The following is a 72,089-nucleotide window of genomic DNA, read 5'->3' as shown; positions in this document are numbered from 1 at the left end:
CCAATCAAGATTAAACTGAAGAAATCACTGAAATTTCTATTTTGCTCCTCCATAAATCTCATTCAGAGAGGAAAGATTTAACTCCTGGGCAGTAATAAAGCTTAAGTGATGGGATAGTTTGATTCCTCAAACAAGTGAAATCATGGAGTTTACCACCCAAGAATATTGAATACAAAGTACTTCACAGACCACCCAAAAAAACTCTACAATTCCACTTATTCTTCACCCTGGACTGGTACTTTCTTTAGTTAATCACAAAAGGAGAAAAAGTAAAGCAAACCTCAGTAGGATTTCAACTCACAACACTAAGAGCCAGAACAAATACTTTGAGGCATTTTATGTGTTCTATCGATATACCTGTTGATATATTGAAAATGTTAGGCTATGTACGTTTTATGCTAATTACTCCCATAGTAAATCGGTTTGTAGATATTTAGATGTCCAGATCAACCCATGCAAAAACTATGGTCAAAAATGTTCCATTCATAGCCATCCATCCTTTTTTTAGAAAGTAAATCTAAGACTACATCTTCCTTTTTACATTTATAATAATAGAATGTGATCTGACAGAGTTGGATGCTATTTCTACCTCATCAAGTGACTGCATTTTGATTGCTCAACAGAACATGCACTTTAGCCCCAGGTCAGCCCTGAAAGAGTAGATAATCAAGGACAATCCAGCAATGACCACTTCATCTTTTTTTCTTTAACCCTTTAATGTTCAGATTACTCTGTTAAATGTAATGCCTTTTCACTCAAATTGTTTTGAATTAATCATGCATTATCTCATTGCTTTGAAATCTCAATGATGTGATTATTTAATTTTAGAATGTCAATGTGGGTTTGGTGTGAGAGGCTAGATATCGCTATTTTGAATATAAAACATGTAGAATATTTGGGCCGGATATGGCCGGTTTAAACACTAAAGGGTTAAAGATGGTTAGGCATGGGATAAAAGATATTCACCATGTATTTCACGATAGTCAAATTGTGTCTTGTTCATTAACAGGTTATTTAACCCTAGGTCAAACCTGATCAAGCAGGCTTATGATCAAAGACACTCCAACCATGACTGGCCAAATTTTTTCAAACAGTGCATCTTGGACATTTAGAAACCCAAATTACACACATAACATTGTGACCATTCAATACATATAAATATATCTGGATGTGAATGTGTATGTATGTGAGTGAAAGGTGACAAAAATAAATTATAAGGATGATGGTGAAAATAAACGAGAGGTAAGACACATTTTTCATGTTTGTTGCACACACACGTCTTTGCTAGTATATACACAGTGAAGCTTTACAATAGTGTCGTATTTGTATCGATTGCTATTTTCCAGTAAATATTGGTGCCTTGTTGTACCACTCATCTGTATTTTTATGTATATATAAATATATATACTGTCATCATGATCCTTTAAAGTCTGTTTTCCATGCTGGCATGGGTTGAACAGTTTGACCAGAGCCAGCAAGCTGGAGAGCTGCATCAGGTTCTATTCTGATTTGACTTGGCTTCTACAACTAAATGCCCTTGCCCATCCTAATGTGAACCATGTTACAGTGTGTGCTGGGTGCTTTTAAAATGACACTGCATGAGCATATATATATATATTAGTGTTTCTGTATCCACTCTCTCTTCAATACCACATGACCATCCTGTTTCTCTTTCCATCTTGATCACTGACCTCTTCACTCATGTTTGCTTCAAGCTCTCACCTTAGCATTTAGCTTCAGCCCTGGGTTCATCTTATTTCTCTACCTTCCTTCCATTCTTCCACCTTTCTTTTCTTTTCAAGTCCTATAGTTCATTATATTCCATTAGCATTACTTCTACGCATATCTTAATGCGGTCTCATAGTCATAAGGCCTTTGTTTGTACACACACACATACTGTCTGTGTCATTTTCCATTATGTCTAGTCTTGCTTTGTTGTCGTAGCGGACGTTAAACGATGATGAAACATCCTTATAATTTATTTTCATCACCTTTGGCTCACAGTTTTTTGCTGTTGATGCCACCAAAATGAATGATCTTATCATTAAAGTTACAAAATTGTTATGAGTTTTGGACTACAACAGATGAGGGAAGAGCATGTCCATATCTTGCATGTGATGGTTGTAAATATCAGTTTCATACAAGCTTTATCCTCTATGTTTAGCCTCCATGAAGCAGATATATAATCAAAATGCTCCAGACAATGAACTGACAGGATCATTATGAGCAGGCATGGCCATATGATAAGAAGTTTGCCTCCCAACTTCAAAGTCTCAAGTTCAGTCCCACTGTGTGGCACATTGGGTAAGTGTTTCTATTATAGCTCCAGACAGACCAAAACCTTGTGGGTGGATCTGGTAGACGGGAATTGAAGGAAGCCCATTGTATACTATGCATAAATGTATGTATGTGTGTGTATGCTACTGTCTCCTTTTCTTAACTTCATGTGATAGCTGTAAACCAATGCCACTGTCAAGCAAGCTGTCCATTTCCAATCATCATCATTTAACATGCGTTTTCCATATTGGTATAGACAGCTTGACAGGGACTGTGAAGGTCAGGGGTTACACCAAGTTCCATAGTTTGCTTTGGCTTCTATGGTTGAATGCACTTCCTAACACCAACCACTTTACAGATAGATTGGTTTAAATGGTACAGCAACAGATTAGGTCCCTTGCAATATCTTTCCCAGCTCTTTGTGTTTTTGGGTGGACAACTTGATCTAACATCTGGTTTAACCCCACCACCCAGTCCTTGGGTGTCTTTAGTAGAATTAGCAGTCACATTTAGGCCAGGCCTGGACTTTGGTTTGAGAGTAATTTCCTCTCTACCTTTTACCAGTGTTGGAGACTCTGAAAAAATATAAGGATCATGGGTGATGCCCTTCCATTTATAGGCGGTAAAATCATCAATTCAACATCTACTTGTGCATGCTGAAAAGGATCAGACAGAATTTGTTAGGGTAAAATTTCTATGGCTGAATGCTCTTCCTGTAGCCAATTCTCACCTGTTTCCAAGCAAAGTAATACTTTCCTATGACCACACGCATTTTTCACAGAAGATTGGAAATGTGCATCACTTGCATGGTGATGCGCACTTATTACTTATTACTATCATATAATTTCAAGACAAAAGTGCACACAATAAATAAATGTGTTAGGAAGGGCATCCAACTGTAAAACCCCCACCAAAACAGACATTGAAGCCTAGTGCAGTCTTCTGCCTTGCCAGCCCCAATCAAACCATCCAACCCATGCCACTCACAAAGCTTAATTCAGCCCAGGTTATAGAAAACACTTGCCCATGGTGCTCTGCAAAAGGAACCGAAACCACTTAGTTGGGAAGTAAGCTTCTTAAACACAGTCATGCCTGAACCTAAAAGTGAAAAAAATAAAGACATGTCCATCCCAACTATTTTCAGACAAGCATCTAGGATTTATAATACCCAATTTGTTCTCCCTTTGCTTTAAAATAGTAGGATGCTATTTGAGGGATATTTAGTTGCTATCTCAAGTAGATCAAGCGTCTTTGGTTATTGAATGGTTGCAAAGAGCAGACTTTTCTGATTGCTTAAGTATACTTGATTTCATTGAGTGATTTTCGCCTTAAATTTAAGAAGGAAAAAAAAGTTAGGTTAACGGTGTTGTTTAATTAAGGGTCAGTCTTGTGCTGGTAGATCTACGATCAAAAGCTTTCCAGCAGTGACTAAGATAACATTATCCAATATATCCTTCTTAAAGCTAGGCGGGTGTGATGTGAAAAGGATTTGATTGCTATATCTAGCAGGTTGAATGACCATGAAGAAGCTGTTTGGATGACTCGTCTTGCAGTATTTCTCATGGAGGAGGAGGGGAGGTTAAGAGACAAGTTGCCAAGCTTAATAAAATTAAGACAGCTTAAAACTTTTTTAAATTGTTCCACCATCATAGTGAAGAAAGAATTATACTATGGATGCAAACTATTTTTTCATCTAATTAATAAAAAGGGTGAGGGGCAAATATTTCACTAATATTTTAAGGGGAGTGCTGGTATGTCATTTTGAAAACCACTAGTCTCAAAACAATTACAGTTTAGCCGTAGGCCAATCTGGATCCAATAACGATATTTAATGCTGGTACTCATGTACGTTAGAGTTCCATTAATAAATGTCTCATTCAAGTCTAATATTTTGATTACCTCCCTTTGATTCTTCCAAGGACCTTTATAGTACATGAATACTTCTACATTAAATTTTTAAAAATACATCTTCGAAATTTTTTCAAATTGGAAACCCATGGGGTAAATGTCCATCAATATATATGGTATAGCTAGTTAATTGCCCTCTTCTCTGGTTTTCTCAATAATGAATACCGTTTTAAATATAATTTTGTAAAGATACGTTTAGGAAGTTGTAGGTTGCAATCACGTTGAATTTAGTTGGTTTATTTTTTTCTGAAAGGAAAGAACTTCTTGTGGGCGGAGGTAAAGAATACGTATACCACTCGTTTTCGGCGTAACAAAAACCCTAACCATTAACACCGGGTGTACGTATTCTTTACTTTCGCCCTTCATGTGTTTAACGATCCAGCAACTTCTAATTACTATTCACAACGTAAAACAAGGAGCCTAATTTCTGGGACAAACATGCATACGGTTACAACTCCAAATACTTTTTGGTACTACTAAAGCAGCGCGGACCCGAACGTCGATCCTAACCCTAACCCTAAACACGTATTCATTTGCACACGCGGGTTAGGGATAGGGATAGGGTGTACTACTAAAGCAGCGCGGACCCGAACGCGCAGTCGCGCTAGCTAGTCTTGAGTGGTCGATCCTAACCCTAACCCGCGTGTGCAAATGAATACGTATTTAGGGTTAGGATCGACCACTCACGACTAGCTAGCGCGGACGCGCGACTGCGCGTTCGGGTCCGCGCTGCTTTAATAGTACCTATTTTTTTTACAATCAGTAAAGGAAATGGGAGTTAACAAGAAGACGTTCCCCTGGGTCGCTTATAGTGTCAATCACTACGTTCCCGAGCTCAACCACTCGAACCTTAGTGTACCCACAGTTCCTACAACCGCCGTCACTCGAGCCTTGGTGTAACCCTTGTTCCAAATACCCATATCAATCACTGTTTACAGTATGTAAGACAACTTAAGGTAGAAATAGCAATTAAATTTCTCGCAAACATCACTCTTTATAATACAGACCAATATATCCTTAAAAGACAGGAATGTTATAGCTACAATGCTTTTAACGAAGGCTGACTGCGTGCTAAACAATAATAAATTAAGAAATTCGCCAACATCGGGAGTCATTTGTCGACGTTTTATGAAGAGAGAATATTCTCCACGTGGTGTATCAAAGAAAACGAGACACTTACCAATCAATATTGGGCATTTTCTTCCTTTTCTTATTTTCCTTTCTTCGGTTAACATTATATTTATAATTATGCTTCGAACGGACTTTTCGGCCAACACCTTTAGGCATGTTTACTGCTCTATTGTGACTTAAATGTTAGAACAATTAATGTTTAATATGAATCCAGTGACGAGCGAGCAAAAAACAAACAAGTTTTCAAACCGGAAGTAATATTAGGAGCGTGTTCATGGTGAACGGAAATAATTCCACAGTAAAGAAATGTCATGTGTGAGTTAAGAAAAAAAGAATCGTAGAAAAGAAATGTTATATTTCATTTAATAACCATAGATGAGATAAATAAAAATATATATTTCAAGAAGCTTATAACTAACAAATCGATTTAATTTAAGCACAATTTCAACAAAATTTAAATGTGAGAAAAATATGTTTTATTCATTATCTTAAGGAAAACAATGAAACAAAAGCTTCCTTAATTTTTTTTTCCCTAGAATTCGTTTACCTAACTTCTGAAATAATCTTTTCTCCGACATACACAAGGTCAGAATTTTAGAAATGATGGATTGTAGTCGATTAACTCTACAACGGCAAATTATGGGAATAAAAATGCGAGATTAGATTGATTGAAATGAGATATAACTCATTAATTGTATATGTAAAAAAATATTTTTTAATCATTGAAAATTTTCGTATCTTGAAGAAAAATTATTTTTATCGTTGACCCGGTTTTAGAATAAAATCATTTCCCTTGTGTTGTTAACCTGGAAGAGCGACACAAATTATTTGAGTTTCTATTGTTTTCCAAATAGAATAAATGGAAACAAAAATTGCTTCCAACCACTTGTCTCTGCCATTTATGAGAAAACGAAGTATATATTTCTTATAAATAGGTAGTTATTCGTAATTGGGACTGTTTGTTCTAGTTCAACCCTGATCGTGCTGACGTATGATCAAACACATTCACATCGTGATTATCCCATGCATTTAAGCCTTTGTAGGACAACATTATGTAATGTAAGCTTCTTTTATCAATAGTATAAGATTTGAGGGAGATCTGAATGTTCATTTGTCGCAAGTTCAGCGATTGCTGAACTTGGAAATCTCACACCTTGTCACGCAATGAGAAAAATATGTTACCATTACAAAAAAAAAAGATTAAATAAATAAAAATAGAAAAAATGCTACAGGGTTTATAGACAAAAGTAAACGGCCGATATTTTATAAGTGTTTTTGGTCGCCTCAAAATTTGTTAAAGGCAAAATTCTAGTATTTCCAGTTGTTATATAATTGAGGGCGTGTGCATGCTGCCTTTTGTCTTTTATGAAATGTTGTGTTGATGACAACACTGATGACGATGATGATGATCGTATTTTTTCTTCACTACAAAACCTTGTAAAACAATTTAGCCATAAGAAAAGAGAAGATGGATTTAATATGGATTTGTGGAGCCTAGTAACTGTTTAAAGGATCGTGAGTTCGATGGAAGTTCACATCCATAGAACTTGAGAAAGATTTGGTTGCTACTTCTAGAAGGTTGAGAAACCACATAAGATTTTCTTGTGTGCTGTTCTCGTGGGGACAAACATTCACGACTTCCGTTGTGTCTAGCAATCGAGGAACAAGATCCGAGCAGTATATAAATCAAAGTATAGAGTATTATAGATCTGATCTTATCAATTGGTTTCCCGCCGGATAAACGAACGATTATCGAATAAACACGCTCTTCAGAGACTGTAAATATATATATATATATATATATATATATATATATATATATATATATATATATATATATGAAGTGTTGAAAATGCACTGGGTTTCGTTTAGATTTTTTTGTTTTAAAGATTTAACTGGTTTCAGACAGACGTAGAGTGCGGCATAGTTCCACGTCTTTCTATCTCTACTTTTAAAAATCAGAGAAATCTGTGAAACCGGTTACGCCTTTAAAATTTTTTTAAATAGAAAAAATCTAAACGAATCTCAGTGCACATTAAACTTCGTTTATATATATTCTCTACTCGTGTGGAACAAAATAACTTTGTCTATATATATATATATATATATATATATATATATATTCTTTTATTTGTTTCAGTCATTTGACTGCGGCCATGCTGGAGCACCGCCTTTAGTCGAAGAAATCGACCCCAGGACTTATTCTTTGTAAGCCTGAACTTATTTTATCGGAATCAACAAAGGGGATTGTCTCTTTTTGGTTATCGATTGCCGATGTCAACAATGGGGGTTGTGTCTCTTTGTCTATTGATCACCCGTGGGTTTCAATAGGCTAGCAGGAATTTCCTAAAATGTAAACGCGGTCCGAAGACCTCCGTTCTGAAATTCAGGATGTTTCCTGGGTCGAGGGAGTCCTTTAGAATCCTCACCCGTTCCGCTATGCATAATTCAAAGTGGTTGATTCCGTTAATGTAGGGACCTGGATTCTCCATGATGTATATGGAATCCTTTCGTCTATTAGCTGCCATACATGGCTGGCTAATGACGTGACGAATCTCCTTTCCGGTATCCTGACGGAGGATCTGTGGTTGGAGAGGCGTCGTTTGAACGAGTTCCCGGAACAGCCGATGCATCTCCGTAGTCGCTTGTTGGCGGTGGTGCATCTGTTGGTGTTGGCGTCACTGTCGCCGCTGTTGCTGGGACTGGCGCTGTTGCTGCTGGCGTTGCTGGTGCTGACGCTGCTGGTGCTGGAATCACTGGAGGTGGCGATGGTGTTGGTCCCGCCACTGCCGATGTTGGCAAAGGTGCCGTTGTTATGGCTATCACCATTGATGGAGGCGCTATCATTGCAGTTGTAGATATCATTGATGTTTCTGCTGTTATTTCCGTTAGGGATACTGACGTCGCTGTTATTGCTGTTATTGCTGGCGATGGTACTGCCTCTGCTGCTATTGGAACTGTCGGGCCTGCTGCTGTAGACGTAGCCGTTAGGTAAGCTGCTGTTGTCGTTAGGGGTACTGCCATTGCTGTCATTAATGTTGTCGCTGGCGATGGTGCTGTTGGTTCTGTTTGCGTTTCTGCTGTTGCTAGTATTGGTACTGACGTCCCTGCTAGTGTGGTCGCCGTTAGAGGAGCTGCTGATATTGCTGTTGCTGTTAGGGTCGGCCAATACCTCAGCTTTACAGACAACTCCCTTGGTTTCGCAGTGGCCCTTCACTGGGCATCTGTTGCGGTCCCTGCATCAACATCCTGCCTCCGCTCGTGGTGTAGAGGTGCTAACTAGAATGCTCTTAATATTGGGGGCATAGCTAAAAGAGACCTGGAGGTTGTGCCTGTTGAAAATGAGTCCGTAGCTATGTGAACTAGTGAAATGTTTATTAACTTAAGGAATATCCTACCTACAGACGTTATGTTAGAAGTGGTGGTGGTGGGGGGAACCAAATGATATTTCTGTGGTACTTACTTCTACGGATGTTGGGGCCTGGCATGTAGGAGATGCGGTCCCTAAATCTGCTAGCACCTAAGGTCTCGTTATAATAGGGGCTGCTGCATCAAAAATCTCTTGGCTGGAGTAAAGGTTCGTGATCCTCTTACTAACACTCTTCACCGGGTTTTTAAACACGATGGGTGGGTAACAGGAGGCTGCATTGTTGTACTGTGGCCTCTCATTTAGCTTGCGGTAGGACCTGTGTGTACCGGAGCCCAAGTCGAGCGATCTTAGAAGTCTGCGGTGGTGAGGTTGGTCTCGATGGTGATTTTTAATCCCATGGAGGTAAGTGTGCTAATTAGATCTTTCCTAAGCCTGTCTAGTGTGTGACCGTTTGCTCCTCAAGCGATGGCCAAGGCGTTGTCTCTGTAGAGACCAAAGACGACAGAGGGGAACTTTTTCTTAAGAGTATCAAGGATATACATCAGCGCTGTCATAGGGCCCCATCGCTACATCAAAGGAGCCCACGAGGTCGGATTGCTTGACCTAGGCCAAACCCTTATTGAACAACACTGTTTTCCTGGCGTGCAATATATATATATATATATATATATATATATATATATATACGACAGGCTTCTTTCAGTTTCCGTCTACCAGATCCACTCACAAGGCTTAAGTCGGCCCAAAGCTATGGCCAAGGTGTCAGGCAGTGGGACTGAACCCGGAACTATGTGGTTGGGAAGCAAGCTTCTTACCACACAGCCACGTCAGATGTATTCGGTCAGTGAAGTTGAATGGGCCAATTTAGGGTTTCTGAATGAGTGGACAAGTGTATAAAAGCGCCTTTTGAAATTGTTAGGCCTAGTAGCTGCACTCGTAATTACTTGACACTTGCATACGATATTTTTAGCAAGACATTCTCCGTTTCATTGACAACTGTAGGTGGAGTTGGGTGTATGCTTTCTGCAAGTTCTTTTTCTTCACGGTTGGGTGCACTTCCTGTCACGTACAACTTTACAACATGGATTCAGTACATTTTATCGTGTCACCGACACTAGAAAAGTAATCTGCGACATGATTAAAGAATCCTATTCATTTCATATCGGATTTTTCTCATTCTAAATGACTGCTCTTTTTCACATATTACCTGTGCTGTGACTTTTGGAATCTATATTTCGGTGCTTTTTTCCCTTCTTCATGTTGACATTTGTTTTCATATGTAGGTCGTCCTTTTGCCACCAATCATTTCACAGTCTGAGCTGAGAACGTTTTGTCGTGCTACCAGCACTAGAGATATTGTCTCTCACGGATATAAAGTCCCCTCTACTCTCAGGTTGTCAGGTAGACATACACGCATACATACATACATACGTACATGATGGTCGCTTACTCGTTGTCGAGTATGGCCATCGATTGAAGCAGTTTAGAATCGGTCTCATGTGTCAGCAACACGGGTGTGACTTTTCAGGCCTGCAAGTGACACTCTTTGGCACAAATATTACATACATGACTGCCAACAACAACAGGAACCACTTGTTGGTCGTCATGCACTTTCATGTGTCGTTTCAAGCCTCCCAGTGATAGACAAACCTTCCCGCATTCATAGCCTGTTGTTGTGCTGTGTATAGCGCAATCCAAGTGAATTTTTTGTACATGGTTTCTTTTGTGACTCTGAGACAGACTTTTTCACAGTCATCGCATGTCTGCTCATTCTGGTTACCCACATTTCCTGGAAATATTACGTCCGCACTCTTTCTAACATCTCTCTTCAACTTTCGTTATTTCTTTGAGCTATTTCAACGTTCTTACTCCTGACATGTATCGCTTTCCTCCATCTTGCCAGTTCATTTGAAGTCATTTTCCGAGATACTAGCTTTCTGCAATGATTTCATCCAATTTTAAAACCTTAGCTTGGTGGACGCCTTCCACTCCTTAGGTCACTACGCTTCGGAGTTCTGCAGTCTTCCATTCTCATAAAGTGACTCACCCATCGGAGTAGGTTCTGCAAAATGATTCACTCAATACTTCAACAATGATCTATCCAACAAACAACATGATGAATAAGTCATATATATATATATATATATGTGTGTGTGTGTGTGTGTGTGTGTGTGTGTGTGTGTGTATGAAAGCTCTTCAGTAAAAATAACGCTACTTCTATAACGGTTATGAACAGATAAATCCTGATACGAAGGCGCAAAACGTTCTTCCTTTACATTAGTGTAATATCTTTATCATTTCCTTTCTCAACTGCATGCGTGAACTAAGGTCTTAGTTGCAGATGCCAGGGAGACTAATATCCTTTAACTAGAATACACAGGAGCACAGTGGCAATCAGTTTGTCATCTTCGTATCAAATTAACATGCGCATATTATTATTCTTAGATGTCAACAATTGTAGACGACTCGGAGGGCGGAGTCCGACATTAAGAAATCACGTTGGTTTTGTGGAAGCTGTGGAAACGGTTGATTGGTGTTTTGGTTAGCATGTGTGTCACTCTCCATATTAAAACCAAGTCACCATTTGAAGTTTTCAATGAATTCATTTACTTCAATACATACGGAGATGAATTACTGAGAGTATTAAGCTAATTGCCAGGAGTGCGTCTAGAAACGTATATTTGGCTAGAAGTGTGAATGCATGCTGCCTAGAAATGAGATCCTTTTTCTGCGTTCATCTGTCCCCCTTTGAACTTATAATGGAAGGAATGTTTTTATGATACTTTTGGGGTATCTTTTTCTTCCATTATAATTATTCTGTTGATTCAAGGAACTGGAAATACGAAGAAAGAAGTTCTCAGGTGGAGTAAATTCGATAACCGTTTATTCACAGATGCTTCGTACAAGGGGTTTGCTTTCAGTAACCATCTTCACAGCAGTGCGTAGTTAACCTTCTCTCCAATACACTTGAGGTTCAATAACCTCTGGATATAATGCATGTGATATCACAGCGGGACAAAAGTCCGCTGTGAGCTCCTGGCTTTGAAGTCCTGCTCGGCGTCAGCGTGAGAAGAATGAGAGGGAAAATGTTGTTGTCTTTTCCTTAAATAATGTTGTAGGCGAGATCTCGTTTTTGTCTCGCGTCTGGCAATGGTTGCAGGCGAGATCTCACTGTTTCAAAATGGCGCTGGCTTCTTTGTATCTCGCAGCAGGGGCTTCCCCCTGAGAACGCCAGTGCGAAAATAGAGAATAATTGGAGCAAGCACAAGAAAAGAGTAAAGATGGTAACCGATCGCAAATAACAAGATATGGTACAAAAATGTGACAAGTCAAAAAGAAAAATAATTGCAAGAAATATAAATCGGCATGTACATTGAACATTTGATAAAATGTTCAATGGCAGAGTATTGGAATTGTTCAGTAACACAAGAAAGCAATTGTCTGTCACAGGAAACACAAAAGAGATTGTCAAATATAAATAGTTTTGGTAAGTTTTTGGTGTTTGTTCATCAATATCAAGCAGCGTAAGGAATGGCTTAGTCCCGGTAAACCAGCGACACCGCGCGTGAAACAAGATCTTCACCCGCGTAAAACGATGTTGTGCGTATGGTGGGACTGGGAAGGGATTATCTATTACGAATTGCTTGAACGGAGCCAAACGGTCAACTCGGAACTCTATGTTCAACAGATGGAACGAGTCAACACGGCTATTCAAGAGAAAATACCTAATCGGCAGCATGGAGTTCTTCTGCTGCACGACAACGCCCGCTCTCATATCACCAACATGACAATGGAAGCCATGCAAACGCATGGCTGGGAAGTGCTGCTACACCCGCCGTACTCTCCTGATTTGGCATCAACGGATTTCCACCTCTTTCGATCTCTTTCAAATGCTATGCGCAGAGTTTCGTTCAATACCGATTCAGAATTGAGAGCTTGGTTGGATCAATTTTTCGAGTCAAAATCGGGTGATTTCTACCAAAGAGGCATTGAAAATCTTGTTGAACGTTTGGAAGAAGTTGTAAACAACAAGGGTGAACACATTATTGATTAATTAGTTATTTTTTTTATTAAACCTTTAAAGAAATTTAAATTTTAAAAAAACAGCGGGAACTTAGTTGCCAACCCAATAGAATGGATCTCGCCGAGAAACTGCGCAAATGTCTAGAAGTACAATAATCAGTCACTGCCTTCAACACTCTGTGATGAGTTGGGCGCCAAAAACGGTTTTTATAAGAGACAAGAAGTCAAATTTTACAACATTCGAGAAAACCATGTCACGCCACAGCCTCGCGCTGATTAGTCGATTTATAGACCGATCACGTGAAACTGTCGTAGCTCACTCGTGGTGTCTGACTGAGTGTCAAACAGTTAGATTCGAATCCCTGCAACAAGTAATCCCCTCCCAGTTCTTAACGTAAAAGACAGAAGAACGAAATAATAAAACAGAATTCACATGGAAATATAATATGCCAACACAAACGCAAAAATAAAGAAAAAGAAAAACGCATTAAATACAGAATAAATGCCGAAAGAATGTATATGTAAATATTGATGATTTCGTAAGATATGCTTTTGCTGCAGAAAGTTTCAGATCCTTTGACATTACGTATATCCACAGTAAACAGTGAAATATAATCAAAGTGTTTGCTGTCTCTTGGGAAGTATTTATCCTTCTTGGATTATAAAGCGTAGGTTAATGAGTGAAGATCAGCATACACGGTGAAGGTTCTTCCTTTCAAGAAATGGCGTAAGTGCTTTACTGAGAAATAAACTGCTGTTTTCCCGCATTTGAGCAGGTAATTTGAAAGAACATAATTCAGTGCATTTGTGTGCATTAGTATTAAAACGGTTGCAACACGAACAAAATGTCGTGTCTCCCACGAGGACTGAATAAACGATTTCTTGAAATCCTTCGGTCACAAGAATTCGAGCGCGCGAAATCGAGCGAATTGCCATTGCGCGAGTCTGTCTGTCAGAGCCTAAATTTTGTATTCAGTCGCTTACGAAATAATGCCGGTTTAGAGGAAATAGAAGTGTCGAAGGTAGGAGGATAAGTATCTGTATTAGAAGTATTTGAAGAGGAAATAGCCATTGAAGTTGTCATATTTAAGCGCCAATTACTTGGAATCGCGAGGGGATTTACTTGTCACTTGTGTTGCGGGAAGTGTATTGTTGCTAGATCTTTCTTGTTGGGAAAAATTGCGTACTGTCTGACCGAGTATCTAGCGGATTGTGTTCGAATCCCCGCTACAATAGTGGTGTTCTTATTCTAAAACCTGGCTATAAACAACACACACACATACATATTTACATGTGTGTGTGTGTATAATCTGCAGTCAGTCGACGTGACTATGGCTGTTTATGGCTTTGGCAAGACTTGATCAGCTTTCTCTATACTGATGATGAATTCCTTCCCACTTCATATTCCTTTTGGCAGTATCTTTGAATTTCAGGCTAGGTCTTCCACGATTTCTTTTCCTTTTGCATAGTTAGGTGTAAAGGAGTTGCCTGGAGAGTTTGCTATTGTCCATCCTGTGTACGTGACCCAGCCAACGTGAATTTCATTCAATAGCAGGCAGACCAACACACCGTAGGATCTCTTCATTCATGATCTTATCAAAGAGAGTGATATTCATAATTTGTCGCAGATGTCTCACCATATATATTAACTTGTCTACTTGAGCTTTATAGACAGTCCAAGTTTCAGCACCATAGAGTAGCGAAGAAAACACCATACCTTACATGCCTATTTTTCCACAGCCTGCCAAACGAAGCACTTGCTCTGCTCATTTTGTATGTGATTTCCTAGTCGAGTCGTGCGTTATTTAAGATGGTACTGCCTAGGTATCTGAATGCTTTGCACTGGGCCAGCCTCCCATGTCTAATAGTGATGTTTTCTTCTGTTACAAAGGCAGGTAGGTTCCCCACAGTTTGGTGAAGACATTCGGTTTTCTGATGTTAGTTTTTAATCTGGATTGTTCTGCAGCTCTGACAAAGTTATCTACCAGTTTCTGCACATCTTTAGCGCTGTGGGCATACATCTCTCTCTCACTGGGGTCTTTGTAGTGCGCGTCTTTGCTTTATACTGTCTATCATGCATTCCTACACAAACGTGCCTCTCCGCTCACGTGCACAATTTGTTTCTTCATAACTTCAAGAAAAATGGATATCTTTTAATGAAATTTTCGACAAGCATCTTTCATATGCCGTAGATTTTTTTCTCCACATTAAATTTCAATATATTCGTAATCTACACCATCTGAAAGGTATTTATAATGTATTTCATAAAAAAAAAAAATTACCCATTTTTCTGAAAGTTATGAGGATGCAAAACCGACTCACGTGAATTTTCCAAAACTCTTCTCCTCCATCACATTGGAAACTATTTTCCACAAGAAATCAGGATATAATCGGAATCAACACTATCTAAAGCGTATTTGTAGGAAATTTCATTAAAAAATATCGATTTTTCTGCAAGTTATAAGGAAACAAAGTCGGGGTGCATATGTGTTTGTATGCCCCTCCAACATCACAAGTATGTGTGTATATATATATATCGTTTGTAAAAACCATAAATCCGAAAGAACACACTCTAAAATATATAGAGCAGTATATATTTTTAAGAGGTCATGGGCCAACAGGTTTTGGGGATCTGACGATACGCCATAAAGCTAAACCCTTTATGAACGGGAAACCTATGGTAAACCATTTTTAATATGTATATAGGTAAATGATAGGATTGCTTCAATATTTCAGGGGTAGTCTGAAGTATCTAACCAACCAGGGGATAGTTAAATCCAAAGGCACTCCTGGAGATTACTTGTGTGGGTACCGTCTTCGTTAGAAGGTATCCAGAGGCAGGTAATTTATTGTTTAAACCGCAGTTTATAATTATAATTATATATATATATATATATATATATATATATATATATATATATATATATATATATATATACCGGAGTAAGCACATAAATGTGAAACAAGGTGGCAAAAAGAGTACTCAAATACCGGAGGTAGAGTAATATGCTTTATTTAAAAGCAGCAGAAATATAACTCTGAGTAACAGCTTTTTGTTATATTTCTGCTGCTTTTAAATAAAGTATATATATATATTTCTAATATAGGATAAAATCCCCCCCCCCCAAATTTCATCAAAGTGGCCAGCATATTAAAATACCTTTAAAGGTGAAAATTATATATATATATATATATATATATATATGGCTGTGCACCCACAAGCACAACTGACTCGATCAAAATAAAATATTAATCTCAAAGAAAGGCATCGAGTACTATTTCTTCCGACAGTCAACACTAAACGATATATTTATGCTTTTGTATGCGCGTGTAAACGTTCGTATACAGTAAATGTTAAAATGAAATTGAAACCAACCAAATAAAAAGAACAAAACCGCTTAATAGCAATTAATAGTTGTTACTATAGTGAGGCATATTATCTTAACAGGAAGTTGTTGGTAGATTAACAAGTCACTTGGTTGTGAAGAAGGTGTTGAAAACTTTACCCATAATTCTCTAATGTTCCGCCTTCTCCACTCCGTGTGGCGTGGAAATGTCTAAGCGTCGTATTGACGTTGGTGATTCATCTTCGAAGCGGAATAGGTACGTTTTGTTAAAATACTATTATTTGCAAGACTAATTTTCACTTTTCTTTGTATTTTTAATGTACTTTAGCCTGTTTTGTAATCTGCAAACTTTTTCCTTGCGCTCTTAAAAAGTTACGATAAAGATGGCCGAATTTGTCGGGAAATTGTGTGGTTACAAAGTGGGGGTTCAGTTTTCAATTTTTTTTTTTGCTTCATTCTCTCTATTCTTGTATCTGTTTTCATTACCACTTCTTCAGGCTTTTCATTTTTTTCTTTGTTCTCCTCCTTAATGCAAATATACATAAATGTCTTATGCAAATGTGTGTAAAATAACACAAAGCAGTTCCCCCTTAATTTGAAGTAGTTTCTAAGGATCTCGAATTTGAGAATGTCTATCTTTCTATTTGCTTTTGTTAAGAAATTCTCACTTAGAAATCGTGTGTGTGTGTATATATATATGTATGTGTGTGTGTGTGTGTGTGTGTATAAAAGAAACTATACGAATGTATATATAAATTGTAAAAGCAGCTAATCAATATGTGTGTGTATGACATATGTAAACTGGTCAGTGTGTATATACATTATATGAGAAACTGATCAATATGTTTATATGCGTATGTATATAAGAAACTTGTAATATATGTATCTGAAAAACTGCTTATATATTTACGCACGTATGTGTTTATATATGTATCTGCCTACACAAGTGTGCCCCCGACTTTGTTTCCTCATAACTTACAGAAATTTTTTTTTTAATGAAATTCCCTACAAATACACTTCAGATGGTGTAAATTCCGATTTTATCGGAATTTGTTGTGAAAATTTTTTCCCCTAGAGTGGGGAGAGGAATTTCAGAAAATTCACACGAGTCGCTTTGTCTCCTCATGACTTTAAGAAAAATTGATATTTTTAAATGAAATTTTCTTCAAATATCTTTCAGAGTGTGTAAATTATATAAGATTTTGTAAAGAAAAATGATGAACATATACACACAAACATACATCATTATTAGTTGTCAAAATTTCAAGTTTCATTTTGTAGATATGTAATGAGCTCACCATTTTTTCTTCTTTTTAATTGATATCTATACATTCTGAAAGGTATTTGTAGAAAATATAAAAAAATATAGATTTTTCTGAAAGTTATGAGGTAACAAAGCCAACCCGGGTGAATTCTTTGAAACTCTTTTTGTGCAATTTCCCATATAATCGGAATCTACACCATCTAAAACATACTTGTAGAAAATTTAATAAAAAAAATATCCATTTTTCTGGAAGTTATGAGGAAACAAAGTCAGGGGGCACACTTATGTAGGTATGCCTATATATAATACAAATGATATCTGAGCATATGCATGTATATATATATATATATATATATATATATATGATAAAGAGAGAGAAACCATTGTGTATTCATTGTTTCTCAAAAATATCTTGTGCATTAAACAATATTTTATGAAATCCTACGATTTATTCTAACAATGTGTGATGAATAGTCTAGTCGAAATGCCTTGCCGTCAGAAATCGAGTTTTATATACATGTGTTCACTATACTTAAGAGAAAATTCTTTTTTTCGTAAAGACTAATTGCTGTATGTTTTGTAAACATAATTACATAATTTTGCCACCATAGTTTTAAGTATCACTCTATACAAGCTACTGCAATTGAGTGCTGCTCTCTCTCTTATTTCGTTTAGCTCAACTACACCATCTCATACATATGTGTGTGTGTGTGTGGGGGCACTGATATATCTATCCATCCGTTGATATCGAAGAAAAAGTTTGGCTTTAAAACTCCGAAGTTATTTCGTAAAAATCATTAAGTATAGACAGAAATTGACTTATTTTTTACTACCTCATGCCCGTTAGAAATGGGGGGAAATTGTGTCGAAGGATAAGTTTGGCTTTTATTTAATTCGAATTTTAACTACTATATATTTGCATTGGAGAAATTCATTTTGTTGGTTTATTTTTTTAAAAACAAACGGATATATTTAGTATTTTTGGATTTCCTTAACAAATGTAGCTATGGCGGATTTTAGGGATGTTACCGGCATTGCTTTAAAATGGTGTGATCGTCTAGTAATGATTCGCACGAAGAAAATAATGTGAAACCCATGTTTCATGACTCTTCCAAGTGCGTTTACGACATGCCTAGCTCTTTGTTCACCATGTACATTAAATTAATTACAGGTAACTTGTGAGATTTAATGTACTTCATATATGCATATGTGCACGCACTTCAGCTAAGTACACAAAGACGCTCTCTCCTCTTGGAAAACAAATACACACATACATGCAAAGACTGTCGTGATGAGCTCGTGTGACATTGTCATGGAACAGAATGGTTTGCGGTAGTTTGAGCATTCTTCTGTGAGATTACAAATGTTTCATTGGGTAGGTAGGGAGATCGTGTGTTTGTATATATATATAATCCTGTCGATAGTTCAGATATGGGCTTGTTAGTTGTTTTTTTTATTATTAGAATGCTATTACATCATAATGAACTTCCCTTTGTTATGTTGTTACTTTGCCTCAATTGTAATAATTCACGTTTTCTCACGCATGTACAAACATATATCCTTTTGTCTCTTGTTTCTTCCTCTCAACATCATTGTAGATTTTCTTTAAGACGTGTTATTGTGAGAAAGCTTGCTATTTTCAAACTACAACTTGAGTGCATACACTTCTCCGTGTTGTATATGTACATGCACTCCTTATGTCGAAAGTCATGTATTTGTGTATGTATGTATATGTGTGTGTATGTATGTATGTATGTATATCATCATCATCATCAGTTAACGTTCGCTTTCCATGCTGGCGTGAGTTTGAACGGTTTAGCAGGAGCTAACACTTATAGATGACATTTATCCAGCATGCCATATAGTGGGATTGAAATTGGGACTTCATAATTGTAAAGTGCACTTAACCATTTAGCCATTCTGCATCTACAAATTTGTGTGTGCAAGAATATAAATACAAAACGTACCTTGAGGATATGTCCTGACAACTCTTACCACCATCCTCTTTCCTTTTCTGGCTGGAGTAGCCCTGTAGCTCCCCTACAGTAAGACACCTTTTCTTACCTTTTTATCATACTCTTGCCTCTCAACGTCTGACATAAGCCAACTCCCTCAGGATTACATTCCCTCAATCAAGGAGTCTTGTCTTGCAGGCTACTCTGTGATCTCGGTAGAGCTGGCAGCATGAAAAAGTACCCAATACACTCTGTAAAGTGATTGGTATTAGGAAAGGCATCCAGCCATAGAAACGATGGCAAAACAGACACTGGAGCTCACCACAATCCTCTGACCTGGATTTTGTCAAATCATCCAACTTATGCCAGCTTGGAATTCAGGTACTAAATGATGAGAAACCATATGATGGGGATTCAGCTTTTGGGTTAATATTTTAGTAGCTTGTCTGTTTATGTAAAAATGTTTTAAAAATTTTTTTATAAACATCTAAATGTATGAAAAGTGTGCTGATTAAAATCAAAGTTTGCTTTGTCTATAACAAAATGACTTTAGTTAAGTTTGAATCTTAACTATTTGATCAATAGTCCCTATTTTTTTTTATGTAACTTAGATATGTCAATATATATATAATCAAAATAAGCCACAAGGATATCCAGAGGTAAAGCAGTATGATCGTTTCAAGCAACTCCATTTAATTGAACAATGCAATCATTACATCAATTTAAATGCAGAGCAATCCTCAGCTGCATAAAGACAGAATTAAATTAAAACAGATGGACATATTAGTATAATTTTACCTAAAACCTCAACCTAAGTACCTAATTCATCTGAATCTATCTATCTATCTATATATATATATATATATATATATATATATATATATATATACTTGTGGCTCCTCTGGGTATATGAAGAGGAAAAGAGTTTTACTGAAAAGTCTTAGGTGATGTGAAACTGGTTGGTGGTAGTAAGGATGTCAAGGTGGATATTTAATACAATATTTATTCAGAGATTACTGAATATAAGAAAGAAAAAGCACTTTGCAGACATGTCAAAGCCACAATAATGCTTGTTTAGCCTTAGGTCAGCTGTGGGGATCCCTTTTTTTTTTGAAGGGTATGTGGAACTATTTTATCTGTGATTTTGGAGATTTGGTCTCTATTTCTAACCTCTCTCAAACAGGTGTATGTGTGTTTATTAATTACTTTGGTCAGTTACTTTGATCACACAACCATCAATATAAGATTGTGTTATTGATTTGAAGTTCAGGGGTTTGATTTGTATTGTTGCTGTTTGTGCATTTAACTGTTTTATACTTTCTTATGAGAAAACACTCTAATCTCTCTATTTTTAAAATAAGTTAGAATTTGAGAGGATTTAGTAAAATAATTTTTTTTGTCATTGTATTAAATTGGTATGAAGAATATAAGTTACAAAGAAATTCATGTACACAAATGTAATAGAACTTTTTAACCTACAAAAATTCTGGATTATCATTTACGTAATAATGAGATTTTAATTAAGACTTTTAAGTGTGTAATTTTTAAGGCAAGTGTAATGGTAATAAGTCAAACAGGTTGCTATCAAAAGAGTTTATTAGTCAAGCTATCTGGAAAATAGGATTCATTATTACTTCACGGTAGATTGCTTGGAATTTTAAAAATAAAGCAGCCAGTTGTTACACTGCTCTAGCAATTTATGTAAATGATTCTATTTGTATTTTTTGTCTAACCTACTACACCATGGAAATACACTTATACAAATTACCAGCTAATGAGGGAGTCTAGCTGATTGCTCCACTTGTGAGAAATAGGACTTGCCTTAGACAATGTAGTCTTACATTTCCCTCTAAATACAGAATGGAGAATATTCGTGGCTTGAATGCTTTTGTTGAGACTAAACTATAAAAAAAATCTGTTTTATAAGACAAATACAAATTTAGCTTGAATGATATGATTAATCCTTTTTAAAAAAATGCTTCTTAACAGGGCCTGTGAATATTTATTGTTCAATGATAATTTTCTTAACACACTTTTTCTATGAAATTCTGGAAATTAAAGAAATTTCTCCTTGAAGACCTAAATTTAACAACATAATGTGTATAGGTTATGTTTATATTATCTTGCAGATTTTGTATTTCCTCATCTATCTAATTTAGTACAGCCAGTGTAAACTATTTAGTGCTTAAAATTCTGTTATGGTTGAGGTTGCTGCACAGTTAATGATCTGTGTCATAAATAAAATATTTAGAAAACCAACCAAATTTTGGTAAATGTGGCATTTATATGAAAGGTTTCATAATATTGATTTTTGAATCATTTGGTTAGCTGTGGGTATATAAGTTTTGAGATACATGACTTATTTATGACTTGTTCACACCTGAAACTTCTCTTGCATTGTAACAGAAAAGATGACATTGTGAGTGACCTTGTCTCCTATAAGGATAGTGGTAGGACTTGTTTTCATAAAGGTGGTAATATTGGCTTCTGATTTTATCAATGACTACACATTGTGAACTAATGTCCAGTGGTTTCATTTATCATGATTCCAAACATCAGTTGGGAGCAGCTACTATTCTCCAGTTGCCCAAATTGAATGAAAAAAAATGTTGGTTTTGGAGACCCATAGCTAGGTTCTTTACCTCAGTGTTTGAATCAGCAGAGCTGCCATCTTTCACTAGGTTTTTCTCTCATTAAATTTTCTAGTGTGTAAATTTTCTAACTATATATGGACTATATAATATCCTTGATTTGTTTCATAGGTCTTTAGTGTTTTGCAGAAAAGATGTTCATTTTGTTGTGCTTATAATTCTTCTCTATATACAATAGCAAGTTGAGCAACCAGATGTCTTCCTATCTTAAAAAGAATGTCTGCAACTATCTTGAATAGTGTAGTATTAGTTATGCAATATCTGGAAAAAAAACAAAGCAAAGGAAAACACAAGATGATCAAAGCAGGAGCACTTTTGATCATAGCTTTATTAAATCAGGGATGGTTTGGGGCTTCATGTGCTGTAGTTTGCATGACTGACAAAAGCAGCTTCCACTCCTGTGAAAACAAGTTTTTCCTTTCCCACTTGAAAATGAAGCTCATACTCTGGCAAACAGAGTAAAATGTATAGTTATAAAAAAAAAAATGAAGAAAATTTTGATTTTATTTTAACTTTGTAGTTTGTATAATTGGAACTTGTGATCGTTTAGACAGGAATAGTTGTTTATAAATTGTATAGCAGTAGAAATGTATAAAGTTTGGTGAGTGAGACTAGTGATATAATGAAATAAAAAAAATATGGATAGTAATAAAAAAAAATGTAATAAAATTTGGATTTTATTTTTATAACATTTTTTTGGTATTACTGGAATCTGTGATCATTTAGAGAGGAATAGTTGCGTTTATAAATTGTGTAGGAAGGAATAGAATGTATAAAGGTGGGTGAGTGAGATGAGTACAGTTGTTGTTTAATTTGAATAGCTCTAATTAGTTGAAATTAGCTGAGCAGCACAGCAGTTTTCAAGGCATGAACAGATGTGGTATTTAATGTCAAGCAGTTGTCATGTAAAGTCTGTCTGCTTTGAGCTAACCTGCTTAATGTTTAATGCAGTGTGGTTAAACTGAACCTGATTTCTATAAATTAAATAAATATAGCAAGTGGCAAGATTCTTGAAGTGAGTGCTTTGTAAAAGTTCCTTAATTACATGCACAACAGATGAATATTAGGCAAAGGCTAATTGTTGCAGATATTTAGGATTTACAAATTCTTAAGTTGAGAAGATATGTATAAATACACACTCACACAATATATATATATCAAACATAAATTAAAACCAGAACACAAAGGACATCGCGGGAAATCCTTTGTGTTTTGGTTTTAATTTATGTTTGATATATTCTCTCACCTCTGCCACTATCTGGCATATACAGGTGCTTACACTTATCAAGTATTCCCTCTAAACTTACAGTATATATATATATATATATATATATATATATATATAAATAAAATATTCTTTGCAGGAAGGTTGTCTTTATTTGAATAACTTTGTATTCATGTTAAGGCATTGAATGACAAACAGAAAATATTATTGATGTCAATTCTTCTATATAAAGTGTCAGATTATAGCTTGAATTTTGATAGTTTATGTGAAAATAGCAATTATAATTTCTGCATGATTTGGAATCTCTTGAAATTTCACCAAGAGACTCAAGATGTCTAAAGTGGAATGAATATGTGTTATTTGGGATGTGCGAGAGATTAAGTTCAAAGTAATTGAGGACATCCATAAGAGATATCCACTATTTTATATAGTTGGTATGAATGAACATGTGGAGCGCTGAGGGAGAGGTTTTCATAATGCTTGTAGGGTAGATGAAGGTAGGCAGACATAATGAAATAAAGTAGATTTAAGAGTTGAGTGAACAGATGAAGTAGACATGTAAAGAATTTTTTCTCCTTTGCTAATTGAAATTACAATAGTGTACAAATTAATTTTGATATTTTTTTTTTGCTGGTCTCAGACATTGGACTGTAGCCAAAATATTTAGTCTTGCTGTAGAAACTTCCTAAGTACATTTTAAATTGCTTTTTTAGATGTATTTTTACATATATTACCCCTTTCGCTTATTTCTTTTGAAATATATTGCCTTTGTTTTAGTTAATTTTGAAAATAATGAAGTATAGAATAACTTTAATGATTTGAAACATATTAACATGAATTTTTGATATTTTTATGGAAAGCTTCAATTTAGATCACCTTGTTACAAAGAGCTGTTTCAGGTGGGTTGATATCAAAAGTGTTAAATCAATATGCTATGTAAATTTTGCACTTCATTATTAACGCTAAACTACCATCTGGGTTTTTACAAATTTCTATAAGTTCTTCATACATAGACAGAAGGATTTAACCCCTAAGCTGCTGGTTTATTAAATTGCTCTTATTCCTCCCCCTTTCTTTTTTTAATATGTACTTTTAACTCCCATCAAGTTTCTCTTTGAACATACTTGATATATGATGTTAATTTTTAAAAATCTGAACGTAGACCTTTATTGTAATGCTGATACACATATAGAGTATTGTGTTCTCTATAAACTTCATCTGTGGTTTACTTTTGATGTTCATGAATTTGATGAGTCTACCAGAACTGAATAGATGAGTGCAAATTTCTGTCAGGTAGCTAATTTAGTTTCCATTTCAGCTTAAACATTTCCCATTCCACCAAAAATTTAAATGATGGCAATGTTCCAGCATGGCACAGTCCATAATAGTAGTAAAAGAATATGAAAGCAAACTGAAAGCTATTGACTACTTAGAACTTCCTTTTGCTTTACATTAGGAGTATTTCACGTAACTTCTAAATAATTCATATGTCTCTTTCTCTCTCTCTCACACACACACACACTTGATTATCATAAGTCTTCATTAAGTCAAAGTGGGAGCTTTATATTCACTTGACCTATATGAAATAGCAGCAGATCACACCTTTCATTTGAAAAACAAAAGAAGCATTATATATTCTAGACTTAGATACAAAATTTAAAAAAAAAAAGTGAGATAGGAATAATGTGGCTGGTTTGCCTTTGCTCAGTTAGTTGGCTTGAGACTAAACAATTCTTCAATTTAAGAGGGTTTATTTCATGCACCACTAAAATAGGCAAGTATACTGATATTCAGTGTGAGCAACCACTTCTAACAAATATTAGTGGTCATTATTTGAATATACATTGCCCTGCAATGTACCTATGTGTATGAACTTATTTCCATTACCTTCTGTCATGAAATTGATTTTTTTCTTACATATAGACCCTATTGCTTGTTCTTGCAATAATGGTGTTGTAGTTCATGTTTTATATGTTTGGTGTGTCATGTGACTTAACCAATGTGATAAGTATTATTAAACATGGCTTCCAGTTTGATGCAGGGAGCTTGGGTTATGCAGAGGTAAAAAAACCATGTATGACTATGGCTTTACTCCACTGCGAGACATGCATTTTTGGGTGTGAATAAATACTTTCCAGACACATTTTAATGACAGTTGTACAGAAGTCATAGCTACACTTGATGAAATGAACAAAAATATCTTAACTCTAAAAGTAATGTATCCTTCTTCCACATCCATGTGAAAATATCTTTTGAGTAATTCATATTTTCTTTTCTTTATGAACTTGAAAGTTGACTAAACATCTTTTGAGAGGAGGAGAAATGTACGAGAATATACTAATGAAATAAAATGTACCTTAAAACAAAATTTAGATATATGATTTCTATCAAGTCTAACTGTAGTCTTACTGTAAAGAGTTTATCCAAGGAAGCTGTTGTTACAAAGTGTCCTTCTCCTCCCAACACCTTATTCAACTGAATAACTCTATTCATATATCAGACTGCTAAAATAACCTAAGAACACAACCCCAGAAAATGACTATGATCTACAGGAAAGTAAATAGCTATAAATATTGTTAGCTTTGAATGTCACTTTTTGTAAACAGTTGGAATGTAATCAATCAAATACTGAAGTATTGTTAACATCATGACATTGGCAAGTATGATGTCTGTGAATGGTAATATTTGTAAATGCTGCTCAGCTGGCTTGCACTAATGTAGACAACAACATAACTTCACTATTTAGCAGATCCAAGCAGAGAACTTTTTTTTGTCCCGGCAATGTAGCTACTTAAAACCTTTCATGCATATGGATGAGGACAGCTGTGGGAAGAAGTACCAAACTCTGGAGGGAACCTGTCAAAGAGGTAGACCCAGGAAGACATGGGTTGAGCTGGGGAAGCATGATCTTTGAATGTTAGGCCTCATGGCAGCAATGACAAGTGAATGAGAGCTTTGGTTATATACCATGCTTGAGAAGACCCATCAAGCCAAATGAAATAGTCGTGTAACTGGCATATAAAAACCACCTCAAATGTTGGGTGATATGCCGTGCTTGAGAAGACCTGTCAGTCCAAGTGAAATCGTAGTCCTGGCCGATACCAGTGGCACGTAAAAAGCATTCGAATGTGGGGTCTCACATAGGCAGTGACAAGTGACTGAGGTCTTTGGCGCTACACCATGTTTGAGAACACGTGTCAAGCCAAGTGAGATCGTAGTCATGGCCGATGCCAGTTTTGTGTAACTGGCACCCATGCTGGTGGCATGTAAAAGCACATGTCCTGGTCACACATAAAACCCATTCATTGCACTCTTGGAGTGGTTGGCATTAGAAAGGCATACAACCATAGAAACCATACCAAATAAGATTACCAGTTTCCAGTCAAACTGTCCAACCCATGTCAGCATGGAAAACAGACGTTAAATAGTGATGATGATGATGATCATCATATTTCCATTGAATTCCACTGCCTTTGTTTCAATTAATTTTGAAAAATAATGAAGAATTTAGTAAAATAGCTTGGTTGTTATTATTAACCTGGTGTTTTGAACAAATTAATGTGAAATTTTCATGGAAGATTCTAATTTAGATCACTTTCAAACAGGAAGTCAGTATTGGAGCCAGGAGCTGTTTCAGGCTGGTTGGTATAAAAAAAAAAGTTGAGATATTTCTATATTTTGGATTTTAGATACTACAAAGCTGTTAGCATGCTACAGAACTTGAATGTAATCTCTACTTCAACAACCCAGATAGGATTCTCTGTCTATTATAACAGCTCCTGTCCATAATACATTTGGTTATCATTAAATACAATGTCCTATCTTTATGCTACACGTACAACTTTGCTGCAGTTGCTGCTAGGTCACTTGGTCATTCTTCTCAAAGCCAGTTCATTCTATATATTGCATAGATACAAATCACTTTTAAAATGGTATTGGCTAGAATGTTTTCATGGAGGATGACAAAAATAGCATTTGTATTTTAACAAGGGTGTGTGTGTGTGTGTGTGCGCACACACATCTAGCATTATTTTACTTGGTAGTGTTGTACAATAGTGTTAAAATGTGTCTTGGCTATCATAGATTGAAAAACAAATATTAAAATAGAGCAAACTTCCATTCAATTTTTTATCCCTTAGATCTGCCTCTCAACTGATTTTGTCTTGTTTGAGTAAAAAATTAAGCATTAGTAGTAGTAGTAGTAGTAGTAGTATGGGGGCATGTGCTCTAACAGCACATTACTGAATCCCTCACTTGTTGGTGATTCCCTACTTCTAGCAGATGACAACTTTGCACCATTCTGGCGACGACCCTTCAACTCATGGATCTGTTTTGGGTTGCTGGTGAGGGTTTTATGGGGTCGGAGTGCAAATCCTATCTCAACCACTTTTAGTTGCATTTTACAACATGCAGAAGAAACGGGTCTATTCTTTGATATGCTGGTTCCCACACAGCACTAGAGAGCAATGTGAAATGAGATGTTTTGCTCAAGAACAAAACTTATCATCCCCATCCAGGAATTGCAACACCCTGACCACTTAGCCACCTGCCAAACCATTCCTCCCTTTCCTGGGTTCTATGAATTTTGGCATTATTTTCTAGCATCTCAGTATATACATGAGCTGGTTTCTATAATTGCAACCAACTTTGAGTGCAAGTGCAGCCAACTTTTATATCCTCAGATGAGTTTGAAAATTAGTCCATGTCCAAACAAGATGAATTAAAAAACGAAAAAGCAAAAAACTTGTCCGTAATAGATATGAGTTTGAAAAACAAAAGATGCTATCAGTCAAATGTAGTATAAAAGGAAGAGCAAGATATAGCATTCATGTTGTTGTAGGTTGCGTGTTTTACATATTTGCTGTCATGTTGATATTATGGTCTAATAATCAGTACTGAAGAGGGTGGCTAGAAGTTTGATATTGGGGGTTTTGGCTATCAGTTGTATAAATAAAGCTTTGGTTGAACGCTTCACCATGAGACTTCATTATTGGACAAATACTGGCCTGTGTACTTTTAATTTGCAAATAACTTACTAAAATAGCAAAGTTTGAAAAACATTTTTCACTTAGTAATCGTTAATAAATAATGTTGATTTTCTAGCTTCAGTAGTTTCTGACTTACAAGAGCAGACACACCAATAATCAATCAATCAACCAAGCAAACAAATGAGACAAAAGCAGTGGCTTGATTGTTAGATATTTAGGTTGTTGCTGGTGGTGGAGTAATGGTATTTGTGTGCAAAGTAGTGTATATGAAGTCATCAGTTGTGTGTCATAATGCTTTAGGTTAACACAAGTGTTATTTAGCAGAGGAAGTTAGTTGCTCTCCCAGACAAATATTGAAAAGCAAAATAAAAGTAAAAACGTTTTAAAGATGCAACTGTTAACTGTGTTTTTAAGTTGTAAGTAGAGAAAAGAGTTATGAATGTAAGCATTGTTTTTAGTTACTATTTATAAGTGTCTGCTTGAATTAATAGTGAAAGCATTGATTTGTAATAGCCAAAATAGGTGCAGCAGTAAGAGTTAAGCTTTGTTGGTATTATGTGGTACTTCTGAATTTATGTTGTATGTGAGGGAAATAGACATTGCAGTGGAATAGGTTGAGTAAGCATTGTAATAGAGAGGAAAATTGAACATTTCCTAAATTAAAGGCCATATGATAAATTGATAAAAATAGGGTATTTATAAGTGTTGAAAAAAAAAAAAGGAAATAGCTATGTGTGTGTATGAGTAGTGAAGAAAATAGGAAATAAATATGTGTGTTTATGACGAAAATGGAAATGTGCTTTAACTCTTTAGCATTCAGATAGCTTTGTCAAGTGTAATACTCATTTATTCACATTGTTTTTAATTAACCATGCATTATCTTGTAGCTTCGATATTTCAGGTAGGTGCGAGAGGCCAGATCTGGCTGGCTTAAACATATAACAGGTAGAATATTTTGAGCCATATATGGTTGGTTTAAATGCCAAAGGGTAATTGAGCTTCATGGATATCTTTTGTGTAATTTAATCTCAGCGCTACAGTTAAAATGTTTCCAGGAATGTCTATTTTGGTTACTAATTGTTCTCCATTACAGTAAAAATTATTGGTTAAAACAAACTGAAGTTAAACTACTAAATTAAGTGTAAATTCAGTGTTTAGGCAAGGAACCAAGTATATTTGAAAGGTATTAACTGGTTTTTAAGCAGAGATTGATTTATAACTGACTTTTGTGATATTAAACTAGTTTGTAGATGTAGAATTCTTTTCCACCGAGGAATGCTCTTTAGTTTACTGATGTGTGCAATTACGACACATTAGTATTTGTCAATTATGTTTGCAGACATGTAAAAAGTTAGGGATAGAGTGGTACTACTAAAAGCAGTGATAGATGGCTGAATGGTTAAAATTGTCCAAAAAATAAGACTTGAGAGTTAGTCACTGTAGTTGCTTTGTGTAACTGTGCAGAACATAATATTCAGCTTGTCAATAATAATTGTTCATTTTGGGGAAAATATTTATTGTTCATGTTGTTTAGAAATTGAAGTTAAGTACATCCTCTTAAAAATCCCTTTGGGCTTGGTAAATATTTACATTGCACATACACACACACACAGAGTTGTGGAAGAACATGATTAAACTTTATTGATAACATCAACTTAAAACATTTCACCCAATACACTGTTTGCACAGTTTTGACTGTGTGGTTAAAAAGTTTCATTTACAACCTTGTGGTTTTTAGTTCATCTAAGTTGACCAAAACCTTGAGAGTAGATTTGCTAGATAAAAGCTGAAAGAAGCCCATTGTGTGTGTAGTTTCTGTCCCTTTCTCCTTTTCTTGATCTGAGGTGTAAAAATGAGCATTGCCATCATACAAGTGGTAGTGTTCATTTATAATCTTCTGTGAAAATATGTCCACCCAAAGGAATTATTACCTTGCTTGGAAACGGGTGAAGGTTGGTGATGGTAAGACAGCTGGGTGTGATGAGGTTTTCAAGTCGATCCTTTAGCATTTAAACAGACCATATTTGGCCCAAATACTCTGTCCATTTTATGTTCAAACTGGTCAGATCTGGCCCCTCACACTTAGCCTGTAATGCAATTCTTAAAATAATCACAGAATTGAAAACTTGAAGATACAATATAATGCAAGATTAATTCAAAACAATGTGGATAAATATTTGGTACAGTGATCCGAATGCTGAAGGTTAAATCTTTTGTCAGCATGCACATCCGGGCATATCTAATTGGCTATTTTACTTCTAGCTACTTGTATAGCTATATTTTATCAAATCAAATGTGGAGCCAATCTAAAATTGTACGATCTGCTAGAAATAAGTCAAATCTTATCTTTTCCTAAAGCCTTAAAAAAAAAAGTCAAAAACGTATTGGCTAATCTAGTCTGATCTGTTCTCAGAAAAGACATGATCATGGTTTGTTGTGGCTTTGATAATAGATCTCCATGATTAGGGCTGACCTAGGACTAAACAACAATTCTTTAAATGTGACCTAAAAGTGTGTGTTATGTTGTTTATATATATATATATATATATATTATTTCTTTATGTAAAAGAAAAAAAAAACTTATGTTGTAATGAAGAGAACAGAATTTGTTTGGAATCCAACCAAACACATTTTGCCGAAACATTGCCAAAATGTTGGTATAGCCTCCTGATTAACACCATGAAACTGTTAATTTTTCTCATGTTTTCCTTTTGGTAATAAAATATTAATACAATAATTGTATTACCAAGCCATTATGGCTAGCTACATTGAAGGATCTAGTAATTGCTGGGTTTCCATGTGACTCTGCACTTTATGCCTGTATTTTTGAAGTGGTGCTTTTTCCCCCCATAATCTACCAGTTTTCTTTCTACTTCTAATGCAGCCAGCAATAAAATTTAGACTTATTTATTTTATTTCCATATTTCATTTTGGGTGGGCTATATAATGATATAAACTTAATATTGATTTCTATCTTTACATTGGCACAGGCTACACATTTTTGGAGAGAGCATGGTCAGTAGAATCTACCACAGTAGATTACTGGTACTTTATTTTATTCACCTCAAAAGAATTAGAGATAACATTGGCTTGAGAGGGTTTCAAATTTGGTTTGACTTTACTAAATGTGTGAAACCACTACTCGTGTTACATATATTGTAAATAATATATTCTTTCATTCTTTTGACTGCAGCCATGCTGGAGCACCGCCTTTAGTTGAGCAAGTTTACCCCAGGACTTATTCTTTGTAAGCTAGTACTTATTCCATCAGCCTCTTTTGCCGAACCGGTTGTCAAGCGATGTTGTGGGGGGACAAACACAGACACATAAACATATACTCACACACATACATATATATACAGTGGGCTGCTTTCAGTTTCTGTCTACCAAATCCACTTAAGGCTTTGGTTGGCCTGAGGCTATAGTAGAAGACAGTTGCCCAAGGTACCATGCAACGGGACTGAACCTGGAACCATGCGGTTGGTAAGCAGGCTACTTACCACACAGCCACTCCACATTTACATTGTACCTATTTACAACTATGTGGTTTCAGGTTCAGTCACATTGCACAGCACCTTGGGCAAGTGTCTGTTGCTATTAGCTCAGAGTTGAACAATGTTTTGCAAATGAATTTGGCAGATGGAAACTGTGGAATGTAGAAGCCTGTCATAATGGCTGTTTGTGTTTGTGTCCCCCCCCCCCCCCCAACAACTGGTGTTGGTTTGTGTCTTCATAATTGAAAAATTTGGCAAAAGAGACCGATAGTTTGGTGCTGATTTGTTTGATTAAATCCTTCAAGGTGGTGCCCCAGCATGGCTGTAGTCTAATGACTGAAATGGGCAAAAGATTTATACCCTGAAGAAAGGACATATACAGCTGGGTGTTCTTGCATTGCCTTGTGGATTCAAGGACTGCAGCATACTGAGTTATGTTTTTTCTTTCTTGTCTTGTAACATAATATTGTTTCTTTAACAAACTTTAAGCTGTTGACCATATTATGGTCTGTAGTTCATCATCTTGAATGAACTTAGTGATATGTATGTGTCGTGATCATTTTGCGTCAGAACCTGATGCAAGGCTCAGTAATTTATTCTCATGTGCATTTAACTGAAAAAACATATGCCTTTCTTTCCAATGTAATGTCCTTCCTCCACTAAACACCCCTTTCTTCTCAGTTGTGTTATATTACTTCTTACCATTCCATACCACTCTTAGAAATATTTTTGTCTTCATTCATAAATCCTAAAATATAGTGCAATTATTGTAACTCTGTTCACTTTGCAGTATTTACTATGTTCTTTACATTTGAAGTCAAATCACACAGGTCATCTTAGCCTTTTTTTCAAGTTTGATAAATTATCAAATAGCCTCTTCTATTTGTGCTTATGTTAGAAATTTTAATTTGTTGTAGTCATTGGATTGGAGCACTGCCTTTGAGGGTTTAGTTGATGGCATAGACCCCAGTACTTATTTCAATCTCATTCTTATTTTAATGATAACTGTTGAACTACTAAGTTTTGAGATATAGAAGGACACACATTATAGGCTTTTGCATAGCTTGGTAACAAATCCTACTTACAAAGTATTTGTCAGTCAAAGGCTCCAGTAGAAGACACTAAGGTGCTGTGTAGTGGGACCAAACCTTGAACCATATGGTTGTGAACTTCTTAACCACACTGTCATGCCTGTGTGTTTAGATAGTTAACAATTCAATAAAATACTGATCTTAACATTTCTGTCCTAGTTAGGCATCATTTTATTTATGTGACATCATGACTTTTCTATCAGGGCTGACTACTTTCTACTTCATAGCAACTATCTGTTCTATTATGTGATAAAGTAGACAGAGTAGTCATGAATACTTCAGTAACTTGTAAATATTCATATAAACATAACCTGTCTAGCCTTGATAAATATGAATTATTGGCACCCTTCCTATCTTCCTCATCAATATAATAATTTTCCTTCTTGGATTTTTAAAAATTTATTTAGTTCTATTTCTCATCCATTTTCTTAAGTAAACCTTGTTAGAGTAGTTTACTAATTCAAATTTTCATGAGTTACTGGATCAACTGTCTTTACAGTTGATCGTTTCCAAGTTAAAATGAAATCTGTCAGTCAGCTGTTTGCACCAGGAAGAGTTATGTGTCTCCCCCCCCCACCATATCTTAAATGCATCTTTTATCTTGAACTACATTATCACTTCAAACTAAATAACGTTGGTTACATTCTATGAGAAACAAAATTATTTCCTATCTTCGGGTAATGTTTTGTTGGAGTCTTTGTCATAGCAACATTCCTGGGGAAAAAGAGAAGTGATAGACTAACTAGAAAAACTAGCATTGAGAACATACTGTATAATGAGTTCATTAAATCTATTACTGAAAAATTCCTTGGTAACACTTTCCAGAAATGTTTCCACTGTCTCTGCATTAGCCATATGTGGTTTATCTACACTTATTTAAAAGGTTAGCTACCAACTGAGTCTATACCTTATGAATGTAGATTAACAAACATTTGACCATATAAAATTTTTGCATATTTAAAATATAGAATGTTTTGAGACAAATATTTGGTCATACAATATATAAAAATATACTTTCTTTAAAAATTTATATAACAAAGTCTAAATTTGTAGCAAATTATTTTAATTAGTATCCTTTTTTGATAATGTCATTTAATGTCTGTTTTCCATACTGGGATGGATTGGGCAGTTTGACAGGTGTTGACCAGCTGAAGGGCTGTTCAGTCTCCGTGTCTGTTTTGGTATGGTTTCTATGGTTAGATGCCCTTCCTAATGCTTTAACATATATATATATATATATATATATATATATATATATATATGTGTGTGTGTGTATTGATATTTCCTTTTCTTTGTATTTTGTATATTCCCAATAAATTTTAAACAAACTATTCATCTTAACCATTACTATTAGTTTGGTGCAAAGGTGACGGCTGATTTTATGGTCTCTATTAAAAATGTAAAAGCCCATGATTAAGACAATATTCATTCGTTAACATAATTTCCATTGCTTTCCAGAACTTTGTTCCATAAATGCCATGCTTGTAAAATTGTTTAGGTTTTGATGCGAAATATGAATCCAGTTCATTTTCAACCTCTTTTCTTGATGTTAATCTAAGACCATTCAAATGGTTCTGTAGTCCCTGAAACAAGTGATAATTAGAAGGAGCAAGGTCTGGAGAATATGGAGGATGAAGCAATATTTCCCAACCAAGCTCTTCCAAAGGATCTTTGGTCAGTTGAGCTATGTGAGGACGAACATTATCATAGTGGAAGATAATATCCTTTCTGTTGACTAAGCAGGGTCGCTTTCTGTTTAAAGCTGCTTTCAAATGAAGTTGATTACCGTAGAGCTTAGCAGTAATTGTTTGATTGTTGTCTAACAGTCCATAATGGTCAAATCCTTCAATATCCCACCATACACTCAATATGGTCTTCCTTGGATGAAGTCCTCTTCTTGGTTATTGAACAGGGTTTCCTCCTCTACTGATCCACAATTGGTGGCATTTAACATTATGGTATAGGATCCACTTCTCATCACCTGTACAAAGTCTTCTTAAAAATGGTCCCTTAAGGTGTTGTGAAAGCAATGACTGACAAATAACATGCGGTTGCAGATTCTCTGGAGACAGTTTGTGCAGGACTCATTTTCCAACCACTGAAATCATTCCAATCCTTTTCAGTTGGCGTAGAACAGTTGTATGGGCTATGTTAAACTGTTTTGTAAGTTCTCTACAAATAGCAGTTGGAGTTTCTGTGACAACAGCTTCCAACTCTTCGGAATCAAGTTGTTATGAATGACCTTCTTTTGGCTCGTCTTTCAAACTCAAATCCCCCTCTTCTGAATTGCAACTTCTTTCTCTCACTACATCATCCCTATAATCTCTCTGAAGAGACTTTGCTGCCGTCTGTGCTTTCATTGACACCTTTATGAAACTCATAGAGTGAGAGACGTTAATATGATGTTTAGATGGGACGAATGTGGATGTGAATATAGCAGAAGATTATGGCCAATACAATCAGAATCTGAAAGAAAAATGTATAAATTACTCATTGTGACATTCTTAAAACATTGCAAGAGGTACAATTTAAAAAAAATACTATCTAAAACTGTTTTCTAAAAAACTGGCCATTACCTTGGCACCAACCTGATATATAACTGGGAAATTCTTGGTTCAATAAACAGTAATTAGCTAAATGATTTTAAAACTTTTTCAGGGATGAAGATAGACATAGAGAAAGTGACAAAGACCACATGAAGGAAGGCAGGAAACCCGAAAAGAAGATTTCGATCTTCGAACAGTTCAATATCCCCAAACCACAGATACAGCTAAATCCATTTACAGGTAATGTTTTAACTCTTTAATGTCTTTGTGCTTTACATTCAATGTGTAATAATGAGAGGCAGTAAAGATTTATCAAGAACAATTGTAAATGTTCAACTCTTTAACTGTGAAATTAAATGTCATGGTTATTCCAGTTATGGTGTTGAATATCTATTAAAAAATATAATAATGTATTTTCTGCAAGTTCACTGCCCCAATAAACTTGACATATCTCAACAGACAGTAGTTTCAACACAATAATCTTCAATAAGTAGTTTTGATTGTAACATTCCTCAACAAAAACTGTTTTTCGCAGTTAAGGGTAATGAAATTTTGAGTGGATACATCTGATTTCCACAGTTAAAAGGGTTAAGTATATGTTTGGCACAAAGAAAATGAATTTAGTGTTCGATTTTTAGAAGCTATTATTAGAAAACCGAAATTTTGTTACTGCTTAAAGAAGTTAACTTTTAATTACATCTTTTGTTAAACTACTACTGTCATCACAACTGGTTTATTCAGAATAGAAGTTACGTGGAAGATTGACTCAGATAGAATATTAAATTGGAGTTGTTGGGGCATGGAAATAAGTTAAAAACGCGTTGAATAATGAAGAGTTTGTCAAAAAAGGAAAAACGTGTGAGAAAGGATATTTCGGTGTAAGACATTTGGATTTCCATGAATAAAGGGTGTTGAGATATGTAGAAATTTCCATTTGGGTGATTTGAAGGGTGTGAAGTCTTTCAGAAGAACTGAAATGTTTTCTGACTTGATAGTGAACTGTATATTTGATAAAATTAGTGAAAATTATAATTGATATTTCTTACAGGCTTACCTTACACACCTCGCTATTATGAACTTTTGCGGAAAAGAAATGCATTGCCCGTATGGGAATACAAGGACAAGTTCACTGAAATGGTCAACAAAAACCAAATATTGGTGTTGGTCGGTGAAACTGGATCTGGTAAAACTACACAGGTAATGATACCTTTTTAAATCTCCGAAACTCATAATTTTATTTTCAGGCAGATGTTAAACGTGATGGTATTATTATCTGAGAGGGTTGATAAAACATTGTACGAATTGCCTAGTATTTCTTCCAACTCGTGTTCTCAGCTCAGATTTCACCGGGGTTAACTTTGCTTTTCATTCCTCTGGGGTCAATAAAATTAAGTACCAGTCAAGTAGTAGGGTTGATGATATTGACTAACCTTTTCCTCTCAAAATTGTTGATCTTATGCCGAAATTTGAAACCATTGTCCAAGTTTTAATGTCAAAAATATAAATCTTGTAAAAAAAAGAAAGAAAACAAAAAAACAAACAAACTAGCACTGACTTAATACCAAAAGAAATAGTACATTTTTTTTCATTAATATATCTCATTTAGAAATAAAAAAAGGGAGCTTCTTTATGATGGTTTGACCTAGATTTTAACAGTCAAATGTCCTTCAAGCTCCACTGTATTGTCTGAAAGGAAGAATGCATTGGATAATGTCGTCCTGGAAACACACCACCTAAGAGGATGGCTGGTCATAGCTGGAACGGGTTTGATCTGTCAGGGCTGACAATAACTAAACAAGGCTCTGTTTATAAAGTCATGGTGGTAGACAACTGATTGCATGAGAAAGATTTCAAATCTCATTACAACCATTATTGGTGCCTCATTGTCGATTCCCTTCACAGTTGATTCAATTTTCTAGGAGCATGGAACAACTGTTCTCTATAGTACTAGTTACATTTGAGGTGGAAATATTAGCATGCAATTTTAAGAGACAGTGTTTGTTAGATATTGGATTATTCAAAATGAGTTCAACCCTTGTAATATGTTGTGTACCATCAAACAAGATACATTATTATTTATTGTGCCAATCTTCTTAGCTGACAGGATATGCTACTTAACTTCATAGTTGAAAGCTCAACATTATGAAAAATATATTTACTTATAAAATGATTATTTCAGTTTTTCATAACTTACTTTTTTACTACTGTCATTCTGGGGCATTTCTTTGAAGGACTTGGTGAAACAAATCAATCCCAGTACTTATTTTTTAAGTCTTTTACTTGTTCTACTAAACCCCTAAGCTATCGGCATGTAAACAAAACAAATGCTGAAAAAAAAAAAAAATACACACACACATGCATGATAGACGCACAGTTTCTATGTACCAAATTCACTTACAAAGTATAGGTCAACCCGGGACTAGTGGAAGAGATTGCCATGCAGTGAAATTGAACCTGAAACTATGTAGTTATGAATTGAACTTAATATCTAAATTTTTTCCCAACTTGCTATCTTGAAATAGAATATAAAAATCTGTATAGATTTTTAACTGTGCTATTTTTAGGTGGCTGCTGAAGTGCCTACCTACCTTTTGCATAATGCTAAGGGAAGTAACTCAAATAAGAGGCAAACATTTATAGTAGCACTGATGTTTGTGTTGATAATGTTAAACAGAAATTGAGGGAGAGGACTAAAAAATGTAGAAATGGTGGAATCAATAAAAAGATGGAGGGAGAAAATATGAGAAAAATAGAGGGGGAGTAAGACAGGATTCTAAGAAATGAGAACCTGATTGGGAGTTATACATGCAAGAACAAGATCTAAACAAGAAGTGGAATCGGGGAGAAGGAAGAATATAAAGATGTTGCAAAGTTTGGGAGTTTAGTTATTCTCCCCCCTCCCACCAAATGTAATTGAAGTGTGTATCTCAGGATAGATATAAAATGTTTCTGATTTTGGCACAAAGCCAGTAATTTTGAGGGTAGGGATTTAGTTGATACCATTGACTCCAGGAAAGCTTAATTTCACTATGAGAACAGAAACAATGCTAAAATGTATGCCAGCATGTGCGTATATATAATGTGTGTGTGTGTGTGTGTATATATTTATATATATAGTTTGTCGATATTAACTTCAGAACCACAGGTAAGGGCTTTGATGTTAAACGCTTTAATGCAAAGTCGACATTTGTAAAATCTGCTGTAAAATTTGTTTGTTAAGAGCAGGACTTGCTAGTCATATAAGATCTCATTACAGTATTTATTAATTGAAGAGATGGCCTTCTTCTGTAAAGAAGTGGCAATCATATATTGTTTGTGTGTGTGTGTATGGGCTAGTCAGCAGTTAAAGTGTAACTAAAGATTCTTTCATGGCAAGCACAATTTATAAAGATAATAAGGTAATTGTTACAATTGTAATAAAAATATTTAATATGTTTTCATTTAAATATGGTATATATATTCTTGTATGTCTATTACCAGTTACTAGATAGCTTCCATGCTGGGACATGCCAACTTCACTAATAATTTTGAAGTAGCATAAACAAACATATGCACATTTATGTGGATTTGTGTGTCCATTCTATTTCTGTTTACCACATTTCACTCAAAGCATGAATCAAATTGTGGCTTTGTATTTGTAGAAGACACTTGCCCAGAGTGCTATGAATTGTTATCAAACCCAGAACCACATGGTTATGAAGAAAACTTTTTAACCATACGGCTATGTCTGTGTCCATATTACTAATAGGTGTTTTTTTAGAATCCATAGTTTAGTGATGCAGCTACTAAATTCACTAGAACTGTAGGTTCAAGTCTTGCCCTATGAACATTCCTCTGATATGAAAATAAGGATGGAATACAATTTAAGATTTCTTAAAGCTTTACTAATGTGGTTGTATTGTATAGTGATAGATTAATAATAAACCTAGTTATATTATTACTAGTTAAGATTGTTTACTTCTTGATGTAAAGTGAAAATAATAGATAAAAACTCTCTTGGTAACAAGTGTGTAGCAAAGAATATAACTTTCAGAGTTATTGTTTCCTAAAGCTGTACATTACTATCAATGTAAACTTTTACACCATCTAAGGAATCAAATGTTTGAAGTAAAATACAAAGGTAAAAGAAATTATGTATTTGGCATTAGGAAGAGCATCTTGTAGAGAAATTATGTCAAATCAGACTGGAGCCTGGTGCATCTCTCCAGCTTTCCAGCTCTGGTCAAACTGTCCAACCCATGCCAGTATGGACAACAGATGATAATGATGATGATTTCAACCATCTGACAGTTTTCAAAATAGCTTTGGAATTTCCATGTATATAAATACCTTCAGGTTTGTTGGAAAGAAATGGAATATGTTTCCTTCTTTTGCATTTAAATTATCGAATTGTTGTAGGTTTAATGATTTGATGTTTAGTATTTTCTTTCTATTTTGAATAATTTAATGTTGTACTTCTTTTTTTTTGACTTTTTAAAAATCAGATTCCTCAATGGTGCCTTGAATGGGTGCGAGCCCGTTATCCCAAGAAAGGTGTTGCTTGCACTCAGCCCAGGCGAGTGGCCGCAATGTCAGTTGCCCAGCGTGTGTCTGAAGAAATGGATGTATGTCTTGGACAGGAAGTTGGCTACAGCATTCGATTTGAAGATTGCACATCTCCAAAGACAGTTTTAAAGTAAGTGTATATACAACATAAGTGAATGAATTGGGAATAAAAAAAAATGAGCCTCTTTTAATTATTTAAAAGCTGCCTTTACTGTCATTACTTGAAAAGTGTTAGCAGCTTTCTGTTCTCTATTTACAACCAGTCGGCTACTGATAATGGTGTTGGTGACAGGATATGACCTGTCAGTTTTTTTTACCCACATTTGGATACCCTCTCAACTCTGCCATCTGTATTTGATGTACGTTTTGAGTGGTTGAGATTATTTCTATGATTGTACAATTTCTATAATTGTACAGATGAAACAAAGATGTGCGATAATCCATATTTATAAAAGCACCCAACCTCTAACTAGCGTGTTACTCGAAATTAAATTGTGACTCTTTTGTTTTCATGTTTGCTTATCTAGTTTGTGAAGCAACACAATTTCTTATAACTTCAGATATATGACAGATGGTATGTTACTCCGTGAGGCTATGTCTGACCCACTTCTTGAAGCCTACGGAGTCATTATGCTTGATGAAGCTCATGAACGTACTCTTGCTACTGATATATTGATGGGATTGCTGAAAGAAGTCAGCCGGCAGAGAGAAGACCTAAAGATTATTGTTATGAGTGCTACACTGGATGCTGGTAAATTTCAGGTAAGTCCTAAATCACTCAATGCTACTTAATCCTTATTTGTAGTTTATTATATTTTGTTAGGATATACAGCTAATTTTCAGTCGTAAAAAAAAACAAAACAAAAAATGTTTTCTTAAATTGCCTTCTAAATTTTCATCAAACCCATGTCAGCATAGGAAAAAAGCAAACGATGATGAGACACATGCTCATCCTTGAGTTGCTCTTGAAATACTCATCAGCTATGTATTAATCATGTAGCAGTGAATTGTTTTTCTTCCACTGCACCTATTTAGAGTCAATGCACAAACTAATGGTGGGAATGCTTTGACTTACTAAGAATTGAAGTAAAGCAAAAACTGAATATATTGGATATTGTTAGGATTTCAAATAGTTATATCAGCATATTACTAGCACTCAGGTTTTCAACTATCTTCATTTACTCAGTTGCCCATGATGAGTTTTGTATAGAAGTGGAATATAATTAGAATTTATTTTTATTAAACCTCACAAGTCTAAAATAACATATTCATTATTATATCATCACTAAATTCTAGCATGTTGTAGTTAGCTTTTTACTGTATTTTACTTTTGCATTGAGAGTTTCATGTTTTATTGATTATGGCTTTAATATAGTACTCTCACATAAAACAATTTATGAGTTTAAGGGAAGATTTCAATGCTGTCTTGTAATTAGCATTTTGTTGAGAAGCTTTCTCTTGGATTGCCTTAACTCTTCAAAGTTCTGTACCACTACCAACTGCAGCTGATATCAAGTTCTGAACTACATGTAACTTCAGTTCAAATACTTTTTGTTTTAGTATGTGAAACAAAGTTTAGACATATTCTAGAAAGAACATCCTGTCAAAAAGACTTATTGTTTACACAATGTGTATTTTTGTGTGGATTACTTAGAATTTTTTTTCTTGTTTTGATTTTCATGCATCATGGTGCTTTATGCCTCAAGTGATGAATTGTTAGTCATCAACTATTTCCTGAAAATGTTTTTGTCAGGATGAGTGATGAAATCACAAGATATGCATCTAAACAGAGCAACACTCTCATATCAATGGAAAAGATGTTTTTTCTAATGGGAGTTGTACAGTTTTCAAGTTACAGAGACTATCTGAACACATTTTGCTCTGATACAGGAAATCGATGCTAGGAATCAATATGTTGTAAAGATATATGAAAACACCAATGTATAATCGACTTATCTGTATTGAACCTACCTGTACTAGAGGTAAAAACCAATAACATTAAGTAAAACCTATGTTCTCAGTGTATACCAACAGCCATTACATTGTATCACCATAGGTTTCATTCAAGTTCATGCAATATTTGTGTTTTTAGGATTTTTTTGTGTGGACTAACTGCATCTTTTAAATATATTTAGATTCTAACATGTTTGGGAGACTTATTCCTGGGAAGCATTACAGAGATTTAAGAGTTAATTCTAAGTGTATAAGTGCTGTACCATTTTGTGGCAGTGTGTTGTCACTAAATAACTTGGATGATTTCCTTTATAAAGTATTAATGTCATGATTAATTCATTTTTTTTCTAGAATTATTTTGACCATGCTCCATTGATGAATGTACCTGGACGAACCCATCCTGTCGAAATATTTTATACCCCTGAACCAGAGAGAGACTACCTGGAAGCTGCTATCCGGACTGTTATTCAAATACATATTTGTGAACATTGTGACGGAGATGTTCTTCTCTTTTTAACTGGTCAAGAGGTTAGTATAATTTAATAATTGGTTTGTTAATGTTGTAAATATAAGGTACTTAGGTATAAAATCTTCTAGGAAGGTAACGGTGATGGAGTAGGGGGTGTAAGCATACTCCTTGAGGAGAAATGGGTGGATAAGGTCATAGAGGTAGTCAGGGTATGCGATAGAGTGCTTAAGCTCAGGCTAGTCCTGCAGAATAGTATGGCTTTTGTTGACTTGGAGAAAGCCATTCACAGGGTCCCCCGATCCCTTATGTGGTGGGCAATGCAGAAACTGGGGATTGATGAGTGGTTAATAAGAGCTGTACAGGCTTTGTACAGGGATGCCATTAGTAAGGTAAGGGTTGGCAAAGTGTATAGCGGAGAATTCCTGGTAGAAGTAGGGGTTCGCTAAGGATCAGCCCTCAGCCCCATCTTATTCATCATAGTCCTCCAGGCAATAACAGAGGAATTCAAGACTAGCTGCCTCTGGGAGCTCTTCTATGCTGATGACCTTGCTCTCATAGTGGAATCACTGCCAGAACTAGAGAAGAAATTTCAGGTGTGGAAGCAAGGTTTAGAATCGAAGGGCCTGAGTCAATGTTGCGAAAACCAAAGTCCTAGTAAGTAGGAAGGCGAACACATCACAAACCCCTTCAAGTAGATGACCCTGCTTGATCTGTAGAAAAGGTGTAGGTAGAAACTCCACAAGATGTACCCAGTGTAAGCTGTGGATGCATAAGAGGTGCAGCAACATCAAAAGAAGATTAAACGGTAAGATAGCTTTTGTGTGCGGCAGATGCACAGGAGCAGTAAACACCACAGATGCTCAGAAAACTGATTCCATCACATGCCAGGTGGAGAAACTAGAACTAGTCGAAAACTTCCGCTACCTATGTGACCAAGTTTGTAGTGGGGGTTGGATGCTCAGAGAGCATTACCATTAGAATAAGAATAGCCTGGGTAAAGTTCAGAAAGCTCCTACCTCTACTGGTAACAAAGGGCCTCTCGCTCAGAATGAAAGGTAGATTGTAGGATGCATGTGTGCGAACTGCCATGCTTCACAGCAGTGAAACATGGGCTATGACTGCCAAAGACGTAGGCTCGAAAGAAATGAAGCTAGTATGATCCGCTGGGTGTGTAATGTCAGTGTTCATACGGCAGAGTGTAAGCGCCCTGGGAGAAATGTTGGACATAAGAACCATCAGATATGGTGTGCATCCATGCACAACATGACCATACTAGCCCATTTAAAAAGTACCTTTGAATCATCGGGCGACATTCTGTGCTTGAGAAGATCTATTGAGTCAAGTAAATCAAATCAAATCAGAATCCAATGGAAATTGTAGTTGTGGCCATTACCAGTGCTGGTGGCATGTGATAAGCACAATTCATTCATGTGTGGGTCCCTGCCAGAGCCGCCTGACTGCCTCTCCGTGCCGGTGGCATGTGAAAAACACCATCTGAACGTGACCGATGCCAGTGCAGCCTGACTGGTTCCCGTGCTGGTGGCACATAAAAGGCACCCACTATAGTGGTTGGCATTAGGAAGGGCATCCAGCTGATGGAAACCAGTAAGAAAATATGTCTGTTTTTTTAATACAGCTCTCCATAAATCAGTTTATTATTTTGTGGCTGTTCAGGAGTCATGGAATGGCATACAGCCGTTCCCTCCTTATTGAACCATTTTGAAAAAAAAAAAAAATAAATGAAAAATAGAGAGAGAGAGAGAGAGAGAGAGAGAGAGAGAAAGAGAGAGAGAGAGAGAGAGAGAAGAAAAAATGTGGAATTTTCTCAACATTTTTTCTTTCACCATCAGTTATCATTAACTTGAATTGTTAGAAAAAAGTATCAACCATTTAATTAGTTTTTCAGTTAAGTTTGAGTAACAAGGCAATGCCAGTAGATATAAGCTTGGTCAAGGTTTTACTGGTTCTTTTCTTCCCAATTGATTGATGTATTTTGTCATGTAACTTGTCAACTTTTCAAAAAATATCTTTTAAATGCTTAAAATCTCTTGTATGATAGTATACATTTTTCTGTATTTTCTAAATTCTGAATTTGCTTCAATTTCTAGGAAATTGATGAAGCGTGCAAACGTATCCAGCGAGAAATCGATAACTTTGGTCCTGAAATTGGAGATATGAAATGCATTCCACTTTATTCAACACTACCTCCTAATCTACAGCAAAGGATCTTTGAACCACCCCCTGCAAAAAAGGCCAATGGAGCTATAGGTAGAAAAGTTGTAGTCTCTACTAATATTGCTGAGACATCACTTACTATTGATGGTGTTGTTTTTGTCATAGATCCAGGATTTGCTAAACAGAAGGTCAGTGTCTTCATAAAATGTTTGCTTATCTAAAATGCCAATTTGTATAGCAGTTAAAATGTCTTAATGAATTTAGTATCTAGGGATGTCCTTGCGAGTTGATTTGGTCATGGAAATTGAAAGCAGCATATTTGTGTGTGTATGTCTTCCCTTGTCTTGACATTATGTACTAGGTATGAAAAACATCACTTTCTTAAAGCAGTGTCCTTTGTTTCCAATTTTCTTTGAAATTATGTCCAGCACTGGGGCAATATATCTTACTTGGAAACAGGTGAGGGTTGGCATCTGACCATAGAAAATTTGCCTCAAGAAATTTTGACTTGTGCAAGCACGGAAAAGTGGATGCTAAAACCATGATGATGACTGAAATTTTTTAGTTTCATGTTTCTCTATTACTTTTTGGTTTGCTAGAAGGAAGGAGTCAAGATCTTGGAGAAAGATGCATATTTTTAGTTTCTATGTCCCTGTCCTTTTGTGTTATTTTCATTGCCTTATTTTCAAGCATTTGCTAAATGTTTCAGTTTGAGTTTATTGAGACATTGATCTAATGTGACTTTTTGGCTATACTAATTGCTATGCTGTTTTTCTTTAATGTTAATTTGTGGTTTATGCTGGATACAAATGTTAACCAGGTTTCGAATTTTCTATGGTGAATTTTTTTTTTTGTATTTCCTTCGTTTGATGTTGAATTTTATTTTAGTTTTCTGTGGTTTTGATCTGTTGTATTTGAAGTTGCCTGTGTTTTTTTTCTAGCATATATTTAAGTTTTTGTTTTATTTTACCTTGTCGGAGATATTTTCTTTTTGCCGTCTATAATTACTTTGTTGGACTTATATAAAGTAGTGTCTCTCTTGCTGATTGTGTTGTTAAATTCTGAAAACTTTAACTCTACTTTGTGATGCAATATATTTTGTTCTGCTTCTCTAGAGTGTGTAAAAATATTTTTGCTTTCTTCGGTGATGTGTGTTGTAATGACATTTTGTAGTTGGTCCAAGCAAAATGAAAAATTGGGGAATTCTTTGCCATGTAGTTGTGATAGTTAGATGCGTAGGGCAGAAGATGACGCCTGTCTTTGGTTTGGTGAGGTTTGTGTTTGTTTGTATTTGTGTGAATTTTTTAGGTTGTTGATGTGAGTTTATGCTGTTATGTTATACGATTTAAAAACCAGATGGTGAGTGTATTTTAATATTGTTTAAAAGTGCATTATTGTAGTCTAGTTACTGTAGTGTACTTTAGTGGGTCAGTTGTGAAAGTGTGTCTTGTTAATCTGAAATCATTTTTAAGGACATAGAGGCTATCATTCATATACCTGGGATTAACATGTCTAGCACTCATTTCGCATTATATAATGGATATTTTATCAGTGTTATAAATTTGGATTTCCAGACAGTATTTAGGACCTTTAGAAATCTTCCTATTTTAAGAACAGGAAATTCTTTTGGAGATTTGGTTGCTACAATAAATATGTGGTTCGATTATGCAGATGCTTGTTTTGTTAGCTCACACAGTTATTTCCATTTTGGTAATGTTGAGAGCAGATTTGATGTTTGCAATGTATAGAGCAAACTATTTGTATTGATTTCACATTACTGAATAGTATTCTTCATTTAGAATTGATTTATTGGGTTACACTCGGTCCATAAAGAGACGAGCCTTATTGAACTGTATTATTCAGTGATTATTCCTCTGCTGGTACTTTATAATGTAAACATTTGCAGTTTTTTGACAGGACTAAGTGTTATATATATATATATATATATATATATATATATTCTATTTTGCAACATTTATTATTAAACACAACTGACTGTTAATGCATTTAAAATGATTTTCTGTATTATCAATTTGTTTTGATGAGAAGGAACTAAATAAGAGTTTGAATGCAAACGCTAGGTAAAGAAAATGTCTTATGATTACTGATGTACTGATAGAATTGCAAATGTAAATGTACTGGCTGCATTAAAATAGCTAGAAATATGAGCAGTGATGAAGTGGATGCTATTAAGTACTTCATGTTTGTCTTTCTGGAAGTAGTTGACAAGCTTTATTGTCCTGTTGATATAATTAGAATGGCAGTGAGGATAGTAATAGTAGTACCATGGTTTGGGTGAGAATTAGAGGTGAATCAAAAGTTTATGATCTGCTTTTATAAAAAAAAAAAAGCCTTAAGAGTAGACTTTTTAAAACATAAGCTGAAAAGACACTAAAAGCTATAACATCTATTTTCCATCCCCTCCTGAAATCAATAGAATAAATCATTTGTTGATGGTTATCTTATAAAAAGTGAAGTAGTTCACTCTAATTGTGATGGTGTGTGGGATAAGTAAACACTTACCTTTCTTTTAAAAAATTCATGATGTATGGAAATGAGATGGGCTGTAAATGCATAAGTTCTAAAGCAACTGGGGAAGGACAAGGTAGGTATTACTATGGAAATGAGGGCAAGTAATAGGGCATCAGCAGTATTGACTGTGTACATATGTGACTATACTGGTTTTTGCATGTGATCTGAATGGATAAAGCCAGCTGCTGTGAGCTTGGTAATTGAATAGGTATTTATGGTTATTTTTGAAATATTTTAAAAACAAATGAGGAGGAACAGTGCCCCATTACCTTTCCAGTCTGTTCGAAGCTGGTAATATCAGTGTGGGTTGATGTTCAATTTAAGCATCATCTGGTTAGTTATATGCAGAGAAAGCATGCATTGGGTTTGCAGTTGAGAGACATGAGATGTTGTGAAGATAAATTTGTAAGCATTCAGATAATGCAAAATTGTGATGCATAGAAGGTATTTGATCAGCAGATTTATCTAAAATGAAAATGTTAGGTTATGATTTTTATCCAAAGAAATTGTATGTTTTGGGTATACTTGTCTTCTAATATTTATAATTTCATTTACTTTACATAACTAATGTTATATGTTTATTTACAAATTAAATCACTAAAGCTAAGGGACACCAAGGTAAAAAGAAATGGATTTGTAAACTAATTCAGAATTGAAGGATTTTGAGATTGGTTGAATTATATTGTTGCCTAGTCTTAGGACAGAATTGTTTGAGCAGATATATGGTCAAAAGCATTCCAGCAAAGATCATCCTGTCATTTTCTCAGAACAGTGCACATAGGACTATATTAGAACAATAGGATATGGTATGAGTCTGATATGAGTGGTTTCAACCTATATGATTAATAATTTTTGGGATCTGATTATATATGCTACCGTTTCAAGTATGTGTTTCTCAAAACATAACCTGTTCTGATGCCATGGTTTTATTACTATTTTGTGTCTTAGTGTGTAAGTGACTGGGTAATAACTACATGGATGTGTCAAGTGTATTTGCTTATGTATAACTAGGTACTTATTAACTTTGGGTAAATACTGTAGTAATAGCATTTTTCTTTTAGATATCAAATATGCAGGGTTTTAAAATTTCATAATGTATTAGGGAAATCATTTTACCCTTTTTATTTGTTTTCTCCTAAAATTAGGTATACAACCCTCGAATCCGTGTTGAATCACTTTTAGTAACTGCTATTAGCAAGGCCAGTGCTCAACAGAGAGCAGGTCGTGCTGGCCGTACACGACCAGGAAAATGTTTCCGACTCTACACTGAAAAGGCTTACAAGAACGAGATGCAAGAGAACACTTACCCAGAAATTCTTCGTTCAAATCTGGGATCTGTTGTTTTACAGTTGAAAAAACTTGGTATTGATGACTTAGTGCATTTTGATTTCATGGATCCGCCAGGTAAGTGAAGATTGAATTTTACCTCATCCCCCATCCTATCAAAGGACAGTTTGGAATTTACATAATTTTGTATATTATTACTAAAATAGGTAGTTCAACCATGTTGTGAATAACCTCACTTGTTATAGATTTTCAATGGATCAATTACTGCTTCATTGGATTACTAATGTTGTGTATCACGAAGAAGTGTCTGTATGATTTGGCTGGAATAAATACCACATATTTTGGTTTGAGTGCCCTTTATCAGATTTTTTGCCAATGTTTATATCTTAGACTGTGGTCATGCTGGGGTACTGCCCTCAAGCATTACCCTCTCTATCTATTCCAGCTTGGAACTTTTTTTCATTGATGTATACTTTATTGCATGGCTTAATAATTTTGAAATAGAACCAGTTTTGTAGTAATTGGAACTGTTGTATCAGGAACCTGTATTTGTTGTGCAATTATGTATATACACACACACACACACACACACACACACACACACACACACACACACACACCAGACTTCCACACGGTTTGCGATTACTAAATTTTTTCACAAGGTATTTGTCAACCCAAGTCTATTATAAAAGACACTTGCCTAATGTGTTGCACAGTGGGATCAAACCCAGAACCATTTGGTTTGGTTGTGAAGTGGACTTCCATACTTGTTCCCATATCAATATTTCATATTTGTATGTTGCTGTGTTTATATATAGCATCAGCAAGCATTGGTGGTTGAGATAGTAGGGTACTGCTAACAAGTTTTCATATCCTGTAACCAACATTGTTACACTGTTATAATTAGCTGCAGCCCTAAAATTGAATGTGGTTTGTTAGGTTTTTAGTAACTTGTTCAACTTGTTCCATCTATATGGAAAGCCTGTTCAATACTTGATCAATGGCTACAGTCCAGTAATCATCTTTAGTCCACTTTCCTGTTGTTTTCAGGTTGTGTGTGATGGTGGGTATGCAGCAGCACTTCATGTTAAATGTACTGTCTTAAATATCATTGTTATTTTAACATGCTGATGTCTTAAGATTGTTAGTGATATGACTACAATTAATTTCACCAATCTAAAGACTAAAGCTTATTTCACTTTTTATTGTAGAGAAAAGCCATTTCAAATTAAAAAAAAACAAAAAAAAAACGAAACAAAAAAAACATGCCATCTGTTCCTGACAACTTGAGGAGCTGAGCTGTGTACAATTGTTGTGTTCAAATATACTATGTAACGGTTCCAATAGATTTTAATTGAAGTCTCACAAATGGTAGCCTAATTTCTTAACCATTTTGCCTCAACTGTGCCTTCTGTAATAATGTGAATGAATCCAGCATCAACTCTTAATTTATGCTTGATTATAAGTAATATTTATTTTATTTATTAGAAAATATTCTATAGACATCACTGTCACATCTTGGATTGCATTTAGACTGATCTATACCAGTGCATGTCTGTTTCACGGATATGTGTAATTAAAAAGAGTTGATGTGATATCAAGGTGGTGGATTAGCAAAGTGGCTAATGCATTGGGTAGAAGAGGCATCATCATCATCATCATTTAATCCATTATTGTTTAAACAGGCTATATCTGGCCCAAATATTCAACCTGTTTTATGTTCAAGTCTGTCAGATCCAACCTCACACCTATCCTGCAACTGCAATGTCATTCTAAAAATAAGCAATCATCATCATCATCATCATCGTTTAACGTCCGCTTTCCATGCTAGCATGGGTTGGACGATTTGACTGAGGACTGGTGAAACCGGATGGCAACACCAGGCTCCAATCTAATTTGGCAGAGTTTCTACAGCTGGATGCCCTTCCTAACGCCAACCACTCAGAGAGTGTAGTGGGTGCTTTTACGTGTCACCCGCACGAAAACGGCCACGCTCGAAATGGTGTCTTTTATGTGCCACCCGCACAAGCCAGTCCAGGGGCACTGGCAACGATCTCGCTCGAAAATCCTACGGGAGCCAGTCAGGCGGTACTGGCAACGGCCACGCTCAAAATGGTGCATCTCATGTGCCACCCGCACAAGAACCAATCACATCTTTCAAAATTTCAAAGCTACAAGATTATACAGGATGGATTTTTAAAATTATGAATAAATAAGCATTACTTTTGACTAATCTGAATGCTAAAAGGCAAATATCTATTTTCTATACTGGATTTTTCAAAAGGAACTAGCAAATCTGAGGACTGCACCAAGCTCCACTGTCTGCTTTGGCATGGTTTCTATGGATGGATGCCCTTCCTAATGCTTTACAGTATTTGGTCCAACCTTCAGTTTCTGTGAATTTAAGTCCTGCTGAGGTCAGCTTTTTCCTTTCATTGTTTTGGAGCTGATAAATACCAGCTGAGAGTGGTAGATTGATGGAACTGTTAGAACATTGAACAAGGGGCTTTTTGATATTTGTTTCATCTCTTGGTATTTTGAAAGCAACACCTCTGATGACACTGGTGTGAAGCTATATCTACTCTAAGGTAGTGGCATGGAGAAAGGAGACCTGCATACATGGGTAACTGTTAGTCTTCCTTAAATGAACTGCTTAGGTCTGGGTCAGTCTATCAGTAGTGGCCCTAAGATACGATATTGTTTTGCCTTTGTGTTGTAATTATTTTTCAGATTCTGTAATCTGTCTCTTGTTATTTAGCAAAGTTGAGTTTCATCACAATTGCATCTGTCTTTTTGGTCTGACACAATACATGTTTCTAACCTTTACAACCTAAAATCTCTTTCTCTCTCTCTTTTTTCTTTTCTTTTCTTTCCCTCCCTCTTCTAAAAATCTTATCTTCAGCTCCTGAAACCCTAATGCGTGCCCTAGAGTTGCTGAATTACTTGGCTGCACTGGATGACGATGGAGAATTAACTGAACTTGGTTCCATGATGGCTGAATTTCCACTTGATCCACAGCTGGCTAAAATGGTGATTGCAAGCTGTGATTGCAATTGTTCCAATGAAATCCTTTCCATCACTGCAATGTTGTCAGGTAGTACTTGTTCCACTATCAGTTTGCTATGGCCCTTTATTTTCTCTCTTTCACTCTCTCTCTCTCTCTCTCTCTCTCAAGCTCTCATTACTCTAATTAGCTCATACTTTCCACACTTATTAAAACTGGTTATGATGACTGACTGCTAGAGTAGAACTATATCGATTTAACAATTAGGTGCACATTATACTCGAGTCTATCTAGGACCATACTAAGCACTTTGACCTGTATTGGTTGGGTAGTGTGCAATGTTGGGGTTGTGGTTAACACATGTAGCAATCATTTTATTTGGTTTGTTCATAGTCAAAGGCTTTGTTAATGGCTGTTAGGAGAGACAAGCAAGTTAGACATGATTAGTGTGCCATAATTTCGGTTCTCTCAGTTAGATCCTCCACATAATTTGGACATAGTATATTGTTTTTTTTTTAATATACATGTATTTTGTGATTGACTGGATCAGACAAGTTTTTTTTTCCTTTTTTTTTTTGTAATTGGGGGATGGTTTAAAATACTGCTCAAGTGCTCAGGTTTGAAAATAGTTGGCTATGTAATTACAAAATGAATATTGATTGGAGCAGGCTGCATCCATGTATAGTACTTAATATGTATTTTCGATAGTCTTATTTTAATATTTTTACTTTGCTTTATAGTTATTTTGTGAATGCGATGTGTATATCTGCAGCCTTGTTATAATGTGGAGAAAACTTTTTTCTGTAGCTATTGTATTATTAAAGATAATTTATCTCATGGATTTTAAGTTATTAAGTTGCAGATTGCTTATTACAAAATATTGGACATATTTTAGTTTCTTTAGTGTATTGCTGATCCAGTGTATATTTCAAAAAATTTTTTAGTTGATTTTTTACTTAGCATATTTTGCTGTTTTCTTTCTTTCAAAGCAAGCACTAATGTTCAAAAACTTTTCCGATGATATTGCTTCAACTCCACTAAAATTTTATCCGTTACTTAGTTGTGATCTAATTTTATTTTGGCTGAACTTCCTTAAACCCATGCACAGTCTTTCACTCGTACATCTCCAAAACGACAGTTGTTTTGCTATTTTACTTGTTTGTGTTCATTATTTTTCTTTTTATTTAAATTACTCTCATTTGACTGGTGACTGTTTCTGTTTCTCAGTAGTATGTTGTACCATTTTATAGGACCCTCATAGTACAAGATAGGAGACCATGAAACACCAATGTTTTATACACACTATACAGTTCTATCTATTTATTTCAATACAGTTATATGAGATTGAAAAGAAGAATTCATTTTCGACATCTGTTTTACTCCAGTAAAATTCATGTGAAATCATTAAGTATATGAAAACATTTCAGTTTTGCCCCTAAACTTAAAAAATGATTTTACCAATGATTGAATTTTAAAATATTTTGTTTTAGATTTACTTTTGTCTCTTTATTGAAAGGGTTATATTTCTGTTTGACTCGTTACTCTGATTGGTTTTTGCTATTGTGTTGTTGTTGTTGTTATTATTATTATTATTATGGCAACAAGCTGGCTGAATCATTAGCATGCTGGACAAAATGCCACTAAGCATTTTGTCTGACTTTACATTCCGAGTTGAAATCCCAACAAGGTCAACGTTGCCTTTCATCCTTTTGAGGTTGATAAAATAAGTACCAGTTGACTACTGGGGTTGATGTAATCGACTTGCCCTCCTCCAAAACAGTTATTATTATTGATAATAATAATAATGGGAATTACAAAGGGATTAGCTTCTTGTTTGACCAGTTATTGTAGTTTTTTTTCTTTACCCTTTAAAATGGAAATGAAAAGGACCTGGTTTTCTTTTTTTTAATTTTCTTTTTTTTTTCATACTTTTTTTTTCTTGTTCTGCCTGTATACTTCCAGTGTCACCATACAGCAGATGATGAGAAATACAACACATGCACACACACACATACACGCACATGTACACACAATTCTTTCTATTTTCCTCCTGTTAACTTTCCAACTCATCATACCTTTGTTTCTCTTCTCTTTACCCAGTTTCTCCTCATATCACCTTGCATTCACACGCACACTTATACAGAAAATGCATATTCAAATACATGTAGGTATTGTGAGCTTTTTAGCATAAATTTACACACATGAATACAAAGCAAATTACACAGTACAAGTACACACACACACACACACTCACCTAGTTGTAAATTTACATGCAAAATTTGCTTCTGTGTGTGCGTGTGCGCATGCATACACACGCACAATTATATGAAATGATTTCCATTTTTTTCTTTTCCAGTGTCTGTTTAGTAGCACAGCTGTAATGTTTCTAAATATATTGAACTGGTTGAGTTTCTATCATTGCCTCATTAGCTGCAGGCTCTCTTATTTTCTATAGGTAACATCTCCATTCAGATACAATACTATCACTTAAAGGAGAAGTTATAGCTATGTTTATTTTTTTTCTGCTTTATTTGTAGATATTTAAGCTTTTTTTTCCTTTTGTAAATGTAAAATATACTTATATAACACTATCTTTGGCCTCAATATTGCTTGTTAAAAGTAAACTGGGCTATATATAATCTGATATCTTATTATTTGTTTTGATTAACGAGAGTTAAATTTTTTTTTCTATTTAAAGAGTAAGAACTGTTGGTGTGTTTACTTTGGTGATGTAGTCTTGTTTTCAGATTGAAGTTATGGTTGAGCTTCAATTATGTTACTACTTATACATTTGAGAGATAGCATGGTTTGTTCTTAGCGACCCCTCCTCCCCCAACAAAAAACAAAATAAAACGATATTTAAAATGGAAAATACAATTAATATGTGTTAGTATGGCAATTGCTTGAGAACAAAATGGGGATTTCCAGTCTACCATGTTTGCAGCTGGTTTTGAATCCTAATTTTGAAGATAGTTCACTTCACTTACCTGATGTCTTTGAGTAAAATATGAATGTTGCACTTTCCGTATTTCCTTGTGTATGGATCTGAAACTTTGCACTTGAGTAAGAAACCAAATAACGAAAATTTTGTAGGTAATTTATTCTGAGATGGTCTTACTAGCTAGTTTGATGTTTCAATTTTGTATTCAACTCTCTTCAGGAGTTGGATAAAATTGCAATTAAAAAATATATATTATATATTTATAATCAGAATGGCTTTTTGTCATTATTGGCAGTTTAGATGATATGAGTTTTTGGTTTGAAATTTCATATTATTAAAAGTTTTTGCAAATCAAAATCTGAGAGTGATGGTAATTGAAAATGAAACAGTGAAAATTCCAATTTCAAGTGAATAACCACTTAAATTTCAATTCTGATACAGATTTCACTTTATCACTTAAACATTTCTTTATTCAATTTAACCTTCCTTTTTCCCCAACCTAATTTTTGTCTATGAGCATTGTTTTATCATCTTGACTTTAAGCTTTGAGATGGAGATGGGTGAGGAAACTAAATTCTTATCCCCTTTTTGACAAACATTTATCAAACAGTTCTTAAACAGAAGTTTTTACCTGAGTAAACATATTTACCATCATTATTTACACTTCATATATCTCTCTCCTATTTTATTTTTTCAAAGAAAATTCTACTTTATTTAGTTATTAATTATTCAAAATTTTGTTGTCTTTTCTCCATTTTGGTACCACATCAAATGTGGCCAGCAGCAGCAGCAGTCATTAGTATTACTACTAGTTTTTATTTATGTATCTTCCACATTAGAACTTTTTCAACAATTTTTTTTAATGTTTTAACCATGATTTAAAACTACTCAATCATATTATTTAGTTGTCTTTATTAACTACTGCAATTTCAAAAATATAGGTAGCAGATATAACCAAAGTACGTCATATATACTACTGTTCAATGTTGTAGAGTGCTGTAACTTTTCATCTCTAGGCTTAATTTACCAGTTGTATACCAGGACCAGTTCAGATGCTGACCTCCCTCGATTTCAAAATTTGTGGACTGTGCCAATGTTAGAAATCATTATTGTGAGAGTTGGTAGAAAGAGTACTAAATACATTACATTTAGTTTTGTCTCTCCATGTTCTGTATTCAGCCACTTTTGAGGTTAATAAAATACTTGTTATACTGAAGTTGGCTCAATTAACTATATCCCTCCTCAGAAAATTTGACCGTGTCAAGTCAAAAAGAAATAGAATACTTATATGAAGTGAAAATTTGCTATTTGAAAACATTATTTGAATTGATGTAAGCATTTGTTTAACTAAGGATAACAAACTAGTACTTTTTCTATTATAATTGCAAAATGAAAAAATACTTTCTTTACATTAATTCATTTACCTTACAGTGAAATTGAAGCATTCTTTGATAGGTAGCTTGTAATGAAAGTTGTTGAATGTCTCTAAGTTTTACTTCTAAACTCTGAGCTGATAAGGGTGGGGAAAATAACGTGTTTGAACTACAGTTAGTTAATATCGAGTTTTGTTAATAAATATATATTGAGAAACCTATAGCTGTGCTACTACATCTTTTGTGGAGTTTCTTTGGCTGTGCACCCTCTCATTGTCATAACTTTCTTTTTTCCTAAAACTTCTTAAAACCAGTTAATATGACCATTGGAAAAATGATGTCGTCTAGGTGAATTAATGTAACTAAGAAAGAAGTAGCTTTAGTGAATTTTTTCCCGTTTTTGAAATTAAATTTTTCATGTATGTGTGTATATATAATTCAGGTTTTATCAATTCATTGTTGCTGTATTCACTTCTGCTGTCACAGTGCCAGGCTTCAAGAACATCATTTAACACCCAACCATACTGGAGAAAACTGGTCCTTTTGAAATTCTGACATTGATCAGGGTTAGATCAAGTTGTATGCGTAGTCTAGGGTTAATTAAACTCATAGACATATTTAGACTGGTTTGAAGCCATCACTTCTGATGAAGACTTAATATATATATTAATTGATCTGATTATTGCTTTGCATATTTTTTTTTTTTTAACAGTAAGCTCCAGATTAAGGCAGTGGCAACAATAATAAAAATATTACTAGTTTTAGAGTATTTAAACATAATTGTTTGATGGTTTCACTTATATCCGAGTTCCTAAATTTATAATTAATATTAAGCTGCTTAATGTCAGTTATTAGGTAATAGAGAAACAGTAAAAGGTAAGCTATTCTGCAAAAGTTTCAAAAGAAACAAGGATGAAAGATGAATGGCAGCAGCAATTGTAGCTAATGATTTTAAAATGTATTTTTTTGATGCAACTGTCCACTAATAATTTCCTATTGTAGTGAGGATTTCTCAAATTCTGTAAGCAGTCACAACCTTAATAGCTCTTTGCTTCCTGATTAATTTGTCTGTTTCTGTGTTATTGTTGCTACTCCACATTCTAACTGATATTATTGTTGTCCTAACTGAGTGGGTGCACTGCCTAATTCTGTGGCTTCCTTTTAGTCGCCCATCATGTTGTCTGAGCACTAATGACGATGGGGATGGGCCATGCTTGGCCCCCACCCAACCCTCCCTGTTTAGTCCCGCAGTGTTTTGTGCGTCCAATGGAGATGAAGAAAGCTGCAGACGAAGCGAAGATGAGATTTGCACACATCGATGGCGACCATTTGACGCTGCTCAACGTCTACCATGCTTTCAAACAAAGTAAGTTATTCACTTTTGTATTTATTAACTCTCCCTGTTTTTAGTAATGAAATCTTAATTTCTTATTTCTTTATTTAGATTAACTAGGATGGTTTATTAAAACCATAGTAATTTTGAGTCTAAAGTAATTACTTTAATTAGCTTTAGTTTACTATAGTTTAAATTTTGATTCAATTGCATGGGTATGTTTTTATGAAAATTCATAATTTCATATTGTCATTTAAGTTTTTAGGATTTTTTAATTAGTGAATAAGGTCAAATGTATTGAAATAGTGTATTTTAAGGGAATTTTATCAGCTTCCAATTTTCTAATCTAACCACTTGCTAATTATCTTTGAATGACCTAACTTTTCAGAACAATAAAAAAGGAAATTTTCCATTATCATCATTATTACTATATTAGTATTGATATTGGTAAATTGCTTTTACTTTAGATCATGAAGACCCACAATGGAGTTATGACAATTTTGTGAATTTCCGATCTATGAAAAGCGCTGATAATGTCCGACAGCAGCTGGCCCGGATTATGGATCGATTTAATTTGCGTCGTTCAAGTACAGAGTTTGCAAGTCGGGACTACTACATCAACATTAGGAAGGCTTTGGTAGCTGGTTTCTTTATGCAGGTTAGTAAAGTGTTCATAGTTCTAAACTTTGTTGACTGCCTGCTTTTTCGTTTGTCTGCAGAGATATATCAAATAGAATGGTCTTGTGATTGTGAAACCTGACTGCTTTGCTTCAGTTGGAAGGGATACTGCAGTGAAACTATATGGTGCAAATATGGTAACTTTCTAAGTAGTTTTTGAAAACATCACAAATACATTTGGGTGGAATTTTTTTTTTGTTTTTTTTGTTTTTTTTTTTTTGTTGAAGAAATTGGTTAGGTAGAAAGTTGAGCTATGTAAGAGTACAGAAAAACCTAGAGAGATAATGAGCCCTAAGTGGGAAGCTTCTCCATGTTTGCTCACTTACTCGTAATGAATGAATTAAATATATTATGAATACTCTTTAAAATGACTGATATTTATTAAACGTTATTCTTTACAATGTAAAGATATGTAAAAATTTCAATTGTTAAGAACTATGGTGGTCAATAATAGTGTTGCATAACTCCTAATCTTTCTTGGGTGTCTTTCTAACAAAAAAAAAAAACCCTAAGTAAATAGAAGCAAGTAGTATTTAATGACTTTTAAGACAATGATGTATGGTATGAATTCACAACCCATCATTTGAATTAAGTTTTAATTAACTAAACATTTGACTCTTTAACTTTGATATGAGACCATAGATCTGCACCTAGCAAGTTTTGCTTCAGTTTGTGTTGACTAAGCACAGCATGGAGACACTGGATTGTCCTTTTGGGATGTGGTGTTCGGTCTTTCTATGCTAGGGAAAGGCAAGTGTTGATACAGCTTGACACAAGTGGTATTTCAAAAGCTGCCAGAGTAATGTTGGAGACAATATCGGACTGTCTTAGGGACCCCTACTCTTGATTTGTAGTCAAATTGGGATCAGGAAAGATATAAGGCAAAGTTGATCTTTGATGGGATTTGAACACATAACCTAAAGAACAGTACTGTAAGATATTTTGTCCAATGTTATACTTCTGCCATCTACCACCCATCAACCAATTGGCTATGTATCACCTAAATGTACTTAGTTTAATGCGATACCTTTAATTATTTAGTACATCCTAAGATGGCAAACAAATTTTTGTTTTGTTAAATTCCTCAAGTGATTGTTTTTTTTCTCTTAATACTATTCCATTTTATTGATTTAGTTGAGTGGGTGATTCTTAAACTTTAGCAATCTTTTATCCCTTCACTCTGCACCTCATCTCCTGTCCCCCTTCCCATTAGCATTTCCCCCCAATAAAGGTTATTGTAATATTGTAAGAAATTGAAAGTGAGGCAAAGGGATAACTATAAACTTACTGATCCCTTTAGAATAGTTTCACTCATTGAGCAATCCCGGTGTCTCATGATTGAGGTGACAACAGTTGTGTTTAACTTAAGCTAGTTTAATCTTAGATATTTCAAACAATAAACTCAAGTCAGAGTGATTATTGTCTTGAATTGCTTAATGTATCATTAGTTAAGACAATTTTTGAATTTAATTTTCATACTGAGGAATAGAAATGGTAATTAGTATTCTACATTCACAGTTCAAATCTTTTTGGGATCGATAAAATAAGTACTAAGATATTAACTAGGGTTGATTTGTCTTGTGTTAATGATGTAAGATATTTTTCTTTCTAGTTTAGGAAGGAATAGGTGCAAATGGTTGAGATTAGGGCGAACTCTATGCTTTGATTAGGGAACAGATGAAAATAGCAAAGATTTGGCTGTACTTTATGCTTTTAATGCATGGCGTATTTGTGTTCAAATCTATGCTAGCTTTGCATTTGATCCTGTTGGAATTGATTCAGATATGTTGTATCCCTTACAAATAAATTTTTGTGCTGAGTTATAAAAACCAACCAATCAAACAAAAAAACAATTTACTAAAAAGATTATGGTAATGTTTTTTGTCATGGGTCTAATTAGCATTTTATTTTTCCTTTTTGCACTGAAAAGCAGTATATTTTTGCCAGGGAACGTATTTCACACTTGTATATTAAATGCTGTTATAGCATCTTTTTTTTTTTTTTTGTAAGACTACCTTGCTACCATCTGTAGTTATTTCCCTTCTTTCACTGAGCAGCATGGAAACCAAAGCCAGTATGCCTGCACTTGTATGTATGCGTGTATGCAAGCATGTGAGTGTGTATGTAAGTGTATAGTAAAATATGTGAAGTAATTGTACATAACTGTGCGTATGTGTGTGTGTGTATGTTCTGTAATGAAAGGGAGTAGTAGTTATGCGGGTGACGTCAACCATGCTTTCATCTTCTTCAAAATTGTTTTTTTCAGGTATTCCAGTCTCGGCATCAGGTTTGGCTCACCGTACCTGCAGAGCTGAATATTAAGACAGTGTTTTCCATTGTGTTCTCATATTTTGTGTTTTAAAATAGGGATCAATTAAGTTTAAGTTTGACAATGACTTATGATGTCTCTCTCTTTGTGCAGTTTTGGAAAATCTCTAGTTTTTTTGTTTTTCTAAATACAGTAGTTTGTGATGTTTTTTGTAGGGTAGTTGTCTGAAATTGTTGACTACAAATAAAGGATTGTCAGCTACATATCAAAGTTTTTAAATTCAAATGTCATATGATTAAATATTTAAGAATTCTTCGGGTGGGGGGGGGGGGGTGGATCAACTCGCATATTCAACCTCCTGACATTGTTGTCACTTTTTAATTTGAACAATAAACTGGTTAGTTTTCTTAAGTAGTTAGAACAGAGATTCAGTTTAATATCATCAATATGCTTACCTTACCTTACCTTGTATATCTTACTAGACCTTTTGTTACAAAATATTCAAAGACAAAAGACAGCAACATGGCACATTTGACACTAGTTGCTGCCAAAACTTCTGGGACATCAGATGGATTTTATTGCTGGTCATTAATGTATATGTAAGGAAAAAACCCAGCTAATTTCAAGTATTCTTTTCAATACACATGTTATGGCTGTCTTTCAAAACTTCAGTCTTACAATGGTAAGAAAAGTGAAGTATCTGGGTATATTAATGGTATCACTCTTATTAGGAGCATCAGCACAGTAAACATTTTCTGATAGAATAATAATGAATATTATTGCTCTCAATAGCAGATGTCTCGATAAAATGAGAGTTAAACTGTTTTATATATTTTATTAAATTTTCCAAAAAGATAAAAAAGAAAATAACTGGTAAATTGCCAGATTATTTTATCAAATATTTTTTGTTTGGTCCCTCACTTAACAATCTAACATTCTGTTTACTTAAAAAGTAGTTGAAGATAGCATTTAAAAAATAAAATCTGTTTTTCTCAAGATGAAAACAAAAAAGGTTCTATGTAGAGTATTTAATTTGGAAAGAAAAAATAAAACTGCTTAGTTGAAGTTAATACTTCTTTTAGTAAGTCAAAATGAACCAAAGATAAACTATTGAAAAAACAGTCCATTCTGCTTCTTTTACTCACAAGCCCTGCAGATACTCACATATACATAATGTGTCTTAATAGAGTTAAGTGAGAACATGACTAAAACAGTATGATTTAATATGTTACTGTGTTCTGCATTTTATTTCTACTCTTTTTATGAACCTGTTTATTGCAGTCACTGTTCATGATATGTTAAAATAATTTTTCATTTGTGTGTATGTTTACATAGAAAATTTGCTTTGTTGTGTAAACTATAGCTTAAATCACATCTTTGTGCAGTGTGTTATCCTAATTTTGGGAAGCACTCCTCACATAATTAATGGTAGAAAGCATAGCTAGGTGGTTTGTCCTATATGTTGAGCAAATGAAGCAACTACTGTGATCTTTATTTTATTATGCAGCCGTGATTGTTATTATTATTATTATTATTATTATTATGATATGAATGTGTGGTCAAATGTTCTTGGCAAATGGATTGTGTAGGTCATAAAATCGTTTGCAAAATCTGTGACAACTTAGCTCCTAATTCTGGTAGCAAAGGATGTTGTAGTTGCTGAGTCTGGAAATAAGGTTTTCAGAAGATGTCATGTTGTAGATAGTTCATTTAATCTTTCAACCATCTCAAGTTAATAAAAGTACGTTATAAGAGTAATATTTTAAGGCATGCCCATGAGAAACTGACTTAAACCTGTTTGTATTGGCTTTATGTTAGTTAAACTCTGCTTTTGGTTTAGGTCATTGAAGTCTTTTCATGTAGTATATTCTGGATATATTGCTATCCCATCCTAATTTAAGACCATTCATAAGAGATTTGAATCTAGCACTGCATGCTATTGAAGCAAACCATTTGAGAATTGTCTTGACAATTAGATACAGTACAATACTGTTGACAATATACAAACCATAAAATCATATCTGGCTGCAGCTCTTCAAGGAATTATATTCTTTAAAATGCATTTGTGTGGAGTTGTGAATGTTAGAGCCTTTCTTTAATGTGATGTTGCCTGTTATTGTGTGGTCTGCCACTACTATTATAATTTCCATATCTGATTGTTTTTTACTGTCTGTTTCCTGTACTGATCTCTTGGCTCTGCTTCTGATTTGCTCTCTGAATAGGCTGTAAATTTATATAGTTTCTTGTACATGCAATAGTAAGGTGACTATCTGCAGTTTGACTTCAGTATAGATTAAGCAATTATCAGCTTCTGTACTTTGGTTCTAGGCTCGGAGTTCTACTATAAGTTTAAATCATTGTGCCTTATTTGGAATAGTGATAGTGTGTTTGAAATAGCTGCTCTTGCATGTGTGTGTGTGTTTCAGTATATCTCCCTCCATGTCTTTTTATTATTCTATTGAATAAAGCCTTTATTTTGTCTGCCAACAGGTTGCTCATCTTGAGCGCACTGGTCATTATCTAACTGTGAAAGACAACCAGATTGTTCAGCTCCACCCTTCTACATGTCTCGACCACAAGCCTGAATGGGTCCTGTACAATGAATTTGTACTCACAACCAAGAATTACATTCGAACTGTTACAGACATCAAGCCAGAATGGTAAGCATATCTCCTATAGCGCTTTCTCTATATCCTAATCATGTGAGAAACTAGAGATTTTAATGAAATGCAATTCAGTATAGAAATATAACAACTTGGCATGAATTTATATAAAAGTTGCTAATCGTTAGTATACATTATGAATATGGGTTTTACTTGTTCTTACGTCATTTTCACCTGTTAAGACAGGTGAAATTCAGTTAATTTGATTGCATGTGGGTGTTTTCATATATAATTACAAGTGATTGATTACTTGGTAGTGGTTTTGTGCTACAGAGTTGAATTGTGCTTCAGTTAGTCTGGGAAAAGAACACTGAGATATACTTTCTTGGTCTTCCATGTGTAGATTTTGCAAGGCCCCTGAAAATTAGTGCTATTTTCTCTGTTACTAGTAATTACACTCCCTTCATGAACCCACCAGTATGAAGAAGCTCTACATTTAAAATATTTCAGTAAATTTGGAAAAAAATTTTACCATTCCCTAATGAAAGCATTGATGCAATGCCAACTCTAATTCCTGCTCATAATCAGTAACACTTAGCACCAATTAGATTGCTTGTGTTTACACATGACTCTGAAATATCACTGATTATTTAATCCAAGTCCAAATTCTCTTTCCCTAATTAAATCATTAGTAAATAGATATCATCAAATTCAAACTCACAACTTGAAGTATTAACTTTAGGCTTTAAAATCAAAGGAAGAAACAACTTAGAGAAATTTGTTTCTTAAAATGCAAAAAATAGTGCACAGTATAAACAGGAAGTTTTTCTAAGTGTTATATCTAAACTTTGCTTCTTACACAGAAGTATTCTTCATTGTATTTCTTTTTTTGACTCCGAAGAACATTATTTTGAACTGTGTTTTCATGCAGTATAAGATTTGATATTGCGAGTAAATGGATATCTTTGGAACAGGACTTAGAGAGAAATTCAAATAAGAAGTGTACTCAAGTTTCACAGGCAATAGAATAGTCTATATATAAGTATTTGAAGTGAGGTGGAGGTTTTGATTCTTTCAAAGCTACTATGAGTTTAGCTGGAATGAATGAGGCCTCTTTAGTTTCTCGAACAAGGTTCATGCCTTGTTTTTTAAAATGAAATTTTGTTCACAAAATCTGTCATTAAAAATTTTATTGTGATTTGCCTTAAAAGGTATGCCTTATAAAGTATGAATTGCCACCAAACTATTACACAGATATTACACTGAGTTTCAGTACATAATGCTTGATTTTTGCATTTATCAGTTAACTGCTGGAAATAAATGATGCCACTTGGTTATGGTACATTTAGCTAGAGATTTAGCTTTATATCATACAAGCAGATGTACCTGCTCCTCTGTGAGTATTGTATCAAGGTTGTATAAAACAGTTTAAGGTAGAGTGTAGAGACTTCTATATTGGCCCATGCATAAGTGTATGCATATAATAATGTTTTGGTTGCTATTTCTAACAGATCAAGCTGTCACATAAGGATCTTCTTTGTCTCAGACATAAGTTCATTAGTCAGTGTTCTTCGAGAAACCTTTGGTTGCTATTTCTATAGAATTTAACTTCTTTCTTTAGTTAATAGATATATACATACATAAGCTGCAAATGTGTGATTATATCAGTCTTCTTTGTTAGCTTATATACATACATAAGACAGGTGTGATATGAAGGAAATTTGGTTCTTCTTCCTATCAGGTCTAACTAAAATGGAGGTGTTGGGCTCATGATCTGCATGCAAAAGACAGTATAGTGTAGTTAGAAGAAGGTTTGGTTACTAATTCTCTTCAGTTTAACCACTGTATAGAGGCCTGTTTGTGCAGTTGTAAGAGAGTGGGGTGTAATTTGAGGAAGATAGGTCTACTGTTTCTGTTAGATTAAGCTAGCTGCCTTACAGAGGTGTCCTTGTTTCATACGTTAGATGTTTGGGTATGATTTGTGGGTTTTTATTGCTATTCTATGCCGTTAAGACGTTTATGTGACATTGTTGGTTTGGTGGAAGGGAGATAATTGGAAGAAATGTTCAGGATTTTCAACACGATATGGAACATTATAAAGAAAAGAATTCACAGTTTATATAATTAAATGTTATACAAAATTCCAATGTCAGATGACAAATAATAATAAAGTTTTGTGGGTATTAGATTTCTGTTTTTGTGTAGAATGTAGACAGGCAAAGACAGTTCACACACACACACACACACACACACACACACACACACACACACACACACACACACACACACACACACACACCTGACTTGATTAAGTCTGGTACTTATTCTTTGCTTTTAACTGAGCCATTCAATTATGGAAGTGCAAAGAAATCGACTCGATTGCCAAGCAGTGGAGTGGTAGTGGGCCAAAGCACCAACTCAAAAGATGTGTGCGTGCATGCAGACACACACACACACACACACACACACACACACACACACACACACACACACACACGCATGCATATCCATGTACCAAAATCCATGTTGAAAGCATATGTTGTCCTGATGCTATAGTAGAAAACACTTGCTAGGGTGCCCTTCACTTATTGAAACCTTTAGATTAAACACGACTGGTTTACAGTTGAAATTTCACCGCATCTTTGCTTTGTGAAGATGATTACAGGTAAATGAGTCTTTGTGGTTGGTACATTTAAAAAAATCTAAATTGAGAGTCCCTTTTGTTGAAAGTGAGTACATTAAAAATTCATGTATTATTTTTGAAAAATTTTGTTGTTTCCTATATAACTTTTTTTTTCCCCTCTCCCACTCCATTTCAGGTTGATAAACATTGCACCTCAATATTATGACATGGTCAACTTCCCCGAATGTGAAGCCAAACGTCAATTGGAGCGCATTATATCACGCTTGTCTAGCAAGCAACATTTTGAAGGATTTTGATGTGAAAAGCAAAAAGATAGGGCAGTCCATACTGCAAACAACAAACTTTAGCAAATAATAATATTAATGATGATGATGATGATGATGATTCTGTGTCAGGAAGGGAAGTATGAAGAAATTGCTGTCAGGTATAAGGACTGTGGTCTTGTCTTTCCTCTGCAATGTTATTACTCAATGATAGCGTTACATACTATGAACAAGTAGACATCGCATCCCTTGATCTACCACCATCACAACCACAAATAATACTTTAGATTTTTTTCTTCTCACCACAAAATAAATGTTCCTTATTTGATGGGGTGCATGTCTAGAAACAAACTTTGTCTCTCGTATATTCTTCACGCTGCAGTTCCTTATTCTGATCTCTTTTGATGATGAGAGCCCAACTCTGCTCATCACTTCATATTAACACCTTTTAGTTTCAACTTATGATTTGAGAAAACAAAAACTATTATAAAAAAAAAAAAAATTTGTGTTTTATTATCTTTATCTCTCTTTTTATGTATCTCTTCATCTTTTCTCCTACCCCCTATATATATATCTTTTTCTTATTTCTAACTTAGAAGTCTCTTGAGTGTTCCTCTCATTTTCATCCTCCCCTCATCTCTTTTTTTTCCATCCCACCTTGTCTCTACTTTAGTTTCTTCTCAAGCTTGTCTCTCGTTTAGTTCTCTTTTCCCACTTCACTCTTTCTAGCTCTTGTGACTTTAAACCTGTTAACAATGAAAATATTAAATCAACAAAAGAAACCTGTATCAGTCTTTTATCTAAATATTTGTTGTCTGTTTTCTTTTTTCCTTTTTGACGTTATATATTTTTTGCATTCTAGAACTTATAGTGTGTGTGTGTGTGTGTGTGTATAAATTTAATACGTGCTAATGAAAGCAGCTCAGGAAGTAGTCTATGCTAAGCTTGAGGTGAGTTTACTCAAACTCATCTCAGACTTAATATAATCATTGCCATGTCTTTAGGTGTAGAACATTACAAGCTTTGATACCCATGTATTATGATAATACTTTGACAAGGAACACCTGAACTTCATTAGATCATACAATATATTAGGTAGTTTCTTCTGTTTAACTTATATTTGTTATAGTGTTAATTCCCATCTCAAATTCATAAGATCATATTAGTAACAATTATGTAATACATACAGTAGATTGTATTATTATCTTGTATCATAATGAATAACTGATGCAAAATTAGTCAGCCAAGCAGAGTTATTTGCCTTGTGACAACATAACAATGGTTTGACAAACCTTATTTATGGCCCATTACAATTGTGCTTCAAGCAATTATTTTATATCTAAAGTGATATATTGCGGTATGTATTATTATTGGACTGTATGGATACAACACAGTGTTAAACATTGATAACAGATTTTAGAGTTGCCATAACTGTATTGTTCAAGTAAACCACATTCGTTCATGAGTGTTGTCACTGAACAATCCATCAACTTTCTTACACATTTAAAATCAGTTATGGATTCTGTTAGATATTTTTTTTTTCCAGAAAATGCCTCATATTGTTAGCTAAATGACACTTGATAAAGTTAGGCATAAGCCTATAATTTAGAGGCAAATAACTGTCATTGCTGTAAAACAGCTTGTAGTCATGACGATTAGTGCTGTACATCTAAAATGCAATGTTCAATTTTTTCCCCTTCTGCTGTCAGAATGATGGAGTTGATGAGAGTTGTCAGTGACAGTCCTCATAAATGAGTTCACAAATTAAGAAAAATCTCTGGTGTTTCATTGCCTAGAACTCATTTTCAACTGCAGGGCATTTTGTTTGTTACTCTAAGGATTCTACCACTACTGCTACTTGTTTTGAAGAAATAATGGCTTTGTATAATAGGCTGAAGGCCAGCAATTTTGAGAAGAGGAAATTGATACCTGTATTTGACTCTCCTTCATTTTGTCGACCTTAAAAGGGTGAAAGACAGTTGATTGCAGCAGAAATTGAACTCAGAATCTAAAGAGCCAGAATACTTCGGCATTTTTTCCCCACCGATGCTCTTATGATTTTACTAGCTTGCTGCTTTGGCCGATGCTGGTGTTGTGCAACTGGCACATAAAAAGCACCCACTAGACTTGGAGTGATTAGTGTTAGGAGGGGCATCCAGCTATAGAAACCATGCTAAATCAGATTGGAACCTGGTGCAGCTCCCCAGCTTACTGGTTTTCAGTCAAACCATCCAACCCATGCCAGCATGGAAAAAGGACGTTAGATGATGATGAAGAATGGAAATCAGTGTTTCTTTATTAAGACATATATTGAGAATTGTACTAATTGATGCCTAAGACCTTTGCTGTGTGAAATCTCATTGTCACAACTGTATTGTACAGTTTGAGTCCATTCTGAAGAAGGTTGTTTATAACAGTTAGTGTTAGTTCCAAATTGGCCATGAGTTTGCTACCTTATACATCTCTTGTATTGCTACTGTTGGTATAAATTTTCAAGTAATGATAGAATTGTAGTTAGTGTCATCATCAGTGCATCTACCAAAATTCAAAGCCCACTTAAAAATTCGGCTTTGATGGTCACTAGAGATTTCAGTCTATGGATGCTAGCATGACAACACGATCAAGTAAAACCTAGCTGGTTGTATGACATGGCTAATTGTAGCTCACATTGTTATGGGCTTTTCTTTGTTGCAAACAATTCTGTGACTGAGAACTAGATCAAGCAATAAATTTTGGTTTTCACAAAGGAGGATTAAACTGACCTTCTTACATCACTAGTAATTTTATTAACTGCAAAGTAATGACACCTCAAATCGAACCAGACGAGTTTTGAACCCAGATTAAGAGTGACAAGACTATTACTGTAACACGTTTTGAGTGATACTGCATCTCAATGGATGAACTATTCTTGTCTTGCTGCCTTCAGATGCTGTATGTATGTATGATGCATTGATGCATGTATGATGCATATATGTAAATATTTAATGTCCGTTTTACATGCTAGTGTGGGTTTGGCAAGGGCTGTCCAGCTGGAAAACTGCCCATGCTTCAGTTGTCTGTTTTGGCATGGTTTCTCCAGCTGGATGCTCTGCCTAACACAAACTGGTGTTTATGTGTTTGTTTTGGATTTCTGCTGCTAGTTGATGAGAATTCAGTTGTTCAGTCAACTGACTTTCTGCTCCTGAATAAACATGTAAGTTGCTGACCATTTTATAAACATGTGATGTTATTCTTAACGTAATTCCTGTGCAGAGTCAGCCTCGCAGTGTGTGTGTAACAAGGACTTACCATTTGAATTACAGGTACAGTCTGCTCAACTGGCAGCTATGCAGTTTCCATCTATCCAATTTCACTCAAGGCATGGGTTGATGCAAGGCTATAGAAAATGACATTTACTCATGGTATCACATATTGGGACTGAACCTCTGGTCCCTCATAACTGTGAAGTGAATTTCTTGACCATTCAGTCACACTGTGCCAACATTATTCATCATCATCAACATTTAATGTCTGTTGTCCATGCTGGCATGGGTTAGACGGTTTAACCAGGGCCGGGAAGCTGGAAGGCTGCACCAGACTCTAGTCTGATTTGGCATAGTTTCTTTGGCTGGATGCCCTTTCTAACGTGACTTTCATTACCTGATACCTCTATAATTATTCATATCTAATACATCACCTTTACCTTTGTAATAGTTGTCTATGATGCTGCTACACCAGTCATTGGTTATGACTCCTTCATGTATCACCTGATTGACTATACAGGTGACTAGGTTATATCCGACACTGCCATATATTTTAAGCATCTCTGTGGTGATTCCTGATGGGCCAGGAGCTCCCTGTGTTCATTTCCTTTTTGCAACTTTCACTCACCTTTCGATAAATTCACTCGTGGACAGCACTTCCCTCTCCACTCTCAATGTCCTTTTCAAGTGAAACTTCAAAAAGTCAACCAAAGTGGAATGTATCTGTCCTCATGCCTCTCAATCTTGTCCAGCAAACAACCTCTTTCGCTACAGCTACCAGGCAAAGGAAAACTGTCTTGCCTGCCCGATTGAAGGAGGGCGGCGATACTATCATCACTACAGACGTCCGTCCCACACGGGACAGCAGCTGTTCAACATAACCCCACAAGTCAGCAATGCTCAGACACTGAACGAAGGTGTGCAGAACGGTTTCGTCACTCTGTGCGCATCCGTGCCTGTAGAGCCTGTCTCGAACCGGTATCGCCCCCCGGTAGCCACTGCCAGGCCAAGGACATCTGGAAATTATCCATGATAGTTCCTGACCGGAAAGTTCTCCGGAACAAACTAGCCAGTTCATTCTCGTCAGCGCCCAGAGTCTCCCCGAGAACGTCGTCGCACTTCCCTGCCACTAATCCTCTAAAAATTTCTAAAGCGAAACATCCACCGATCCCATTGCCCGACTGGTAGAGGGTTGTGGACTGCTGACGACATTCTATGTTCCAGGCGCCCAGTCTCAGTCTTTTCTTCACCCAGGACTGCAGCTCCGTCAAAGTGACGAGCTGCTGAAAGACGAGCCTCACAAACGGAGCCCACACATGCTTACCGTCTAGAAATCGTTACAGGTAGCGAAATCTAGGTGTGTGCCTGCGCATTAGGAGTCACGGCATACCTAATCCGCCACTCAGAGGATGCTGGCAACAGACAGACCGCCTGACCATTGGAACGAGTCTTTCCACAATAATTTAAATAAGAGACGCTCCAACCTGGTCAAGCAGTAACCGGGACACGACACGACGGTCAGGCGATAAATGATAACGGAGGCGACGTAAGCATTCGGCACCTCTGCCCGACCTTTCAGGGACAGCTTTCTTTCAGCCCATTACTGGGTAAAACTGGCCACCTCGTCCCAGTTCTTATTAACCTGGAGGTCGGGACCAAAGCAAACCCCGAGCACTTTAACTGGTCAGTTGGTTCAGCGTCCGACGACGTCATCCGATGGCATCGTCCTGTCTCTCCAGGAGCCCAACCTTAAACCAACTGATTTGTCGGCGTTAATTTTATCCCCCTGCAACTGACTCCTGTTCCTTTAGGATGGTGCCTACTGTCTCTACTTCGGAGGTGTCCGACACCACGACCGTGACATCGTCCGCGTATACTGACACTGCCCATCCTTGTCCCAGTTCGAAAGGGATGCCCCTTAGCTGTTCCAACTTCCGCAATAGTGTCTCGAGTGCCAATACGTATAGAAGAGACGACAGCGGGCAGCCCTGACGAACCGAGCGTACGATGCCAAACGACTCCGATAGGTGGCCGTTTACTCTGCCGCTGTGCATTGCAGCAATCCAGCCATTGAAAACGGGTTCGAAACCGCCTGCTTTCAGGACGACTTCGAAGTATGATGATCGACCCTATTGAATGCTTTTGATTGATCCAAATGGATCAGAGCACCCCAGAAGCCAGCTGTGGTTCCAGCCCTCTCTATGATATATCGCACAAGGTGGAGGTTGTCGTAGATAGACCTGCTCGGGATTGCGCACGTTTGCGCTCCTCCGACTAGGCGACCGACGACAAGTGCCAATCTTTTCGCTAACACCTTGGCCAAAATCTTAAATTCTGTGTTTAAGTTATGGGCTGAAAGTTCTCTAGTACGTCCCCATTGTCGGCGTCCTTCCTCAGCATTGTCACCACACCTCTGCTAACAGCATTAGAAATTCTCCCGTTCTGTTACCAGTTGCAGTAGACGTCTGCTAAGAGGTCGCTAAACAAATCTGGCATGAATACATAGAATTCGTAGGGCAGACCATCCAAACCGGGAGATGTGCGACTTGTGTACTCGCTCATCGCCTCCCGAAATTTCAGCGGCTGTTATCAGCCTTTCACAAAACATCGCGTCAGCTGCCGAGAGTCGCAGCGAGCTGTCCAGGTACGTACTGAAGTCCAGTACCGTCGTCGACTCATCGCCCTTTCCAAACAGCCGTGCGAAGTGGTGCCGAAAAGTCGCACACCTTTGCTCGGAGTCGCGTAGCGCGCGCCCATCCCGATCCGTGAAAGACCTGATCGTGGTTTTGTTTCCACGTCACGTCTCCACGGTTCGAGCCCATCGGACAGCTTCAGTTCTTGTTTGACTGTACGGGCCTTAGCTTTAACAACGCAACCTTCGTGTTTCGCTTCGAAGATATGATCAAGGGTCATTCTCGCTGCTAACAACACATACCCTTTTTAATTGCCTCCTCTAATTTGCTAACTAGCTCACCCTCTAATCTATTCCTTTCTATTGCTATCTCTTTTCTAAACGCTATCGATTCTGCTCTAACCGCCCTCTGAAAGGATGATAGGCAAGTCGACCTCGGCGGAATTTGAACTCAGAATGTAGCATCAGACAAAATACCGTTAAGCATTTTGCTCGGTGTGCTAACGATTCTGCCTGCTCGCCGCCTTAATAATAACAATAATAATCCTTTCTACTATAGGCACAAGGCCTGAAATTTGGGTGAAGGGGATAATTGATTACATCAACCCCAGTGTTTCATTGATGCTCAATTTACCGACCTCGGAAGGATGAAAGGCAAAGTCGTCCTCGGCGGAATTTGAACTCAGAACGTAGTGACGGGCGAAATACCGCTAAGAATTTCGTCCAGCGTGCTAACGATTCTGCCAGCTCGACGCCGCCTTCTTCTTCTTCTTCTTCTTCTTCTTCTCTATTCTTCTTCTTCTTCTTCTTCTTCTTCTTCTTGCTGTTGTTATTGTTATTAATAATAATCCTTTCTACTATAGGCACAAGGCCTGA

General features: G+C 35.6%; 2 protein-coding genes across 2 annotated transcripts in view; one reads left to right on the top strand and one right to left on the bottom strand.

The window, feature by feature from the left end:
- The window catches only part of LOC106876849 (nucleolar protein 16), an 8,585-nt gene extending 2,978 nt beyond the window's left edge, over positions 1 to 5,607 (bottom strand). Inside the window, exon 1 of the mRNA XM_014925570.3 lies at positions 5,366 to 5,607. Coding sequence (XP_014781056.1) covers positions 5,366 to 5,472 — 107 coding nt within the window. The 5' untranslated portion in view covers positions 5,473 to 5,607. The remainder of the gene's footprint in view (positions 1 to 5,365) is intronic.
- A 10,620-nt stretch (positions 5,608 to 16,227) lies between these two features.
- Positions 16,228 to 66,144, top strand: LOC106876850 (putative pre-mRNA-splicing factor ATP-dependent RNA helicase PRP1). Its single transcript, XM_014925572.3, has 13 exons — positions 16,228 to 16,312; positions 35,383 to 35,510; positions 36,319 to 36,467; positions 39,755 to 39,945; positions 40,376 to 40,577; positions 42,120 to 42,296; positions 44,346 to 44,600; positions 48,090 to 48,348; positions 51,134 to 51,325; positions 56,793 to 56,915; positions 57,350 to 57,540; positions 62,320 to 62,489; positions 65,252 to 66,144. Exons 1-13 carry the CDS (start codon positions 16,263 to 16,265, stop codon positions 65,370 to 65,372), a joined length of 2,208 nt encoding a protein of 735 aa, XP_014781058.1. The 5' UTR covers positions 16,228 to 16,262; the 3' UTR covers positions 65,373 to 66,144.
- The last annotated feature ends 5,945 nt before the right edge of the window (positions 66,145 to 72,089 follow it).

This window comes from Octopus bimaculoides, chromosome 2, assembly GCF_046866305.1.
Source record: "Octopus bimaculoides isolate indiv1 chromosome 2, ASM4686630v1, whole genome shotgun sequence".
Taxonomy (NCBI): Eukaryota; Metazoa; Mollusca; class Cephalopoda; order Octopoda; family Octopodidae; genus Octopus; species Octopus bimaculoides.
This window is presented reverse-complemented; position numbering and strand designations above follow the sequence as displayed.

Excerpts from the sequence above, each read along its gene's own strand:
- LOC106876850 (XM_014925572.3), top strand. The coding sequence starts at position 16,263 with ATGTCTAAGCGTCGTATTGACGTTGGTGATTCATCTTCGAAGCGGAAT. Across the intron at positions 36,468-39,754 it reads GATCTGGTAAAACTACACAG|ATTCCTCAATGGTGCCTTGA; the intron begins GTAATGATACCT and ends TTTAAAAATCAG. Across the intron at positions 40,578-42,119 it reads TGGATGCTGGTAAATTTCAG|AATTATTTTGACCATGCTCC; the intron begins GTAAGTCCTAAA and ends TTTTTTTTCTAG.